At 35.8% G+C, this 70,608-nt stretch overlaps 6 protein-coding genes across 8 annotated transcripts; 5 read left to right on the top strand and 1 right to left on the bottom strand.

Moving 5' to 3' along the window:
- The first annotated feature begins 10,175 nt into the window (after window positions 1-10,175).
- On the top strand, window positions 10,176-14,551 carry LOC132052011 (uncharacterized). Its single transcript, XM_059443340.1, has 2 exons — window positions 10,176-11,181; window positions 13,878-14,551. Exons 1-2 carry the CDS (start codon window positions 10,345-10,347, stop codon window positions 14,274-14,276), a joined length of 1,236 nt encoding a protein of 411 aa, XP_059299323.1. The 5' UTR covers window positions 10,176-10,344; the 3' UTR covers window positions 14,277-14,551.
- An 875-nt stretch (window positions 14,552-15,426) lies between these two features.
- Window positions 15,427-18,156, top strand: LOC132052019 (COMPASS-like H3K4 histone methylase component WDR5B). 2 transcript variants are annotated; one of them, XM_059443361.1, is made up of 3 exons: window positions 15,427-16,247; window positions 17,191-17,505; window positions 17,710-18,156. In XM_059443361.1, exons 1-2 carry the CDS (start codon window positions 15,585-15,587, stop codon window positions 17,476-17,478), a joined length of 951 nt encoding a protein of 316 aa, XP_059299344.1. In that variant the 5' UTR covers window positions 15,427-15,584; the 3' UTR covers window positions 17,479-17,505; window positions 17,710-18,156. The 2 variants fall into 2 exon arrangements, with proteins under 2 accessions (XP_059299344.1, XP_059299336.1); XM_059443353.1 differs by having other exon boundaries at window positions 17,191-18,156.
- A 6-nt stretch (window positions 18,157-18,162) lies between these two features.
- LOC132052029 (uncharacterized) lies at window positions 18,163-22,141 on the bottom strand. The gene is made up of 4 exons (XM_059443373.1): window positions 21,757-22,141; window positions 20,407-20,548; window positions 18,870-19,010; window positions 18,163-18,456 (listed from the first exon to the last, which is right to left on the bottom strand). The coding sequence occupies exons 1-3, from the start codon at window positions 22,065-22,067 to the stop codon at window positions 18,927-18,929; spliced, it is 537 nt and encodes a 178-aa protein (XP_059299356.1). The 5' UTR covers window positions 22,068-22,141; the 3' UTR covers window positions 18,163-18,456; window positions 18,870-18,926.
- Window positions 22,142-24,568: 2,427 nt separating this feature from the next.
- LOC132029319 (NAC domain-containing protein 72-like) lies at window positions 24,569-26,041 on the top strand. The gene is made up of 3 exons (XM_059418624.1): window positions 24,569-24,877; window positions 25,220-25,506; window positions 25,828-26,041. The coding sequence occupies exons 1-3, from the start codon at window positions 24,757-24,759 to the stop codon at window positions 25,912-25,914; spliced, it is 495 nt and encodes a 164-aa protein (XP_059274607.1). The 5' UTR covers window positions 24,569-24,756; the 3' UTR covers window positions 25,915-26,041.
- Window positions 26,042-38,581: 12,540 nt separating this feature from the next.
- Window positions 38,582-41,910, top strand: LOC132052004 (small ribosomal subunit protein eS24z-like). Its single transcript, XM_059443328.1, has 6 exons — window positions 38,582-38,698; window positions 38,792-38,872; window positions 38,955-38,996; window positions 39,781-39,951; window positions 41,489-41,575; window positions 41,704-41,910. Exons 2-6 carry the CDS (start codon window positions 38,801-38,803, stop codon window positions 41,731-41,733), a joined length of 402 nt encoding a protein of 133 aa, XP_059299311.1. The 5' UTR covers window positions 38,582-38,698; window positions 38,792-38,800; the 3' UTR covers window positions 41,734-41,910.
- A 3,178-nt stretch (window positions 41,911-45,088) lies between these two features.
- On the top strand, window positions 45,089-65,852 carry LOC132052040 (uncharacterized). 2 transcript variants are annotated; one of them, XM_059443391.1, is made up of 10 exons: window positions 45,089-47,654; window positions 48,569-48,710; window positions 48,808-48,890; window positions 49,340-49,578; window positions 50,148-50,234; window positions 51,787-51,886; window positions 61,868-62,078; window positions 62,237-63,116; window positions 64,292-64,570; window positions 65,650-65,852. In XM_059443391.1, exons 1-8 carry the CDS (start codon window positions 45,285-45,287, stop codon window positions 63,049-63,051), a joined length of 4,047 nt encoding a protein of 1,348 aa, XP_059299374.1. In that variant the 5' UTR covers window positions 45,089-45,284; the 3' UTR covers window positions 63,052-63,116; window positions 64,292-64,570; window positions 65,650-65,852. The 2 variants fall into 2 exon arrangements, with proteins under 2 accessions (XP_059299374.1, XP_059299367.1); XM_059443384.1 differs by lacking the exon at window positions 65,650-65,852 and having other exon boundaries at window positions 64,292-64,724.
- Window positions 65,853-70,608: the final 4,756 nt, after the last annotated feature.

Below are 70,608 nucleotides of genomic sequence, written 5' to 3'. Positions count from 1 at the left end.
GTTAGAAGTGGTTGGGATTGTGTTTTCTTAAGTATATATTTTAAGTTAGAATTCTTAAGTTATAATATATTTCTATAACCTCAATAATTTGTGGGTATATTTTTGTAGATGGATCGTATGTGGATGTATAATATGAATAATAGTAATCGTGTGGGTGTACATGATGAATTTGTTGAAGGTGTTGATGGGCTTATCACACATGCAATGACACTTCACCTTTTCAAAAATGAAGGGGTAATTAGGTGTCCTCGTTCTCATTGCTTGTGTATAAAGTATTTGAAACCGGAAGGGTTGGTTCATTTATATAGTCGTGGGTTTAAGCGTAAATATTATGTTTGATCGATCATGGAGAGACCGACGGGGTCAATGGTATATTTTACAATATGGTTGTCGGTGAAAGTAGTGTGTCGCAGGAATATAGTTATGTCCAATATGATAGAGTTAATGATATGGTTAATGATGTTTTTGGCGTACAGTCTGGGTTTGAACCTAAGCAAAATTTTGAGAAACCTCCTAATGAAGAAGCAATGCGCTTATATCAAGAATTAGAAGAGGCTGCCGTCACTTTGGGTAGGGAGTCGCATTCTAAGTTGTCTTGTTGTAGTTAGAATGATTAACATCAAATCAGATTGAATCGTTGTTGTCAAGTGCTATGGACTCAATGATTAAGCTTGTAGGGGAACTAGTTAGTCCGGAATTCAACATACGTAAGAGTTACTATGAAGCAAAGAGATTGGTTTCCAAATTAGGATTGTCGTATGATAAAATTCATTGTTGTCCAAACGGTTGTATGTTGTTCTATAAGCAAGATGCTGATTTAAATGAATGTAAAATATGTAGACATGCGCCTTATAAGCGGACACCTAGTGGGAAGATGGTTCCAATTAAGGCGATGCATTATTTACCTGTTATACCTAGGTTAAAGAGGTTGTTTGCATCGCCGAGTTCTGCTCCTCACATGAGATGGCACAATGAAAATAGAAGGCCGCCTGGTGTTATGTGTCATCCATCGGATGGAGAAGCGTGGAAACATTTTGATAGTACTTATCCTGATTTTGCTAGTGAACCAAGAAACATTCGTTTGGGTTTGTGTGCGGATGGTTTCACACCATACTCTATTTAGTCGCACCCTATTCTTGTTGGCCTGTATTTCTTACTCCATATAATCTACCGCCTGAGATGTGTATGACAAGTCCCTATATATGCCTAAATTGTGTTATCCCTGGTCCTCGTAATCCAAAAGTTTTGATTGATGTCTATCTACAACCGTTGATTGATGAGTTAAAACAATTGTGGTGTGAAGGTGTAGTGACATATGATATGTCAACTAAGAGCAATTTCAATATGCGTGCTTCTTTGATGTGGACTATTAACAATTTTCCTGCGTATGGGATGTTGTCTGGCTGAATGACTACTGGAAAGCTTGCTTGTCCTCATTGCATGGAAAATAGTAAAGCTTTCACTTTAAAACATGGCCACAAAAATTCATGGTTTGATTGTCATCGTCAATTCTTGCCTATGGATCACCAATTCAGGAAAATAAAACAAGCATTTAGAAAGAATAAAGCGAAAATGATCCCCCCCTCGAACATTGTCAGAGAAGAAATTTGGGGGAGGGTTTGTCACTTGCCTAAGGTCACGAAGTTGCCCCTTATGACTACCTCTTTATGGTGTTGAACATAATTGGACTAAACGAGCATATTCTGGGAGTTACCGTATTGGAAGGATAATCTTCTATGGCATAATCTTGATGTGATGCATATTGAAAAAAAATTACTTTGATAATTTGTTCAACACTGTTATGGATGTTAAAGGCAAGACAAAAGATAACCCAAAAGCTAGATTGGACCTAAAGGAATATTGTAGGCGCCCTGAATTGAACTTGCAAGAGTTAGCGAATAATAAAGTGTTCAAGCCCAAGGCTAGTTTTTCATTCACTTTGGAGGAGAAACGAGAGATTTGTCAATGGGTTAAGAATTTGCGGATGCCAGAGAGGTATGCGTCCAATTTTGACAAGCGTGCTGATATGAATGAAGGAAAACTGATTGGTATGAAAAGTCATGATTGCCATGTTTTCATGGAAACTTTGATTCCTATTGCATTTAACCGCCTACCGGAAAGAATATGGAAACCAATCACAGAGATAAGTTTGTTCTTCAAGGACTTATGTTCTAACACTTTGACGGTAGAAAACCTTCAAAGAATGGAACAGAATATACCAGTCATTACAACTAAGCTCGAGAAGATCTTTCCATGTGGATTTTTTGATGTGATGGAACAACTTAAGTCGCCTTCGGTCAGGATTGCGAGGTGAAGGGTCTTCTCGACAAGCCGGGGGAGTTGATGGTGTTCGGTCGCGGTATGGCGCGAAATTGTGAACTTAATAGGAAATTGGCGAGACTGAGGCAAAAAGAGTTGAGGAAAGTAACACCATGAAAGCGTGCCTTGAATCGCTCATGGCACAAGTTAAAAGCCACATTGCATATGGACAATTTGGTGTTCTCCCTTCCCCCCCCTCGACCTTAAGATGATGATGACGGTGATTACGTAGCCGGACAGGATGATCATTGTAGTTGTTTGGATTTAATAATGGACTTATGTTAAAACTAGTTAATGGTACTTTTGGTTGGACATTTAAATATTTCTGAACTTTGAAGGTCTATTTAGATCGTATTTGATGTGCTTACATAGTGTTTGTTGTGTTTTATTATTACTTAGGGTGATTTTATGTGTTGTAGCTCTTTTAGAATTGATTTGGAGCATTTTAATGCTAGTTTTGGCTTTTTAGTTGGTTTTGTCTTTGGTGTGGTCGCAGTAAAATGTAGGAAATGCATGCAGGAAATTTTCCGTAAAAACCGACGCAATCCGTGGGTTTTCTGGAAATTAATTTTGGAAATTTTCCAGAAAACCGAATCAGTCCGTCGGTTTTCTGGAAATTAATTCTTAAATTTTATGAAAAAACCGACGCACTATGTCGATTTTTTATTTAAAATAAAAAATTTAAATTACTGCATCGGTTTTTTCATAAAATATATATTGTTTTTATATAAGATAAAAAATCAGAAATTAAAAAAATCGACTCAGTCCGTTGGTTTTTTTATTTTATTTTTATTTTTTAAAATTATTGGATAAAACCCGACGGACCACGTAACCGACGCAGTCCGTCGGAAAAAACCGACGTGGTCCGTCGGTTTTCAAAAAGCGAGGCTATGTAAACTGACGGACCATAAAGGGTCGATTTTCTGTCGGTTTCATTGAAAAAACCGACGCGGTCCCTCGGTTTTCATCAACGGTTTTTGCCAGTTTTTTAGTGGTGAACCTCAATCTATCAAAGAATGTCGACGAAGATATGATTGGCCAAAATGGCAAGAGGCAGTTCAATCAGAACTGAATTCACTTGCCAAACGTGAGGTTTTAAGACCGGTAGTCCAAACACCTAATGGTGTAAAACCAGTTAGCCTCAAATGGGTCTTTGTGCGGAAAAGGAATGAGGGAAATGAAATTGTGAGATACAAGGCATGCCTTGTTGCACAAGGATTCTCTCAAAGACTCGGTATCGACTATGAAGAAACATATTCACCCGTTATGGATGGCATAACATTTTGATATCTCATCGAGTTTAGGCTACATGAAAACCTTCAAATACGTACGATGGATGTGGTTACGCCTTACCTTTATGGCTCACTTGATAATGAAATCTATATGAAAATTCCTGAAGGATTTAAAATGCCTGAAGCAATTAGTTCAAAGTCTCGGGAGATGTATTCAATCAGATTACAAAGATCGTTGTATGGTCTAAAACAATCAGGGCGCATGTGGTACAATCGCCTTAGTGAGTACTTGGTAAATGAAGGTTATATAAATGATGCCATTTGTCCATGTGTTTTTTATTAAGAAAACAAAATCAAAGTTCGTTATACTTGCTGTTTATGTTGATGACATAAACCTAATTGGAACTCCAGAAGAGCTCCAAAAGGCGATTGAATATTGAAAGAAAGAATTTGAGATGAAAGATCTCGGAAAAACAAAGCGTCTTGGTTTGCAAAGTTGAACATTTAGCGAGACGGGATCTTTATCCATCAATCTGCTTATACCGAAAAAGCTTTAAAATGATTTTACATGGACAATGCGCATCCTTTAAGTACTCCAATGGTTGTTCGCTCACTTAAAGTGAGTAAATATCCGTTCTGACCTCAGGAAGAAAATGAAGAGCTTCTTGGTCCTAAAGTACCATATCTTAGTGCAATTGGTGCACTTATGTACCTTGCTAACGCTACAAGACCTGACATAGCGTTCTCTGTTAATTTTCTAGCAAGATATAACTCTTCTCCTACACGAAGATGTTGGAACGGAGTTAAGCATATATTGCGATATCTGAAAGGAACTAGCGATATGTGTCTGTTTTATACTAACAAAGGTAGTACAGATCTTGTTGGTTATGCAGATGTAGGTTATTTATCTGATCCACATAAAGCTCGATCTCAAATAGGCTATATGTTTACATGCGGAGGTACTGCTATATCATGGTGATCTACAAAGTAGTCCATTGTTGCTACTTCTTCAAATCATGCTGAGATAATCGCTATTCATGAAGCAAGTAGGGAATGTGTGTGGTTGAGATCAGTGATACATTTCATCAGATAAAGATGTGGCTTGAAGTGTGATACAAAAATACCCACAACATTATAGGAAGATAATGCTGCATGCATAGCTCAATTAAAAGGAGGTTTCATAAAAGGAGATAGAACGAAGCACATTTCACCAAAGTTATTCTTCACACATGATCTCCAGAAGAATGGTGATATTGATGTGCAACAATCCGTTCAACCGACAATCCGCAGATTTGTTCACCCAATCTTTGCCAACTTCAACTCTTGAGAAGATGATATTCAAGATTGGAATGCGAAGACTCGACATCCGAATTTTGGTCTTCGTCGGGGAGTGAAATATGTGTTGTGCTCTTTTTTCCTTAACCAAGTTTTGTCCCATTGGGTTTTCTTGGTAAGGTTTTTAATGAGGCAGCTCTCAAAGCGTATTACTAGATATGTGTACTTTTTTTCCTTCAATAGGATTTTTTTTTCACAGGGTTTTTCCTAATAAGGTTTTAACGAGGCACATCATCTAATTAATGGACATCCAAGGGGGAGTGTTGTAAGTTGGATGCCCACCAAAATACTTGGGCACCAAGTATGTGTGGCCACCAAGTTGTTCACTTATGGCCACCAAATTGTTCACTTATTTCCTCCTATAAATAGGAGTTCATTTGTAGAAGTTAGATATACAATTAATTCCTCTCCATATACTTCTCTCTGGTGTATTTACTTCATAGTCTTTATTTTATAACAGCTCCATCAATTTTAACTCAACTTTGAGCCTTTCTGTTAGTTTCATAAACCCTGTTAAAGCTTAGACCAAAATATTCTTTTACAAATATTAAATATTAGGGTAGTAGGTTAGTAGTTAGTAAAGCATTGTGTCGCGTATCATTCCTTATTAGTAGTCGTAGTATTTTTTCCTGTAATTTCTTGCCCTTTGATTTCTGTTATTATTTACTGACTCTTGTTCTTCGCTTAGCGTACTGTTTTATTGTAGTTATTGTTCCTTTTCCTATTTGACCTGTTTTGTTATTGCTTTTTTCTGAGCCGAGGGTTTATTAGAAACAGCTTCTCTACCTCTCAAGGTAGAGGTAAGGTCTGCGTATACTCTACCCTCCTCAAAACCCACTTGTAAAATTAAATTAGGTATGTTATTGTTGTTACAAATATTAACTACTCCCTCTGTCCCAAAAAGATTGTCCTCCTTTCCTTTTTAGTCTGTCCCAAAAAGATTGTCCCCTTTCTATATTTAGAAACAATTTAACTTTATGAGATGATTTACAGCCACACAAATATCTAAGGCTTGTTTTGAATCACATATTTTAAAAATCTTCCTTTATTTCTTAAATTTTGTGTCAAGTCAAAAGAGGACAATCTTTTTGGAAGGAGGGAGTATATTATATTCAAGATTAGATAAAGTACAAAAATTGTAACGGGCAGAAATCACCTATAACTAAAGCACTCCTGCTGTCTGAGTCACAAACTCAAACCAAGGGGCAGAAAATATAAATACAACACTTCAGGGTCTCATTCCCCAATCTATATATAATATAAACTAGACATAGATAAGGTGATGTGGCACCTCTCTATGGCCACCATTCCTATTTATCTTTTTTCTCCTTTTTTTTGGCATTTTCTCTTTTTTTTTCCCCATTTATATGTCATGTTAAAAAAATCTAAAAAGATATTCATATAATTAACTCCATTAATTATATCTTAATTATGTTAAATGTGCTACATTTAGCACTCTCTGTAACATTTGTAAGAGAAACGTTTACATTCATTATATTGTAATAAAAAAATCTGATATTACTACCCAACCTTTTCCATTCCTTATAATTTACTCTCATTATTTTTGCAAATTTGTGTTCTTTTTATAAGGTCAAGGCGGAATGTGGAAAGACCCCTAATTCTAATTAAACTGAATAATCCCAATTTATTAATCAATTAAAGGGTAAGATATTAATTGAATGAAAGATGAAAGGACTCTATATGAATCGTTTTCTTTTTCTTTGCACAGAATTTGAGTTATAAAAGTAAATGTTATTTTATGCTCTAATTAAATGTGAGAATTAATGCATATTATCATATATAATTAGGTATGTAGGCTGTTCACAACTTCTTCCCATCAGTTGCAACGTTATGAACTTTTTTTTTGCCTCATTTTGTTTTCATTGACTGTTTCAGGGTGGAAAAGAAAGAAGGCAAAACTTTGAGCCTTTGTCCCATGAACTGAACCATATGACTTTTTGGTAAGGGCCTGTTTGGAAGCAACCCAGGTAATTGGAATTGGGTGTAATTGGGTGTAATTGTTTGGCGCATTGTTTGTTTTGACAGTAATTACGATTAGGTGGGAATGGGTGTAATTGACGGTGTAATTACACTCTCCAATTCTCAAGGTAACGAGAATTGGGTGTAATTACACCGTAATTCGTGGTTACTTTTTAGTTTGTTTATTTTTTTACTTTAATTTCTTTTATTTTTAATTTATTTTTAATTTCTATTATTTTAGTTTTTTATATTTTTAATATTTTTTTATTTCTATAATTTTAATTTCTTTTTTATTTTTACTTTTGAATTATTATTTTTTAAAATGTATTTTTCTTTTTATATTATTTATTTTTCATTTTCTTTCTTCTCATTCCCAACCTTTACTTCTTGTGGTTCCATGTAATTGCTCGTATTTTTTTATTTTTTTATTTTATTCATTTAGCATAACCTTGTTATTATTCTAATATTTGAAACTACACCTCTTAATATTGGAAAGAATGAGTCATTAACAAACTTGACATACAACGAGTGACGTTATTAAAGTAGAATTTCATTGTGAATGAGGTTATAGACTTATATTTTTCCTTTCTTTTAAATTATTTACTTAAGTTACGTTGGAACTTACTTATGTAATGTGAGAATTTGACATAAGAGTATTATGTTGAATTTTTTCTTTTGGATTTTGAATTTAGGTTATATTTCCAATTTTAAGTTATTTGCTTTCACATTGCATGTTGTTTATTTTTCACTTACATTGTTGGATTTTTTGTGTCAAACATTTGAATAATGTTATGGCATTATATTTATTAATTTATCAAACATCTAATCCATGACGTTCTCACAAAAAAAGAGTCTTCTTTTAAGTTTTATAATTAATTAAAATTAAATATTAATTTGAAAAATATATATCAATTAGTTTTGTTACAATATTAGTTACAAATATATGATTATTAATCAATATATTTTCAAGAAACAATGTGTTATTAAATAACTAATTTAATATCATTTATAAAGGCAATATTTTTTAAATATTAATTTTAATTTTTTTATAATTAAATTTTATTTTTAAATTAAACTGATCGTGTAATTACACCGGCAGTAACCAAACAGCATACTTGTAATTACACTGTAATTACGTCATGACAAACAAACAGGTCGTTGTAATTACACTACTGTGTAATTACTAGGCTGTGTAATTACTACCCTAGTAATTACACCAATTCCAATTACCAGGTGGCTTTCCAAACAGGCCCTAAGTTTCTTGTCTTTATATTTGATTTGCTCTTTCTTTTACCTTTTTTGTTTCCTTCTTTCCTTTCTTATTTTTTTTTTTCTCAATGTTATATTAATCAAGGTGATGTTGATGAAGTAAAGATCGAATTAGCAATATGGATAAAAATGTTATAGTAACATGTATTTTTCATCTATTAGCTTTCTGGTCATTTTTTTTAATTAATTCGTTTCATATATTAAGTTTGTGTATTTTTTGGTGATAGTTCGGGAAATATTATTGAACATCATTTGAAATGTTGGTCTTTTCTTTTTGAATGATCTTGAGGGTCTATTCTTCATGCATTCTTGATCATGCAAGATGCATGCTTTGAAGATTTTTTCCTTTAATACCACATATATATCAACGTTTGTTTGAAGACTTTTTCATGAGAATGTCACTCTAAAGGATACTAGATAGCGTTATTGGTGAAGGTGTGACTAAGGTTTACATGACAGAATTCAAGGAAGGCCATTTTAATTTGGAGGAATTGATAAATGATTGCAAAGCAATGCTTAATAGCAGAAACGGACGACAAGATCAATGGTAAAAGAAAAATTAAATTGGAAAGAAATGTTACAAGCTTTCTTTTCCCATGCATACTTGTGTAAAAATATTTGGAGCTCACATTTCCGTCATATTATAATGAGAACAAAGGGTCTATTCTTCATGCATTCTTGATCATGCAAGATACATGCTTTGAAGATTTTTTCCTTTAATGCCACATATCAACGTTTGTTTGAAGACTTTTTCATGAGAATGTCACCCTAAAATTTGCTGGATACTAGATAGCATTATTGGTGAAGGTGTGACTAAGGTTTTCATGACAGAATTCAAGGAATTTAATTTTAATTTGGAGGAATTGATAAATGATTGCAAAGCAATGCTTAATAGCAGAAACGGACGACAAGATCAATAGTAAAAGAAAAATTAAATTAGAAAGAAATGTTACAAGCTTTCTTTTCCCATAAATACTTGTGTAAATATATTTGGAGCTCACATTTGTGTAAATATATTTGGAGCTCACATTTAAGTCATAGTATAATGAGAACAGATTACTACAAAATTGACATAAATTTCGAGATGAAATAACAGAAAATGAAAGTAGATGGCATGTTTTGTGCTATTAAAAAAGAGTATTTTTTTCCTTCTGCACCTAAATACAGATACAATCTTGTGATATTATGGAATGAACTACAATTGAAAAATTATTACTCTAGAAATGTATTCACGTGCTTATCTTTTTTCTTTTCAAAATTAGCTGCTTAACTCATTTGATAAATTTCTAATGATAGAAATGCTAAGGTAATTAATTTCTACATTCAAATTCTTGAATCCCACTTCCAATATCATTTACATTCATTAAGAATCCTCTTAATTTCTTTCTGTTACGTTTTCTTTCCCAGTTTCATTTCAACCTTTTAAAAGTGTAATTTCTTTTTGGCTCTTCCCAAATTCTCTCACTTCATTTATTCTTATTCATCTATTTTAATTGAGAGTAATTATTTTATTTTACACCATTGATTAACAAAGTAAGAATGCAAAAGAATATATTTGATTGTTCAAGTAGGAAAAGAAGAAAGTATTCTTTTCCGCCTCATGTGCTTAGCACACACAATTGTTTAATAGATATCGATTTTTTTATAATAAAAAATATGACATCGTTTAACTCTCTATTGAAAGAAAGAAAGTTGAATACTTATATATATAAATTAGATGAGAAAGTTGAATACTTATATCCATAAATTAGACGTACAATGAAGTCATATTTTAAAATTTTGTTATACACATGCACATTAAGAGACACCAATTTGTTAAAATTATTTTATGTCAAAAAATAAAAAATAGTTCTACCTATATGGATTAGATAAAAGCACAAGTGTGTTTAAAAATGAAAACTCTTAGGTGATGAAAAAAATAGATAAAAATGTAAAATGAAGTGTTAATAATAAAACACATTAAAATTTAAAAGTGTGATTTATATGAATTTGTATATCAAAAATACATTTTAAGTACTTTTAATATATACTAATTAGATAGTAAAAAGATCATTTCGGTAATAAACTCAGGACTTTCAAGACTGCGCGAAGCGGAATAAATTCCGTGGTTAGAGTAATAGCCCATCGTCTCTCTCTCTTTTTTCCCCAAAAGTAATCACTTTCTCTCTGTCTATTCTCAGAGAGTACAAACCCTAGCCGATCCGATCCAATGGATATACTGAAACAAGAATTAGAGAAACGGCGCAAAACCCTAGCACAAGATGTGGGCGGCCGCAAAATCTTCAAGCGATCAGAAATCGAACAAAAACGCATACAAAGAATTCGCGAAGAGGAAAAACGTGAAGCCGAAGCCAAATCCAAATCACAACAACAACACAAGACCGAAGACAACAACAACAACAACAACACGTCATCATCAAACTCAAAAACCGAAGATGACAAAAACAACAACACGTCATCATCAAACTCACAACAACCACCTACAGATGAGCAAAAAATCGATTTATTAAACTTACCGAAACAAGAAGTTATTCGTCGTCTTAGGTTTTTAAAACAACCCGTGACTTTATTCGGTGAAGATGACGTGGCCAGGTTAGATAGATTGAAATTTGTGTTGAAAACTGGACTGTTTGAAGTTGATGATAGTGATATGACTGAAGGACAAACTAATGATTTTTTAAGGGATATTGTTGAATTAAAGAAACGACAGAAATCGGGTATGATGAGTGAAAGGAAGCGAAAAGTGAGTGAGGATATCGGTGAGGATAAAGACGGAGGTGGTGGTGATGAAGATTTGAGTGGAGATGGGGCGTCGTCGGGTGTGGATTATGATAAGGATTTGAAGAGAATGAAGACGAATTTCGATGATTTGTGTGATGAAGATAAGATTTTGGTGTTTTTTAAGAAGTTGTTGAATGAATGGAATCAAGAACTCGATGAAATGACTGATTCGGAGAAGAGGTCGGCTAAGGGGAAATCGATGGTTGCTACTTTTAAGCAATGTGCTAGGTACTTGCATCCATTATTCAAGTTTTGCAGGAAAAAGGTAAGAAATTGTTGCTTTTCCTTGTCGCATTATATGATATCATACTGTATTGCTTTGATGGATACAACGTTTGGATAGATTGTATCTTTCCTGTCGTAAACATAATGTCACACATTAGCAATTTGAAGGATAAAACTACAAGAAAAGTAGGGTACGGGTGGAGTTAGGAAGGGTAAAGAATAAAATAGGATTATGAGACAATAAGTAAAGACCAAATGAGAAGGAAAGCTCGAAACAAACATTGTATTTAAACTAACAACACAATACAATACGATAGGTAACAACCATCCAAGCAAAGTGTTAGATTCTATGTTCTGTCTCTGCAACTCCTGAAGCTGCAAGCTTTATATTACTTTTCTTTCTTCATTACTGCAATTGCTTGAAATTAAAGCTTATTTAGAAATGTACTCAATCAGACACACATGAATTGAGTCTTAGGTGGATCCAATCTATGAAAAAATGAATTAGGCAATGCGATATGGAATATGGTTGTCTTTGTGGGAGTACTAACTGTGATAAAAAGATTATGATCTCTTGTAGAAACCGGTGTTTGCATCTAATGATGATGTATTTGATCTAATGAATAAACTCATCATAACTGGAGTCGATTTCTTTTGATTTGTTTTGAAATTGATGCTGGAGATTTATGATCTCTTGTTCTTCCAATGATTTACTTGTTGGAGGTGAAATAGGAAATGTATTATAGAACATTGATTAAGGATAGATAGTGCACATTCTTACTGTAGATCCTGTGTAAGACCTTTCCTGCACGTTGTCTCATCCAGTGTTAGATCTTTCCTGCACGTTGTCTCATCCAACATAATGGGAATTGGGAAAACTTGGAAAAGAAGAATCACATCATTCTTCCGACAAGAAACTTTTGGTCTTTACTCTAATAGTCTCATTGCCATGGTTGAGTGGATGATAGGATAAACTAATGAATCCTTTGGCCCTCTCTCTTTTGAATGAGGATGTTATATTCTGAGGTAGCTATGGTATAATGACCTGGCAGGGTAATGGTTCAGAGAATTTGAAGACAGAGAAACTCGCAATATGCACGTGCATAAAAGATCTGTACATATATCTTATGTATAAATATTGAGTGATGCGCGTATTGCGTCAGTTAATTACCTTAATGAAGAAATAATATTAACTTAATTAATTGATGCATATTTACTATGCTCAAGACCTCATCTGTTATCCTTCATGTGATGATGATAGCCGTATAGATGATGATTAGTTAAGTGTAGCAGAGGATCTTGACTTTCTAAGCTTTTGCACTTTGTGCCTTGAACTTTTCGTTGAAAGCAATCAGATCTGCCTGCCTTCAAAAAAGGGTAGAACTAGGCCCTTTGCTAGTTCTAGCAAAGTGAAAATGAAAGCCCACATGTGATTAACTCATCTTAAGCTCAAGGATTCCTTTTTTTGTTGTTGGGGGGAGGAGGAGGGGGGGGGGGGGGGAGCAAAGGAACTGGATTATTGGCAAAAGGTAAGAGTAGAGCGAGCAACCACTTTCCTGGTTGAAGGGAGTGAGCACTTGGATTAGGGAGAGCTGTCGTACATTGATAATTGAGAAAGTAAATTAGTACTGTGCTGTTGATGACACAATGGAATAAATACGAAGAGAATGTCGAGATTATTACCCTAGCATAACCCACTTTGCTCAATGCTTGCATGGTGTTTGAGTATAAACCAAAATAATTTTCTATTTTGATCAAATGTTGAGTTTCAAGATGAGCTTAAACCGTGCGACTTGGTCCAACTTGCTCAGGAATGAGGTGTGGTATTAGTACTTGTTGTTATTAAACGATTTAGTTGTTAATGGATGCTAAATCAGCACCTCTCATTCTATATCTTTACTCAATAAAATCCACAAGCCATTCACAAGTTTTGTAAATCCAAGAATATTGCAATGTGATTATTTGTCTATCGGCCCAATTTTATGTGCGGAAAGTCGATAATTACCTGAACTAATTTCTAATGATAAGTTCTTGAGCTAACTCTGAACATGGGTGTATATAAGGTATAATATAGCTGGAAAGCATATATATATATAGCAGTGCTGATGGTTTATCTCCTATATATCCGCCAATCTATACAAGTTTGGAACCTGAGCTGAATATGCTGGTAAAGTGGAATTTTTTTGTTTAAAAAAAAAAAAAAATTGTACATGGTCTTCGCTTGCTGTCGTTGTCTCCAGTGTTATCAAATGCGCGCTTAAGCCCTAAAGCGAGGCTCAAAACATGTTGAGCGCTTTGCCTCGCTTTACGTGCGCTTCAGTGTCGTCATCAAGGCTCTAAGACTTACTTTTCCTTGCCAATGAGCCTCTCTTGATGAGGTGACACTGGATGATTGATATTTCACTTTATCGTAATATTTTTACAATTTCTTTGTCCATATATTTGTTATTCATGCTTATTATTATTAATCTTGGACTAAACGTATATATATTTGTGTTATTGTACCATTGCGCTCTTTTTCATTAAAGCCCATGCTTTTTTTGCGCTTTGCGCTTAAAGCCCCAGCTGACCTTAGAGCTTTTTTGCGCTTTTCGCTTTTGATAACACTGGTTGTCTCTTAAAAAAACATTCGGTTGAACCAATACGTTTCTATTATCCTCTTTTAAGATTCTTATTCAAATTTCTTCTTCTGCATGAAAAGCTTATTTTGTCATGGTGTACTTGTTGTGTATGCAGTTACTTCCTGATGACATTAGGCAAGCACTACTTGTGGTTGTTGAATGCTGTATGAAGAGGGACTATCTAGCTGCGATGGATCAGTACATTAAGATGGCAATTGGTAATGCACCTTGGCCTATTGGTGTTACTATGGTTGGTATTCATGAACGGTCAGCTCGTGAGAAGATTTACACAAACAGTGTTGCTCATATCATGAATGACGAGACAACTAGGAAGTATCTGCAGTCAGTTAAAAGACTGATGACCTTCTGCCAACGACGGTATCCAGCAATGCCATCCAAAGCTGTGGAGTTCAATAGCCTTGCAAATGGTAGTGACTTGCAGTCGTTGCTTGCAGAGGAGGGGACTTCTGGCGGATCTCAAACAGAGGAAAGGCTTCGAATAATGCCTGCATAAGGGATATCCTGCAGAAATTTATAAATTGATTTGCCTTTAGTACTCTTTTTTTCTGTAATGTTGATTTCTATCATTTACCTGAGTATAGCCTGCCCTGCAAAGACTTGCACAAGGGAGGAAGAAGAATTGGATGTCCTGGTTTGTAACTTCTGGAATTGGATCGCATGTAGAGAATACTTGCCTTTAGTTATGCGATGAATAATTCTGACTGAAGATTAAAAAAAAAAAATGTCATGTATTATAACGGTAAATTGGATAGTTGGCGTGCGCAAGTATCGGACTAGTCAACTGACTGTTGTAGTTTGTAATCCAATCTTCGACTCCAAAATGAAGTTCACATAAGGAATAGGTCTCACACGCGATAATTGCATGATGATTGTTTCCTCTACCTATGTCTCAAATCGTTGTCCAGCAGTCATAAGTCATCTGCTTGACGATCACTAGTCTGGTAGTGACAATGAGGACAGTTGGGATACCAGTTCAAATCATGTATCAAACTCCAGGTTGTTCTGTTGTTCTAGTTGAGCGAAAGACCGAGAGGCCACTTTGCCTATAATACTTCTGAGCTAGAATTTTATGTGGCGAACTATCGATATTGCAGTGCTTCGGTCTTTGTGAGTCGCGGAGCAAATAGAAAGGAATTCTTCGGTCTCTGAATCGCGGAGCAAATAGAAAGGAATTGAAAGCCAAAGTTGTGGCTTGTGGGATCGAATAATGCTTGCATTAGAGGAACAATTCCGTATGGCTACAATGGAGTAACTCTTTGTAAAAACAACGGTAAGTAGATCCCAATTTATAAAGGACGACAGTATGACATATGCAATATGTCCTCTTTGAAACAAAAAAGAAGGCATATTTTGACAAAGTATGGACCTAAGTGTCATAGAAGATAGACAAAGACAAGGATAAAAGCAAATTCTGAGATCATGAGATTGTTTTCATTTCAAAAAAACTAGTATGTGAAGTAATATGGATGATAACTAGAAAGAAACATCCTTATTTACTCAATCCGCAAGAAAATATATTTCGCTATAAAAAATTTCATGAAAATATTTCTTGTTGCTAAAAACATCTTAAGCGTAATTTTTGCTTAGATGACATTTCCTTTGGGACAGGGGAGTATATAGAAATTACCCGAAGGGAAGTATATGGAAAGTACTCGAACCTTATATATATAATGGTTATAGTCGTAACAGAATCTAATTGACAAACCTGTTGCTTCTCATAGAGCATACAGAAGCAAATATAACAAGAGTGCAGGGCTTGTAGTATAGCGTAGTGGTGCCTCGACCGGACCTCCAAATTCCAATGTCGAACAACAACAACACCACCCAACCACCTCCGCCGCCATACCTTCCATACCGCCAAAAAAAGGTCCTGACCGGACACACACGCGCCGTCTCATGCGTGAAGTTCTCCAACAACGGTCAACTCTTCGCCTCTTCCTCTTTAGACAGAACCCTAATCGTCTGGTCAACACAAACCCTAACTCTCCTCTCACGTCTCGTTGGCCACACCGAAGGTGTATCCGACTTAGCATGGTCCTCCGATTCATCTTACATTTGCTCCGCTTCAGATGACCGCACGCTCCGCATCTGGGACGCACGCGCCGCCGAGTCCGTCAAAACATTGCGTGGGCACACGGGTTTTGTTTTCTGTGTGAATTTCAACCCTCAGTCGAATTTAATTGTCTCGGGTTCATTTGATGAGACAATTAGGGTTTGGGATGTGAAAACGGGTAAAACTAATCATGTTATTAGGGCACATTCGATGCCTGTAACATCGGTACATTTTAATAGAGATGGGTCATTGATTGTTTCGGGTAGTCATGATGGGTCTTGTAAGATATGGGATACTGCTACTGGTGTTTGTCTCAAGACACTTATTGATGATAAAGTTCCTGCTGTTTCGTTCGCTAAGTTTTCCCCTAATGGAAAGTTTATTCTTGTTGCCGCCCTTGATAATGTTCTTGTAAGTACTACTACTCTCTCTGTCCCAAATTTATATGACACGCTTTCGTTTTTAGTCAGTATGATGCATTTCCTTATTTGGCAAGTTTGTTCTTGTTGCCACCCTTGATATAATCTTCTTGTAAGTACTATTTGGCATCGATTATTTCGAGTATTTATATCATTCTGCTCTATTCATTTGGGTTGATTTGTTGGGCTCAAAGGAAAAGTTTTTTTATGATATTTATTGTGATGAAAATTGAACAGCAGTTCAATTTGGACTGGGACTTAGTCAACAATATACCCATTGTATTCCCACAGGTGGGGTCTTGGGAGGTTAGAGTGTACACAGACATTAGGTTTTTGAGATAGAGAGGTTGTTTCCGAAAACTGGGACTTAGTTAAGAACAGAATATAAACAGAAGCAATGTTAGCAAAGAATTCTACCAACTATTGTCAGTTAAGGTTTAGTTGTTTTCATAAGTGGCCTAGTTGTTTTGGGTAAGTGTGAGATTTAGAGAACCTGTTCTAATTTAGATGACCTCTGCCCTTAAAGACTAACACAAACTATTTACAAGTATTGGAATTAAATGGATATACGGTTAAAGTGAAATAGATATAGAGGATTCGTATAGCAAGTCCAAACTAGTTCGGGATTGGCGCATGTTGCCTTATTGGTTTCTATGTCGATTAGACTCTTCAAACATGTCATTGGATGTGTGTCGGATCCTTTAAAAGTAGTGCATTTTTGGAGGATCCGACATCGGTGCGGCATCATTTTTGGAGAGTAACAACATAGGTTGGTGTAGTAATATTGAACATTCAGAAATTTCCGTGCCTTTTGAAGCATCATTTCATGATACATTTCCTTTAAAGCGTAGAAAACTCGAATTGATTCAATTATGTCACTTCCCCTGCACGTTTGACTTGTAACTTGGGCTTTTTGTGATTGTCCCTGAGTACAGAAGCTATGGAACTATTCTACAGGGAAATATATAAAAAATTACGCAGGCCATGTGAATAAAGTGTACTGCATAACTTCCACGTTTTCTGTCACGAATGGGAAGTATATTGTGAGTGGCTCAGAGGATCGATGTGTCTACATATGGAATTTGCAAGGGAAAAATCTGCTGCAGAAACTTGAAGGACATACTGATACCGTCATTTCGGTTTCTTGCCACCCCACAGAAAACATGATTGTCTCAGCTGGACTAGATAATGACAGGACAGTGAGGGTTTGGGTCCAAGACTAATGGATGTCCTCAACTCTGTATAGGCAGGTTCATTCTATTCTATCCTACGAATACACAACCTTTGCACTTAAGATTGATATTAATTTTGGAGTTTCGAACATTAAATCTTCATTAACATGTGAACTTTTAGTAACAAGAAGCAACTTTTGTTGATTCTTTTGGTGCTTAAATCACATTTCATTTGTATACTTTTTCACTTATTAACTTTGGCTTTTCCCAACATCTAGGTAGCCTTTGAATCCAAAGTGGTCCTTTTTCTGGGTAGATTGAGTTGAATGTAATGGAAAGAGTCATCCATTCGGTTGTGCTCTAATTCTTCTTTTTGTGTAAGCAATTAATAATTCTACAGTAGACAAAAGATGGACTTATTATACGTCAATTCTATAGTTTCGTTTTTCTGAAGGTTTTATCATTCAAGATTTTTCCAGCTATCTCACACGGTGTACTTAATTTATAGGTTTAGTCCGAGGACATTCGCTTGCATTAGCTAACTTCGCATAACTTTGGTTATCGTGGATAGGTGTAACAGATGGCAGTGGCTCCTGTCTATTTATGAATGGTGCAGCTATACTCTTGAAGTTGATGCCTGAAGATTTTGCGTTATCAAGTTACAAAAAAACTGGCTACTGTATTTTCTTTTTTATAATATGTAAGAAACTAGATGGCGCCATTCCTGCAGAGTAATGTAGAGAAGTTAAATTATATGAATAGAACATCCTGTTTCATTCATATGAAGAGCCCTCCAGGGGTCCACCATTTACAGCAAGGGCAAAAATTTAAGTTAGTTATAAATTAAACATTGATCTGCCTATTGTGTCCTGAGATTCACAGTATAAAACTGCAAATTTTGTGAATGAATCAACGCCAAACTCATTATGCATATTGCTCCCCAGCAGTGTCCCTTCCGTTACTGGTTTTTCCTTGCTCCATATGTATCTTCTAGACCTTTTGTCACCCTCTTTCTTATCTCAATCATATCTGAATCTGCAGTATATTAACAAATAATTCAGTGTTACTGCTTCCAACTTGTCTGATAGGGGTGTTGCCAGTAAAAAAATTCCATCAAGAAAAAAGAAGAGAAAAGATCGTAGAGGCTAAAATTTTGAGGTCACTTAATTAGGAACATCTCCTTAGAAGCTCAAAGCAACTTAATAAGTCTGTACTGCCGAAGGCTGGCTTCATAGACATCTTGTTTCGGGTCTATAGCAAAGGTGTCGACTAAAATTAAAGACCAAATGCAAATGACACAACTGCTTTTCCACTACAGATTGGTCATATCAACACTGATCAACTGCAGTTTGTTGGATGAAAACTCAATTCGTCATCACATGCTAAACGCGACTGAATTATAAACATATAGATTATGGCAACAATGGTATAAGATAAACGACCATCCCCCACCTTGCTCCACCTAACAGAATATTGCTGCCCAAGCAGCATCCCTTCCATTACTGGCTCTTCCTCGCTCCATATGTATCTTCTTGACCATTTGTCACCCTCTTTCTTCTCTCCTCAATCATATCTGAATATGCCTGCGGAGCATTCACAATCAATTCAGTGCTCCTACTTTCAACATTGTCCGATAAAGCAGCATTGTCAGTAAAATTTCGTTACAAAAATCCTAGAGGGTAAAAATTAATGGTCATTTAAACAGGCGACATCTCCTTAGAAGCTCAAAGCAACTTAGTATGTCTGTACTGCCGAAAGCTGACTTCATAGACATCTTGGTTAGGGCTACAGCAAAGGTGTCGACTGAAATTAAAGACCAAATGACACCTCTGCTTTCTCCACTTAAGCAGACAAGTAATACTTACAGTCCCGAAATGCAAAAGTAATCAATTAGAAGGATCATGGATAGTGTAAGATTGATCCACTGCAGTTTGTTCAAAGTAACTTAATTTATCATCACATGCTACACATGACTGAATTATGAACATACAGATCAAAACAACAATGGATATAAGATATGCATGCATTGCCACAAACAACCATCCCACCCTGCTCCACTTAAACAGAATATTATTGCCCAAGCACATTTCCCAACTTATTGACCCTCACCTCTAGGAAAAGATACTGAGAAAGACATCTGAAGTATGTTACGAAACAAACGTGAAGATCCATTTACTGACAAGAGGGCGTTGTTCACATGGTAAGCATCTTCCACCTCCAACCTGAAGGTTTTGGGTTCGAGTCACCAAGGGGAGCAAAAGAGGGGAGCTTCTGGGGGGAGGGGTATAAAAAAAAAGTGAAGATCCATTTACTTTCCAGCTCATAGTGGGTGCATTTAGTAATTCAGTTCTCTTTTCCTATATGGTAGCAATTCGAGATTAGGCCTTTGCAGCATATATCCAATACCAATTATATCACAAACAAATGTAAAATCCTTCAGATAGGTGTAAAGAAATGTGATAGGACCAAATACTGTATCGCATTTTAGTCCACAAGAAGAGAATAGCAATATCTTTTTTCTTCATAACAATGGTTCCAGGTCAGTTTGCACACACCTTGGCTAATCCATTGGATACCTGCTACCTTACCAGGTAACTGCCTACTGAAACTTAGGCAGACGGAAAGAAATTACCTACAGTATTTTTGTCTCTACTAGGATTTTAATCCTGGTTTTCCATGGCCTTTCCCATTTCATTGACCAGTGACCAGTAGGTCATACCCTTGGTGCAAGTTGAGAAGTAGCAATATTAGGAACTTGGGCTCACTGTATCATTAAATCACTAGTGCAACTGGGAGACATACACTACAGAGATGACACCCTACACGAGCCCTTGTTCACAGTAGTCAGAAAGAGTATAGGACACTGACTAGAGAAAAAACATCAATGAGTTAAGCAAATTTAGTTGTGTAGCATGTAGTCATAGCAACATCGAGTTAGTTAAATCTGGTATTAGATAATACAAACTAAATATGGTTTACCTTGGGGTAAGAATAAAGAAAGATGTACCACCATGCCCCAATTATAGTCATCACCACTCCAGTGGCTATAGCCGAGTGCAGAATCAGCCAGCTCAAGCTAATTATCACTGTTCCAGTGAGAGTTATTGTCCAAGGTTGACACCTACCATGAAAAAGAGACTTAAAATTTGCAGAAAGCATCGTAGCTGCAGAGAACTCGGATCGTTCATCATATTCATTGGAATTAAACACGTGAAAGTGCAGACATAGGGGAGAAAAGTAAAGGTTGAATACAAAATCTAATCCTAGTGGTACAAACAACAAAAGGTTCCACGTTGAATTGCATTGTTGTCAAAGGCTCAATTAAACCCTGAAACTAGATGTCCAAAAGGTTGAATGCTTTGTCTTGCTTATGCAGCGTGTTACCAATGGCGTGCATCTCATCGCCCATGGGATGTGTCTTTAAATAGAGAGCATTATATTTTTTGTGTACATATATATACACACAGAATGTATATATCTTCAGTATTGTGTATACATTTTATTTTTATTTTATTTACGCATCTCGGTGCTTTTTAGGCGCTTTTCACCTTTGATAACCCTGTTTTAGCGGCTGATGTAAATGATAGCAATGAATGTTAGTTTACTCATTGCCCTCCATTTGACCCGTATACATAGTGTACAGTTTGACCTATAGTCACAAAGAAGTAGGGGATGCAATGGATGCGCACTCCCACTGACTAAAAATAGTAATTGGCTTCCTTTATTGGCAAAACTTGTAGAATGTTATTATCACTGCTAACTCATGTTCAGCCGAGTAGCAAAGCAACATTGGTAGCAGAAAAAAAATTGTTTTTTTTGATAACTTTATATAAATGGGGTTCTCAACTGAGACTTCAGTTGCCCAAAAGCATACCATGTTAATTCTTATGCAAAATTAAAAACAAAATATAAGAGCTTTTTCTATAAGGTTAAAAAGAATTGATAGAGAAACTTTAGGTTTGACGTGTGCCCGTTTGGCCACGGATAATTTCCACTTTCTTCCGGAATTTTTTTTTTTGGGAAAACTGTTTGGACATAGAATTGTTACAATTTTCCGGAATTCGAAAAACTTTCAACAACCTCCAAAGAGTTGTTCTCACAATTTTCACTCCAAATCACTCGCAAAAATTCAAAAATAGTTCCAATTTGTATTCATGTCCTAACTCAGCTCCAATTCCCTGATACCATTTTCAACTTGAAAACAAATGGAGTACTACTTGTTTTCGACAATATTTATGTCCAAAAGCATACATTCCAATAAACGAAACAACAATTTTCGACAAACAAAGGCAAATGCAAATGTTTAAAAAAAAAAAAAAAAGGAATTACCAGGAGGGCTTGGTGTCCCAGACAGAATCATATTCAAGGGAAAGATAATTAAGATAGGTATCCATATCCTCAACGACGCCGTTTTCATCAAAGAACCCCGACTCTTTTGGGTCATTTGAATTGATTCCACGAAGTGGACTAGTCCTTGAACGTTTAGAAAAATTGTGAGAGGAAAATGTAATTGATGGAAGTTTAGGGGAGAACTGAAAATCGGAAAGTTGGGAACGAGCAATGCAACGGTGAAACGGCGGTGCAGGGGAAAGCAGTGGTAGTAGAATAGAGGAGGAGGACAGACTCTGAGCTGTCGTCATCCTTTTGTTTTCCTCAGCTCTATCTATCCAAAAATCATCTCTTTTTCTATTTTACCCCCGCCTTCCATTTTCTTGGAGCCTGGTTGACTTAACTGGTGTTTTTTTTGTTTTCACTCCATGTCCTGTAGATCTCGTTAACCTCGATTATATCCTGATTGGCCGCATAGGATCCTATTTAGGGAGAAACACGGTAGGATCTTTCCATACTCAGCGCCGTACGCAACCGATTTAAGCAGAAGTTAGCGATCATCATCTACTGCACCACATCATTTGGTGGTGACTTAACTATTAAAAGTATTGATAAGCATATGAGTATTCAAATTGAGTTTATAAATTACTTCCTCACGTTCAAAAAGAATGTCCATTTAGCTATCGCATGCCCCTTAAAAAAATACTAAGCTAGCATTTGGTCATAAATTTTGGATCAAATTTTAAAAATGTCTTTTAAAAAATTCGAGACTTTCACTAACAAAACTTCAATTTTTTTCAAAATAAAATCATGTCCAAACACAACTTTAAAAACTCAAATTTTCAAGTTTCAACTTCAAAATCTATAAGCAAACGGTAATTTAACTAAGCTACTCTTAATTAAATGGGTATTAAGATTTGGTCACTTAACACTTAATAAGAGAAAATCTAAAAAAATAATGTTAATTCTTTTTTTATTTGATAAGTGAACACTCTTTTTCAATCGGAGGGAATATGAGTGGGCAATTTGCACGATTGTCCTTCATACGGGCTGGTCTTTAATTTTTGTCCCTCAATTTGCTGGTCTTTAACTTTTGCCCTTCGCTTAAAAAGGTGGCGAAAAATATCTCGAGATTCTGGATTCGAAATCCAGCAGAGTCGAAAATAATAATAATTTCGCAATAAGCCTATGCCTTTTTGGGCGAAGTTACATAGAATATATGCTGGAGAAGTCAGATGTTGCCTTGTAAGGAAAACTTTTAGTTATGCCTTAAGTCGGCAGGAGATGATAGACTTCGCTTATTATAACATCTTCAAAAGTTTGGAGATTAAATGATTTTCGCTTATAAGGTAGACTTTTTGCAAAAGTCTTGTCTTGCGGTTTTTTTTTTTTTTTAACTGAGCCGGGATTCGAATTCAAAAACTTGAGATATTTTCGGTCACATTTTTAAGCGAAAGGCAAAAATTAAAGACCACCCAAAAGAAGGGAAATCCACGCAAAAAAATGAATATCAATTACAAGCTGAAATTAATAATAAATAGTTTGTGTATTTCGTACATAAAAGATTTGTTGAGACTGATATGCACTTTTTTCTTTAAGCTATTCACAATCTTTACGTGAAAAAATGATAAATGACATAAATAGAATGGAGGCGAAGTTAGAAAGAGTAGCATATTGTTTTAGAGGCAAAATGATTAAAAAATTTAATTAAATCTAAAGTGCTTATAACTTGGAAGAAATATACTAACCAAATAGGTAGTTGTCAACTTATAGTTTTTTACTTATTTGACTTGCCAATGCCCTGGTTTATAAGTACTTTCGATTTTACTATACGAGATACCCGCAAATAAGCCAAAAGTGTTTGAAAGAGTTCGGGCCAAACTTATATCTTCTCCAAACACTGGTCTGCTTATTTATTTGTCTTTTTCCCACTTTCCTTTTCTTTTTTAGTTTAGCATTGTTAAGCGATAAATATGCATTTGCTTAAGATACTTCTTAAGCATAAGAAAATATATCGACCTCTCTATAATAGCATCAGTATGTAACAGTCAAGTTTTTTCGGAACTTATTTTTTATATTATATTTTACTTTTCTATAACAACATTTTATCTATAACAACAACCAACTTTATAACAGTACGCTCTTTGTAAAATTACTTTCATATAACAGCTATCTCCTTTTTTTGATAATATAATAGTTAACCATTTTTATAAAAATAGAATATCTATGATTACCAATAATAAATGTAGATATTTTGACCAAATTTTTGATCATTTAGTACACTATTTATGACATAGAATATTATATGAATATATGTTTTTTCATCATGAAAAGATTTTTCCTTCGTTATACAAATTGTAATTAAGCTTAGAGTTTGACAATTAAAATTAAAAAATTAGATTTTATGCATTTTTTTTTGTATAACAGCGAAACATTATTTAAATGGCAATGCTGTTATAGGTGTATAACAGTCATTCTCTATAACAACCAAAAAATTTTGGACCCAACGATGTTGACAGCAGGATATACGCAAAGTGGAATGAGTTCACACTCAAATTTTGAATTTAGATTAGTCAATTATAATTGATTATTTAGGCCACTCCTTTAAATTTTGTTCCTGCTAGCACAATCGGTTAAATTTATTTCAAAGAAAGAGCCAATTAATTCTTTTTAAAGTCGAAATTTCGGCCAATGAAGTAATGTGCGACAAAATTTAAAGGATGGCGTCAAATAGGCCACACAGTGCAAATATCAATATTAATGATGCATAATTCACATAAAAAATGCTATAGTAATGGAAATTTATTGAGAATCCATCAGACAATAAACCAAATTAAAGTCGGTTCAGGTATTGTATTTGATTGAGAATCCAAAACCTACTCAAATAATGAGACATTCAAGTTGTTGCATGTAACCAACTTGACGGCTACTATTCTTCTTATTCCTACTTTGGACTTTGTCCAGGTTTTCATCTCTTGAGGGTGTTTTGACAAGTAATTAATGGATTTGGACAGGTACCTCATGCAACAGCTCAACAACAAACTCAAGAACCAGCCCCTGTCAATTGACAGATTGATCTTTGCAAATATTAATGACTATAGTCCCCAAGATTTCTTTCCAGGTATACTACTACAATTTCCATCCACCTCAATTCCAAATTCTGCTCGTTTAATTAAAACTATATTAACGACGATATATTATTCTGCTCAAGATGAGAGTTAAAAGTTTATGATAACGTGGTCTCAAGTTAATTTCCCTTCCTTTAACTTATAATAAGATACTTTAGTTTGCAAAGTTTGAAAAGTCCAATTAAGTCTTTTTTGGCACTCAAGTAGCTTATTAAAAAAGGGAACGAAAAAATATAGTATTAGGAATCTTTTCCTCGAGAAACCTTTAAATCTACTTTTATTAGAGTATTTACCTAATTAATTTTGATGAAATTTTCTTATGGTTACATTACTAGGGGAAACAAATGGTGGTGTAGTAAAGGAATGCTATATATTGACACCGAGGCGTCGAATTTACGGAATACTGACTCTTCCAGATCGTCGAACGAGGAATGGGCACTGGAAACTATTGAAATGTATAGATGACAAGATCCATGGCTCAGACGGGGTTGTTGGAATGAAGCAGAAGTTTTTGTTCTTTGAAGGTGAACAGAACCATTTGCGAAAAACTCACTGGTGTATGAATGAGTATAGAATAAGGCAGCATTGCTGTTCAATTGATTGTGACCACAAGATCGGAAGGGTAAGTGAGAAGACCTAATTGTCAATTTTTTTTTACATCATATAAATCTTAGTAGTATATAAGTTAACGCGATAACATGTTAAATTACATTAACGCGCATAAAGTTCTTTTACAGAGTAGTATTATTAGTACATAGTTAGGTCCTTTTAGATTCTTCATTAGGTTGACAAAAAACTTTTCACAGAAATTTAGAAACTATTTGTTAGAATAAGTTACCACTACACCAATTTGCTGTTATTAGACTTGGGGTGATTTTTGTTGCTTAGTTACTCTGGCTTGTTTATTGTTATTCTTTTCCTGTAACTCTTTTCAAAATTTCAGCTCGACGATTGGGTTCTCTGCAAGGTGTATGAGGAGTATGACCCTGAAGCGCTGTCTTCTCAGATGGAAAGGATGGATATTGATTAGACCATTTTATGTGTATACCAATTCTGGAGCTTCCTAGCTTTTTTCAGCTTGAATCTGTTTGTTAATTACTTTATATCTCAACATGTATATGAACTAATGTATTAAGTTATACATCCTACTCTATTGAAGTCAATGTCCTGTAAGCTAACTTTTCTAATTCAGATAGAGTGAATTATCATTGAGCACTTTCTTCAAAATTGAGTCACACACTTCATTTTTGTGAGGGATTGTTAGTTAATAAGGTGTTCAATAAACACATGTTCTATGCCAGAAACCCTTTCATAAGGCTAGTTGTTTATGGGGTTGATTTCTCAAATGGTCTCTCAACTAATTAACTCAATGAGAAACACTCACTCGGAAAGTTATCTTTCTTCTCGATTCCAATTTCCTTCAATGAGAAAAGTGACTTTCTGAGATAATAAGTTGTGTGTTTATGGGTGCATATGAGGAGCAGTTTCTATATGCCAAATTGCCAATGCAAGAGAAAAGGAAAAAGTTTGATATGATCACTTATCTGGTGTTGAACTAACAGTTGTGGTTTTCAGATGGACAATATTCATAGACCAAAATCAGTATATTCAAACTTACAAGTAATAGTTTGGCTTGCTCACTAAAGATAAAAGCAAAATGTTTCATGCAAAGAAAGAATAGGCAGAGCATATTAGACAAGAAGAAGATTTTGGCATTATGTTTCTCTAAAGAGCAAGAAAAGATCTATACAATGTTTACTCCTCTTTTTCTACATGTTTCATGCCTCAAGAACTAACAAGCTCTACATAGAACAGTATAGTACTACTAGCACTTTGTGGTGCAAATCAGAAACTTGCAAGAAAGTAGATCTACTTTTACGTACACATAGAAACAGAACATTGAGAAAGTGGTGCCGATCATTTCACAGTATCCATAATTTCTTGAACATGATTTAATACTTCATTGAATTTCTTGAACATGAATTAATACTTCATTGACCTCTGATCTATCTGAAATTCGTGTGGATCATCAGCTTGACGCTGACGAATGCGTGGAAATGGCTTTGATAGTCCATGAACTACAATCCTATTATTATAAACAAGATCCAAATTCTTGATTTTAACATAATTGATCCTCATTGGAACCAAAGGACCATTACCACCAGCAGTAGTTACAACCAGTTTCCCACCTTTCTCCATTGTCAACAACTCTGTATTAGCATCCAATTTCACCAACTCAGATGCCATTAACAACCTATTAGGCACAATATGAAACCCAAGATTTTTTACATACTCATGCCCAACTCCAACACCAAAAATAGACAAATCATCCATTGCAAAAATAGTCATTGACTTTAACTCTGCTAGATCAGGATACTTAACCCTCATAGCAAGTGCCACCAAACTATAACCACTAGTCCGTAAACGTGCCATAACATCTTTTAACATGAAGCGCGTGGCAGCAAACGCGACAGTGGGAGGTGGAAGAAAAGGGAATGACAAAGTAGTCAAACTCTCAACTCTACAAGAAATAGTAGAAAGATGAGTAATATAACCTTGTATACCATGCACAATAATAAACCCATTGTTGTATATGTCCGGTTTAGTAATCTCCACACCATTAACAAACACTGCCCTAGACGAGTTCTTGAATCTTGATGGGGTTATTGTAAGACAACGAGTTGGTGCTAAAGTTTCTATTTTGGTACCAAATGATAGAGTACGAAGGAAGTGAAATGAGTAGAGACCAAGAATAGAGTGTTCTTGAAGAAGTAAGGGAAGGGAACAAGAAGGGCAAGTGAGTAGAGAAGAATCTGTAGCGGCAAATATGGTGAGTGGGAAATTAACGGTGGAGATGGTGGTAGTAAGAGATGCGTTTGAGAGGGAATTGAATCCAAGATTTGAGAGAATGGTGGACAAATGAGATGGTGATGGGTTTGTGGTGGTGATGTGTGTGATGATCATGAAAATGGAGATGAGGAAGATGAAGGGATTAACAGTGGACGCCATTGATGATTTTTTTTTCTTGAAGTTCTTTGTTTGCTGATAAAGAGAGTGCTTTGGGGATATGTGAAGTGAAGGGAAAGACGGTTGACGAAGCGGTTATGTATTAGTATTACCCTGCAGTTCAGTTTGCTGAAGGAGAGACTTTCAGTTCAGTACTTCAGTTTGTAATCTGTTTATTGTTCGCACTCACTAAAAAGAGGAGATTACCCTGCTGCTTAGTGATTATGTTTTCAATTTTCCATTGCTATTAAACTTGCTTCCTTTCTTTGCCGAAGAAAAAAGAGTTTTAAATTTTTTGCATGGTTAATGTAAGTATGCCATCGGGTCATACAAAGGATATTCACATATAAGTTTTATTAAAATGTGGCATTTGAAATTGTGAGAATAAGATATAGGACCTGTTACACCAGATAAAGTTAAACTAATGATATAAAAATTATTTATACTTACGGTTTTAACAAAAACTTATATTTTTCTTTTCGAGAGTTGTGTTATTCTTTTCCTAATAAATTTATTTGTGAAGTGACCAGACAATCAGTTTTTGGGTTGCTATTTAGATTTCAACCACGGTTTGCAAATTATTTAAAGTTTAGCGAACCACTTATAACAACCGGCTTCTCTTCTTCTTCTTCTAGCTTCTTCTATCTACGCCTACAACCTCTAATTTTTTTGCACTACACAGAACGTTTTCTGACACAAAACTCATTGACACAACTCCATATATATATACATCTTCGTCGATGAAAGTTTTCAATGTCTCTTTATTGCAAAAAACTTAAAACTCATCTGAACTCCTCTCAGTCACAACGAATTCTTCAACTTCTTTCAAAAATAGATGATTAATCACTTGATTTTCACGTTCTGTGACCGATATTACTGCATCCCAAACCGACTTGTTGACGGTCCTTGAAGTGTACGGAGAGCTATTAAAAGCCTTCGAAGAGTTGAAGGCCGCCTTTATGTGCCAAAATAGGGGAACTTAAGGCACACTCCTATAAAGAAGTGTCATAACATAAAGTGGGCGGTCATCCGGGACAAAAATGCACTCGAGCACTTTTGTAGTTGTTATATTATTGCTTAAAGTCAAAAGACTTTACTTGGTAAGTTGGACATAAATGTTTAAAGTCCGCGCATAAATGTTTGAGGTTCATCAATATATTAAACTAGTGAATTTGGCCGCGCTTTGCGCGGTCGAGAAAAACAGATTTGAAATGATCAATAGGCCAATTATGAATTCAAATTATATATAATTAGAAAACACTTATGAACAACATATAATTAAGATGATCGAGTAGTATTAAAATTCTACAACTAAAGTAAGAACTCAGCTTTGTGTACTAAGCCTCATTATAGGCGGGTCGGGGTAAGGGGACGGACCGCGGGGTACAATCTTGTATTTCGCAAGAGGTTATTTCACCGCCGACCACCTACTCCTCTTGGTCACATGACAACAACTTTACCAAGTTAGACGAGGGCCCCATTCTAAAATTCTACAACTCCAATAATTGAAAAACCGAGCATCTTTTTTCTTTTGATAAGTGAAAAGCTTAACATAATTCTAACATATACATAAAATATTGACTTACAATTAGGAAAAGAACGGATATTAAGAAAACATATTCCAAATATAAATTCTATGAATTTCAAGCATATGATTAACGGGACGCCGAAAACTTGTTCGCAGAAATCCGTTGAAGTTATCTTTCAGCCACTTCCTGCAAAACAGAAGATCAAAGCTTTAATTAATGAAAGTTGAATAATATGTTTTGGAAGTATGACTTAAAAAAAAATTCAAAATATATAATGACCACAAGAAAGGGGTGACTATTCTCTCTTCTCTCCTCAAATTATAACCCTAATCATCTTTAAACTTAGCATACCTCGATGGCCGACGTCGATCCGATACGGCAGCCCCCTCCTGGGGTTGTACCACTTACATCACCACCACAAAATACAACAACTCCCGTTTTCAATCATTTTAACACCACTTTACCTTCATCTTCTACAAAATCTGGTACCATTCCTAGTTTGCCTACAACCACAATAAATACCAATGACACGCTACCCAATCCGATTTTACCTACACACACAAACTATGCTGCTTTCTTTAAGGCACCAGAACACACTGTTACACAAGTAGTACCACCAAAACCTGTCGTATATATCAATGGGGAGCCACATGTTTCGTGGAAATCATCAGAGGTAAAGCAATTGATACTTCAAGAAGAGTTGCAATATGCGCATTATAGGTAAATTCTCTTATGACATTATTGACATCAAGGAGTTGAGAACTGCGATCCCAGAGCAATGTTCAATTAAGGGTAAAAATACTATCGGCTTACTTGAAGATAGACATATACTGATTAGGCTATCTTTATTTGAGGACTATGTTAAAATACTATCTACTCCTGCATACTACATCAAAGTACAATCAAGATACTGTCAGATGAGGCCTTCATTTGGAATCCTTGGTTCAAGCCTGGTGAAGAAACATCCATTCCGTAGCTGGATCGGTTTCCCGTAATTACCTCCCAATTTCTTTGCTAAAGCGCAGTTTTCTCTTTAGCTTTAGCGATCCGGCAAACCATGACACCGGATATGGCAATCAACTTAACTAGGCCTAGCTGCGCAAAAGTAAAAGTGGAGATAGATTTAGTAGTTGAACATCCAAAGAGGATTCACATATCAGAAGAGGATGAAGTCACTGGGCAAGTACAATCTAAATGGATTAATATCCAATATGATTACTTACCAAAATATTGCAAACATTACAAGTTGCAAGGCCATGCTGAAATTGAATGTAGAGCTTTGCACCCTGAATTGGAGAAGCAATACAGAGAGGAACTTAGAAAGATCAATGAAGAAGAAAGAAATGCAAATCAAAAAGCAGAGGCCAATCAGAGAAATCAGTTTACCACTGGTAGAAATGGAAAAAATATCCAAGGAAGGCAAGAATGGATGCAAAAAAGAAGAAATAAGTACATCAAAGATAAAAGCGGAATTATATGGGGAAAGTTTGGACAAATAATCGGCAAAAACATAATGAAGTGAAGATTCAAAATGCTTTTGCAATCGAGAGTGATGAAAATGCTAAGATCTTGGATCGAGGTAAATGAACAACATGATGTAAAAGAAAAAGAAAGCCATGTTAATCTTTGTGCAAAGCATTAATGAAAAGCAGGTAGCACAACCAAGGGAGGCAGCAAGTAGTAATGTGAATAAGGAGAAACAAACAGAGGAAACTACAGCAAAGAGCCAAAATATAATCAATGAGAAGGGGAGCAGCAAACCATCAGTGGAAAACATAACCATCAAGTTTAAAAAGAACAATCTTGCAGGGTTTCAAGAACGTCACCATCCGATCCCAATAAAAGAAAGGGAGAACGCCCAGTAGGGACGACAAGTGAGAACGGTTCGCAAAAGCAATAGTCCAAGCACACAAGTTGAGGGCAGTGTTTCAAGTAATATTACAAAAACAACAAAGCAGCTAATTCTGAACACATCATCAGATCCACCAGGTGAAGATAAAGTGACTATAGGAGAAAATTTTCAAGGACCTGACACTCTAGAAGATTTTGATGGAGCAGTAAGGCAACAACAAGAAATCATAGCAAATGAAGATAACTCAACAAATAATGGGGTGAAGTATTAGTTTACCAATTTCGAAGAAGCATTCAACGGAGAACCACGACATCAAGGCTATTAGCAAAGACAAGGACGGTAACTTTAGTTGGGGAATCCAAAGCCAACACCAATCTGAAGAGTGGAGCTAAAGACCTGGATGTGCATTCAATTGATCAAAACATAAAAGCAGTTAGTAGAGCTGGTGATCTCTCTCCTAAGATGATTGAAAAAGGTGGGGTAAAGCAAAAAGCGATCGGAGACACAAGTGCACCACCTAGTAGTGGTGTTCATACTAGAAGACAGGTTAGCAGGATCAGTAATCCATGATGAACGCAATCATATGGAATATCAGATCAGTTAATACAATGGAGTCTTTTACAAGAATAATCAAAATGCATCAGAAGTATCAGTTTGGTTTCATAGGATTAATGGAACCTTTTCAACCATCTGACAAACTGGAGGAATACAGGAGGAGAATTGGATTGCAGCATGCTTTAGTAAACAATTCAGGGAAAATTTGGGCTTTTGTGGATGAAATGTTTGATTGTCAAGTGTTAGTGGATCACCCACAACTTGGCAATTAAACTATCCTTCGGAAGGAAATCGGGATGAAATGGTGATTTCGTTAGTATATGCAAAATGTTCACGAGTTTGAAAGAATGGAACTTTGGACTCTTTAGAAGATGTAGTGTAAACATGGATGTGCCGTGGTTGATAGGGGAGATTTTAATACTATCGGCGATGAGGAGGAAAATTTGGTGGATTACTGTCACCATCAATGAAATTCAAGATTTTAGAGTTTGTATTCGAATTGTGGAGTTCTGATTTGGGTTTTAATGGTAGTAAATACACTTGGTGGAATGGTCAAAGTGGAGAAGTTGTATTTTCAAAATTTGGATAGATGCTTGGGTAATCGGGTTTTCGGACTAAATTCAATGGTATAAAAATTACTCATCGATCGGGAATGGGTCGATCATGCTCCATTATTAATTTCATATTTGGTGAAGTTACCCTATCAAAAAGCCTTTTAAATTCCTAAATTTTTGGGTTAAGCATGAGAGTTTTATGGAGACGGTTAAGAAGCATTAGTCGGTGACTTCATGGCAAATCCTTTCATACTTTTTCATCATAAATTGAAAAGGTGAAGGTCTTTGGTTCGGTGGAGTAAAAGCACTTTTGGCAATATTTTCAAGAAATAGAAGCCTTGGAGGAAGTGATTAAGGTTCATGAAAAATCTATTTGAAACACAACCTTCACCGCCCGAATAGGGAAAGGTTACGAGAAGGTGCGGGCCGATCTGAATAGATACTTACATTTGGAAGAGGAATTTTGGAAGCGAGAAAGCGGGAATGCAATGGTTTAAGGACGGGGATAGAAATACTAGGTTTTCATGCCTATGTGCAGGGGAGAAGAAAGAGGCTGAAACTAAACAGAATTCGGGGCTGATGGGAACTGGATAGAAGATTCAGTTGGAGTTGCTAATGAAGCCATTAGATTCTATGTGGATCAATTCACTAAAGAAGATGACCCCGATTTTGATATACTAACACACCTGCCAAGACTGATTTCTGAGGAAGATAACATGTGGATTGAAGCAATGCCAACTAGTGAGGAAGTTAAAGAAGTGGTGTTTAAACTAAATGGAGAGAGTGCGGGGGACGATGGTTTTCTTGGACTTTTTTATCAAACATCTTGGGAAATTATTGGTGATGATGTGACTAATATGCTAAAATCTTTCTTTTGTGGGGATGACTTGCCTAAATTTGTTACTCGCAAATTTGGTCTTATTACCAAAGAAGGATGTCATAAATACCTTCTCGATATGAGACCTATTAGTTTGAGCAATTTTGTGAATAAAATTTTTCAAGATTGATTCGTGAGAGATTGGTGGATAAGCTAGAGGATATAATTTCTTTGAATCGAAATTTGGTTTTGTCAAGGCGGGAGTATTGTGGAAAATGTTCTCTTAACACGAGATTATTTCGGACATCGGATTGAGATCTAAGGAGGCAAATGTGGTAATGAAGGTGGATATGGCTAAGGCATATGATAGGGTTTCTTGGTTGTTTTAACAAAAGTCCTCGGAAAGTTGGGTTTTAGAGTTATTAGTGGATATGGTCTTTAGGATCATAAGCAATAACTGGTATTCTATTTTGGTCAATGGTCAACAACATGGTTTCTTCCGATCTTCCAGGGGAGTAAAACAAGGGGACCCTCTATCCCCTACTCTTTTTATCTAACAATGAGAGGTTCTTTCTAGGAACCTAAATGTTTTGCATCGAAACCTCGCTTTAAAGGTTTTGGAATGCCAAGTGGAGTCCTAAGGTGAATCATCTTGCATATGCTGATGATATGATCATTTTTACATCAGCAGATGTCATTTCTCTACAACTGATAATGGAGATTTTGAAGAAATATGAAAAAACTTCTGGTCAGAAGATAAATATGGAGAAAAGCTCAGTTTATATGCATAAAAATGTTCTTGGGGACATTAGCATTACTGTGGAGATAGTAACTGGTATCAATAGGAAAGAATTTCCTTTTGTATATACGGGATGTCCTATATATCATTGCGAGAAGAAAGAAGGAATTCTTCAATGCTTTGCTCATCAAGATTATGAACGGTGATTTGCGGGGATGGAAGGGTAAGATGTTGTCCTTTGGTGGAAGGGCAATTCTTATAAAGCATGTTCTTCAGAGTATGCCAGTACATTTGCTTTCAACAGTTAATCCACCAAGTGGGGTGATTAATCAAATGCATAAGATGTTTGCACAATTTTTCTGGAGTAATACTATTGGTGGTAGAAGCAGACATTGGGTTTCATGGAATCAATTGTGTATACCTACGTTCGGAAAGAATGGGATTTAGATCGCTTCATGATGTGTCACTTGCCTTATTACGCAAATTATGGTGGAATTTAAGAACTAAACCTTCTCTTTGGAGTGCTTTCATAACTAATAAGTACGAGAAAAGAAAATGCGTGATTGTGCAATGGAAGTATGGAACCCAAACTTGGAAAAAGATGTTGGAGGTCAGGGAATTGATAGAGCATCAGATTTGGTGGCAGGTTCAGATGGGGGACTCTCAGTTTTGGTTTGATAATTGGACAGGTTTAGGGGCTCTTTATTATGTGATCTCTGAAGACAGATATGATGATAGAATTCAGAATGTCCATGAAGTTGTAACTCAGGGTAACTGGAATATTGCAAAGAAATTTGAATGAAGTTTTGTGATGAGGTGGTAGAGCATATAACAACCAAAATCAGACCACCTAGGGAGCCAAGGAGGCCCGATAAACCATGGTGGTTGTTGGATTCAAAGGGGGGTTTTTCTGTAAAATCAGCCTGGGAGTTTATCAGATTAAGGGGACAAGAATTGGACAGATATAAATGCATGTGGGTGAGAAGTTTACCTTTCAAAATATCCTTCTTTTTGTGGAGATCTTTGGAAGTACAAATTACCTTTGGATGATGTTTTGAAGAAAATGAATTTTAATATGGTATCTAGATCTTTGGTGTTGTTCAAACCTAAGGAAGAAACAATACATCATCTTTTTTCTCTCATCGATCTTGCTAAAGGGACATGGTCATATTTTTGTCTCAGGGTTGGCATTAATATGGAAGGTTTACATCTGCAACAGTTAATACTGAAGTGGTGGCAAGCACCGGTAACTGATAGGCTGAAGCAGATATATCAAGCAGTTCCATCAATTATTCTATGGGAATTATGGAAGAGAAGGAATGGAATCAAACATGGGCAAAGAAGTATTGCATGCAAAGTCATATATCAGGTGTATTCAACTATTCAAAGGCTAGTTCAAATTAGAAATCCCTCATTTAGGGATTTACCTAACAAATGGAGTGACCTGATTCAAACGATGGAATCTGGAAGAGCAAAGCTAAAAGTTACTAAAGTGATGTGGCAATTACCACCACTAGGGTGGTGTGTTTGTAACACTGATGGGGCATCAAGGGGTAACCCTGGAAGAAGTGCATATGGGTTCGTGTAAGGGATTACCGAAGGAAACCTAATACGTACACAAGGCGAGGACATTGGTTTTGCTACTAATACGGTCGAGATTGTTGCAATTCAAGAGGCTTTGAAATATACCAAAAGCAAAGATTTTCGAATATAATCATTCAAGCGATTCGAAATGGTGCAGAAAATCTTGGCTAATGGTTGGAAACCACCATGGAACATTCTTGGGTGGGTGGAAGAGATTACGAAGCGAGTAGGGATATGAATGTCTTGTTTACTCACACGTTGAGGGAGGCAAACAAATTGGCTGATGCACTAGCAAATTATGCTTTAGATCATGGGTCTTTTCAATCTCAGAATTTTCAGGATTTAAGAACACATATGAGAAGAATTTTGAATAGTGACAAAAGTCAGGTACCATACTTGAGAATCAGGAGGTGCTAAAGATGAGAGGGTCACAGGAGGAGCAGATCAGAGGAGCATATCAGAGGAGTTTTATTCTAACTGTTTGTCCCCTTTTTTGCAGGTACCTTTTTTAAGTATCAGGAAACAAAAGCAAAAGCAACAAAAGTGCAGTAAAAAAAAAAAAAGGGCAGCAGTCGAATTTGCAACCGGCAAAGAACTAAGGGAAGCAACACAGAGAGCATATACGTACTTTCTTAAGGTTAACTTTGATCAAGTAAGGTGGGTTGAAAGTCTATTTGTGGTATTAGCATCGTACGGTGCTCATTCAAATAGGCAGAGATCAACTTTATTTGTTTTAAAGTTAACAGAGAGTGTAACGTATACATACAGCCAAACCACCATTAGAAATGAACAAGTCATAACATCAAGGCAATGGAGAAGTTACAGGAACAACAAATAAGATTTGGGAGGTGTATTTTACCTTTCAAGAACACATCTTCAACCCAACATCGACACATGAATTTGATGCGAAACCAAGCTCAACAAACACCAATTCAGGTCATACAGATTTCAAAGAGAAGGATTTCAGTTGAATATACAACGAAAGGAATAAAAACCAAAGATGAAAGCAGAGCCACTCACCGAGAATTTGAGAGGAAAGTTTCTTCGTCTTCAACACAGATCACACACTTGAACTCAAAAATTGCTCAAAAATTGCACAAGCTCAACATCGAGGTGGTAGATCAGCTAATTGAAGCTGAGTTTACCTGGAAGTGTTTCAACAAGAAGATGATTCCACAACTGGAGGTGCGAATCAGAAAGGAATTCATCACCTTCGCACCACCGGCGTCGAGGAACAGCAGCGACACAGGCGGAGAAAGAAAGAGATGAAGCCCCGACTTTTTAGGGTTTCATTTAGGAAAGTCACATTTCATATTTGTTTTTTCTGTTGCTTTGTTTTCTTTATTTCCCTTTTTGGGCCGACCCGGTTTTGGATTGGGCTTTTGAACTTTATTTTTTCTGAAATTAATAAAAAGCCCATATGGGCATAATTGATTTAAAAAAAAAAAAAAAAGACCACAAGAAAGGAGGATTGTGAAGGATAGATTTCTGAAACATTCAGCTACTTGAGGAAATTTGATTCACCTTTTGCATGGTTGCATATTTTTATTTGTGGTGTATTTATAAGTGTAGTGACTACTGAAGACTATTCGGATTCTATTCCTCCATAACTAAGGAATTTGAAAGGTTAAAAAACAGTACCTGTAATTCTTGGAAATTTTTCTTTCATTAATGTGGGTTGAATGAGAGAGTTAATTGAGCTTTATTACAAAGTTTTACGTGGTTCGACTGTTGCAACAAAAAATTTATTTGACTATTTACTTTATGATTATCCAATTAATTAGTAGATTTTGGTAAGAAGTTAAAGAATAAAATGGCAAAAAAAGGAGAAAAAAGATAAATAGGAATGGTGGCCATAGAGAGGTGCCACATCACTTTATCTATGCCTAGCTTTATATTATATATAGATTTTAGACATACATATATGAAGTTATGATTTCAAATGCATATTTTTTTTTAATTTCAATTATTTATATTTGAAATTGAGTGAAAAATAGTTAAAATATACCCCTTCGTTTCAATTTATGTGAATTTTTTCGGAGTACGAGAGTCACATTATAACTTTGACCTTAAATTTTGGCATAGACTTATCAAGTTTGTAAAAATAAAATTTATATATTTAGAAACTACATTAGAAGTACTATAAGTCATGATAATTTATAATTTAAATAAATTAGGAAAACTGTAAGGAAAACGTGATCAAAGAACTACCTTGTAGACTCTCCAAAGGGCTCACATAAATTGAAACAGAGGGAGTAAGATTTATGAACTTAGGCCATAATGTAAATAGGATTCCCAAAAATTGGCCATCCGTGCACTTGCTGTGATGTGATCCATTGAAGGAGATGAAATCATTTTTTTGCGCCGATTATCCTTTTTTTGGGGTGGTCTTTAATTTCCCCCCCTGAATTGGCTGGTCATTAATTTTTGTCCTTCGCTTAAAAAGGTAGCTGAAAATATCCCGAGGTTCTAGGATCGAACCCCCGCTCAGTAAAAAAAAAAAAATCGCAATGCAAGACTTTTGCAAAAAGTCTCTGCGGTTTAGGTTTTATGTAACTTCGCCCGAATAGGCATAGAAACTTATGCCTTGCGAAATTATTATTATTTTCAACTCTATTGAGTGTCGAACTCAGAACCTCTGGATATTTTCGGTCACCTTTTTAAGCAAAGGGAAAAAATTAATGACCAGCGAATTGAGGGACAAAAATTGAAGACCAGTCCTTATGAAGGGGAATCGTGCAAACTGACCAGATGAAATCGCACGAATTGGCCTTCAAATGGGTTGGTCTTTAATTTTTACCCTTCCATAAGTTGATCTGAATTTTTTCCCTTTAAGAATTAAAATTATGCCTAGTGAGGCATAACTTATAAGATATTATGCCCCACAAATATGAACTTATGTCCAGCAAAAGAATTATATTTGTTACGAGGGACAAAATTAAAGACCAACACAAAAGAGGGATAGAAGTGCAAATGACCCATGGAAGATTGTATAGTTCGGAAATAAGGTCCAGGCGGACGTCTAAGCCCACGGCCCAAAATAAACACAAAGAATTAGAGAAAGCCTTTTTAAAAACCCTAAAGTCTATCGAGCAAGATTTACACACAGCTCAAAACGGAGGCGCAGCACAGAGAGTGAAAGTGAGAGAGAGAGTCGCCGGAGTAGCAATCAACAAAAGTATTATTTTCACCACTGTATAATTATTCTCTACTTATGTTAGTGAATGTGTGTATGGTAAATTGTATTGAAAGTTTATTTCGTTGCTTACAGGGACAAAATATGGCGGACAAGGCAGTGACTATTAGAACTAGGAAGTTCATGACCAATAGGCTTCTTGCAAGGAAACAATTCGTAAGTACTTTAAATTGTTGACCCTTTTTATCATTTAAATCTAATGCTTACTCTGTTTGTTATCCCTTTTTGATTTTTTCAGGTTATTGATGTGTTGCATCCTGGAAGAGCCAATGTTTCCAAGGTTAGAACAATTCTTGGTCTTCTTTTTTCATAAATCACCTTATTTGCTTGTTTGTGTTTATGCTTTGGAGATATTCACTTCTAGAGTTAGTTATAGGAGGGATAGTGCTAATAACTATTTAGCTAACATGATGGGCTTTGCTTATGTTTTTTTTTTGGACTGGAATAAGCCAAATGAATATAGGTATTTATATAGCTGACCTCAATTAGTTTGGGATTGAGTAAAAGTTGATTGATTGACAGTAAGACCTACTTGACGACAATCTCTCGTAGAGCTTATTTATGATTTTGTGCTGAACCCTAGTGGTCTTTGCGGAAATTAAAACAAAAGTTTTTATCTTGTAATTCCCAGAGCATGATAACTTGTAGCTTCCCAGTTATGCTCAGTTTGTAAACCCATCAGTGGTTAGTTTATCCTAGGAGTGTCTAACGCGCGGGTATATGTGTGTGTCGCAAACAGGTTAAACAAAAAACAAATAGAATGTCCAACCTGCTGTTATATAACACGGATTTAAAATGGGTTAACTGACATGGGTTCAGGCGAGAACGTAAGCTAAAAGTCAAAATAAGTTTTAGACTCCCATAAAGCAAGAACTCATGAAAAATTACAAGCAGATACTTGGGTATTGTAATATGAATATCCATATTATCCTTCTAAATACTCCGTTTTTAAATGGGCTGTTATCCAACCCATATTTAATGGGTCGGATTGGATAGTTTACTATTTATAGGTTCTTGTGATTCTGTAGCTTTTCATAGCTCACCTGTTTAAATTGATATTGCAGGCTGAGTTGAAAGAAAAATTGGCAAGGATGTATGAAGTGAGAGATCCAAATGCCATCTTTGTATTCAAGTTCAGAACCCACTTTGGAGGAGGCAAATCTACTGGGTTTGGTTTGATCTACGACTCTGTTGAGAATGCAAAGAAGTACGAGCCAAAGTACAGACTGATCAGGGTAAGACATCCTATTATTTCTACGTTTGTGCAAGTTTATGTGCTTTAGGATATGTAATTGATGGTATGGATTGATGAATACCAGATGGTTATCTATTGTTAGAGTTGTTTCTTTAATTCTAGGATCGTTAGTTCATTGTGTGATTTGAAACCAACCAGCAAGACCTAACTAATATACTGTCCGCCTAAAGCATCGGTTTCTATTTTGTTTCTTAATTGTGCTTTTAGCTGGGTTTTTTTTTTTTTTTTTTTTTTTTTTTTTTTTGGGGGGGGGGTGTTGACTAGGAGCTCTAGATTAGAAGATTATCTTATATGTAATGCTTCAAAAGACCCAAAGCAAACCTGATTTATTTGCCATAGAGTTTAAGATGGCGTCCAATTACGACTTTTCTATAATCTACTCTAGGGGATTACGTTGTGTCTGCTTGTTCACACAGAGCTAGGGGATATGTAATGCTTCAAAAGACCCAAAGCAAACCTGATTTATTTGCCATAGAGTTTAAGATGTCGTCCAATTACAACTTTTCTATAATCTACTCTAGGGGATTACGTTGTGTCTGCTTGTTCACACAGAGCTAGGGATAACTAGAGAAGTTGGGAGAACAGAGTAGTTAGTGTTCATTACATGCATGTCCATTCAAGTATTTGTATTTTTCTCAGATAAATCTCCTCTCCTATTCGTATCCATCTTAATCTGTGCTATTTCTATTCTAATGGATACTGTTGTAGAATTGCTGTTGAAAATGGTCATGTGCAGTTTCTGCCTCTTTAGAAGTTCGTTGTTTAGGAGCTCTAGATTAGAAGATTATCTTATATGTAATGCTTCAAAAGACCCAAAGCAAACCTGATTTATTTGCCATAGAGTTTAAGATGGCGTCCAATTACGACTTTTCTATAAGCAACAATCTCAGTTTCTGCCTTTTTAGAAGTTCGTTGTTTATCTTGAGATGTCTATCATTGTAGCTCATATGCTGCCGAAACCAATTGCAACCTGCAAGATTGCATTTGCTTGAGCAATGTTGTATAAAAGCTATTAGACCATAATCAATCATGTGTCTTTGGAAGTACTTTAAATGTCTTTCCTCTTGCCCTATCCTTTTATTCAGTATCTTTTGTCCAGTATGCATTTGAGATTGTTGCTTTATTGGATATGTATCTTGAGCTAGTTTTATCCCAAAAACAAGAAAAAAGTGTTTGACATTGAGCTATTTTCTGCATTATAACCCAATATGTATTCTGAGTACCTGTCTTACAGATAAGAGAAATTCTTTCACCCTTTAGTATTCTCCGAGAAACTATTCCTCGGGCAAGGTAGCCTAGAAGTTCTCAATGGAGGGTTTGTGTTAATAATGGAGTTGGTTAACATACCCATCTTAAACTCTCGCCTTATGATAAAGATATCCTTTACATCAAAATATCAGTTTAAGTAATAGGAAAATTGAGGACCACTATGTTGAGTACAACTATACTTTGAACTTAATGATTGCATCAGTCTGGTATGGTTGCTAATTAATTTTACCATTTAACAACTTTTGCAGAATGGATTGGACACTAAGGTGGAGAAGTCCAGGAAGCAAATGAAGGAGAGGAAGAACAGAGCCAAGAAAGTTCGGGGTGTTAAGAAGGTAAAGATTGTTATCTCCATATCTGTCTTTTGTTCTTATGAACAAGAGAAAATAGCTTTTTTGTTGGTTTTTTTGGTTCATAGTGTCATTCTTCTCATGCTAATGATATTGTTCCATGAAACTTGCAGACAAAGGCTGGAGATGCCAAGAAGAAGTAATCTGTTAGTAATTGTAGACGAAGCGGGAGAAATGTTTTGCCTAGATATGCCGTATCATTTATGCTTTTATGGGAACTTTTTGTAGACTCTTTTCAATTTTGTTCGGGTTACTTCAATATATTTTGCATGTTCAAGTACGACTAGTTCATCATCAAAATTGAGTGGATTGTTAGAATATTTTTCTCGCTGCCGTTTCAAAAAAATATTTTTCTCTCTGCCGTTGTTACCAAATTATTCTCTTTTTTGTCAAATTGACTGTTCGTAGTATAAAGAAAATGCTTACATATTTATTTGTTCATTTTGGACTTTTCACGCTGTTTAAGAAAATAATAAATGAAGCGCATAATTTATCAATTTACCTATATTAATTGGGGCATATTTTTATTGGATTTGAAAAAAGGATTTGAAGTGGGTATTTGATACTATGGATAAAATTGGAAGAAAAAAGTTGTCTTATCTTGATATGCGAAAAATGATAAGTAAAAATGAAAATTTATTATTGAAATGGTGGACAAGTAAAAGTGAATAGAGGAGTACATTTGCGGGAAGAATCAAAGTGGATTATCTCCCATTTTATAATTGTTCGAATTTTGTGATTATCATCAATCACATTTTCTCACTTTGTGAGGAAAAGTCAGACAGAGAAAAACACACATCCTGATGTAATGTAGGCGTGTTCAAAACAAATGTTAGAAGAAAAACATCTGAAAGTTCGAGAACCTATATGGTTTTGAGGAAATGTATTATAGGATTGTACATAAGTCCAGAGAAAGGTTTTGTTTTAATTTTTTGATTTTTTTTAATGCATAAAAGCCCTTCTTAGTTTGTCTTCAAAATTTACTTTACCAATTTAATTTTACGGTTATTTTTTTACCCTTTATTTTGTTTCAAGTGAATTTAAAACCTACTTATAAGCCCAAAACCACACTTAATGGTAGGAGGTGTTCTACATGCACCTCTACGTGTTAAAGTATCATTTATATATCTTCTAAAATTCTTTTTTCCTTTTTCACCCACCCTAGCCATCTCTTCTCCACAACATGATAACTTGATGAAGTAGAATATTCATTGCAATTGCCGGTTGACAGATCGGACAACGAAAATGCTGCTGGCAGAGCTCCATTCGCGAACGTTTCACCCCTATATATCAACTTCTACCAACGCTCCTTCTCTTTTCAGCTCCTTCGATGGCGATAATAGTCCCGAATGGAACCCTAACACGGAGAATTGATAGGTTTTGGTGAAGGAAAGAGAAATGTGAAGGGATCAAGGTGGTAGTTTATCGAAGTCGGAGATCGTTGGATCAGAAATGAATTATGGATAAGCACTTGAAAAAAGCTGCACCTTCCACACCTGGAGTCTTGAAGGATAAGGCGATTCGTCTACCTCGCAGCTGCCGAAAAATTACATCTTCATCTCGATCATCGCGACACGAAGACCAAGTGCCCATATGGTTAGGCGCAAATGTTAATTAATTATTTGATATTTGAATGCATTTAATTTTGGTCAATTTTTTAATCTTTTTTTCTCTTTTCCCTGCAAGTTTGGGAGAGTGAAAACACCTCCCTTGTCATATTATTTTTTGAGAAAGTATTAAATTCACTTGAAAGTTATTTAAGGAGATAAAAAATTACCCATAAATTAAATTGCTAAAGTGAATTTTGGGGACAAGCAAAGGAGAGATTTTATGCATTTTCCCTCTTTTTTGTGACAAAATATGTAAGAAAACTAACATATGAATATAGGATATTTTATTTGAAAAAGAACTTACATGTGATATATATATATATAAGATAACGTTATCTGAAAACTGTGAAATTTTCTTGCTTGGTTTATTTTATGTACTTTAGTTTGAGTAATACTCCTGTTTATAGTTTTAGAAAAGTAAAAAAAAAAAATTGTTGAATTTTATGATCCTAAATTAAAGATGCATGTATATGCACTAAAATGTTCCTAAATCTTGTTATCTTAAATATGCGATGTGGATTATTAGATGTAAAAATTTACTACATATAAAAAGATAAAGCAGATTTTAAAAAATGAAAAAACTTAAAATTTGAAAGAGAGAGAGGCAACAATTATAGAAAGATTATTTTGTCAAATGGTCGATTAGTACGAGGTAGCAACCGCGGGTTTGCCCCTGGTTTTGCGCTTGTTGCTTCAATTTAAATACTAGTAAAATTTTACACTTGTTATGTCAACTCGAGTTAGTGACCTTTACTCCATAAAATAAGAAATTTATACTCCACAAAAGTTGCACATGATCAGTTAATTTTTTTTCTTTTATAAATTATAATAATATAGACCCCCTTTACATATTCAATAATAATAACAATAACAATGCCCAAGTTTTGTTTTGCTATTATTTTTAATATACAAACAATTATTGGACACATTCAAAAAAATTCCCTCTTCTTTTAGCATAACTGTGAATATTAGATTATGACAGCTCATAAAAACTAATGAAGAATATAACATACAACAAATTAAGATTAATTCAATAGTAGTTCACAATCAATACGAATATAGTGTCGAGATTGCATTTTCCCATTCTAGTAAGAGAGGTTAATTATTTCCATTAGTAATTCAAAAATAGAAAGAATATAAATAAAAGCGCCAACGCGCGAAGGCTCCTCACCTCCCTCCTCCCCCCCACCAACCAACCCCCCCAGGCTCCTCACCTCCCTCCTCCCCCCCACCAACCAACCCCCCCCAAAAAAAAAAAACAAATAACACGTGAAAATAATCGAACCGTTCATAAAAATTCACACATCAATTTTCACGGTGAGAACTCAAACTGAACGTAGATCCAATCTTTTTTTTCTCATCCAATATCCGGTGTCCCACTCTGGGAGATACAATGCTTCTAGCAAAGATGACTCCATTCTTACGGCTCAATCTCCCAAGGAAGAAAGAACTTGCGACCAGTTGACCATCAAAACTATTACCGATATAAATTCATATTTTTAATGAAACTCCACTTGCACATTAAATTATAATTCCATTTGAAATCTCTACCAGTTTGAACTGAAATTTAAGTTGGATCATTACTTTAACTTCTAAATATTCTATTCTTGGATTCAACTTATATTTTTGGTAAACACACAAATGGAGGGAAAATGGAAAAATAAACCGAAAATAATTGTCTCTCCCTCCAAAAATTACAATTGGCCCTCCAGCTTCTTTTACCTCGAAAACATAAAAACGAAAAATGTGTCAAAAAGTGAAAATACATACCCCCCCTTTCTTTCTAAACAGACATTACTCCTAAAACCCAGAACAACTCTTTTCTCTCACTAAAACCCAAAATCGCCCCTAATATTAATATTTTTACTTGGAATTATCGAAATTTATTGTAACAGTTGTTTTCTATGATGTTGATGGTCCACAGATTTCATGGTCCTGAAAAACTTTCTTGGTGAGACTTCATTTTTTTTTTTTTTTAAATCAGTGTTCTAATTTTTGGTACTGTTTTAGGGGTTTTTGTAGTTCTTGATTTCACGAGTTTTGTGGTGTAAAACCTAATTTTAGCGAAAAAAAAAAAAATCAAGATGGAAGAGTGTAGTAAAGAGAAACATGGGTTGGATTTGAATAGGGATCCAGTTGAGCAAATGGAGTCTACTTTGACTATTACTGACTTAAGTTCTAGACAAGATCTTGATTTGAATGAGTCTATTAAAGATGTATGTGAAAATAATGATGGTGGTTGTGAAAATAATGATGGTGGGTGTGAAAATGACCCTAATAAAGGTATCATTGGTGATGTTGACTCTGATAAGGTTAAGGGAAGTGTTGGTCAAGTTGTCGAGGAGGAGAAGGTTCCGGATGAGAATCGAGTGGAAGTTGTTGTTAAGAAGCGTCGAGGGAGGAAAAAGAAAGTGGTGGTTTCGACAAAGGATGAAACTTTGTGTCGTTTGGAGCTCGAGAGAGAGGGTTTGTCTGAGTTGAGTCCTTCAGGAGAAAGAAATTGTGACAAAGTGATTAAAATTGAGGACGATGTAGCTGCTGATGGTAACGGTGAGCCACGTGGAAAGGGTGATGTCGCTAAGGGCAAAGGGCGGAGAGGGAGGAAAAAGAAGGAGGTGAAGGATTCAAGAAAGGATGATGTTTCTCATGACTCGGTATCTCTTAAGGAAGATTGGAGTACCCAAGTGCAAGTTGATAAAAGCAATGCTAAAGGCGAGAATACGTCTGGCAGGAGAGGCAGTGAAAGGAAAAGAATTAAAGTGGATTATGCTGAATATCACGATGACGATTTCACTGACGAGGAACAAATTGATGCCAATGGTGATGAATGCAAGATTAAGCCTGGGAAGAGACGCAGAGGGAGGAAAAGAAAGAAAGCGGTGGGTATTGAGTGTCCTGATAATGATCAAGTGAAAAGACAGAAGGTGAACACAGCGCTTTCTTTGGGTCCGTTTAAAAGGGTCTTGAGGTCCCAGACAGTGGCAGTTGTTGATGGTGAGAAGCATGTTCATAGAGTGAAGGATGTAGGTGTGTCCAGTAAAAAAATAGAGAGCAAAATTGATCCTTCTGACAAAATACTTAAGACAAGGGTAAACGATAATGCAGTCCCGAAAAAGAGGGGAAGGCCAAAGTTGAAGGGCCGTCGTGGAAGACCTCCAAAGATGCAAGGCAGAAATGAAATTTCCAGTCCGACGAGTAGCCAAAAAGATAAATTGAGGGGTCCCAAGAGAGGCACGAATTATGAAAAAGCAGATGGTCTTGTTAGGGGTTCAAAGCAGCTAAAGGCGAATCAGACAAATGCTGTGGAAGAGGTGGTCAACATCAAAAAGGAGATGGCTTCTGGGTATGAGGAAGACACTGATCAAGCAAATGCCGAAGCTAATAATGATGGTCCTGGAGATGGTCGAAACAAAAGGCTCAGCAGTGATCCACATCATGCGAAGAAAAGTAAATTGAAAGGAAACAAGCCTGAGGTGATGGAGTCGGGTCTTAGGGAACAAAAACAGGCAATTAGAAATCAGATAATCGATATGCTTGTGAAGGCAGGTTGGACTATTGAGTACAGGCAGAGGGCAACGAGAAAGTATGCTGATGCAATTTTTTATGATCCTGAAGGAAGGCAACATTGGTCAGTCACTTTGGCATACAAGAGGCTCAAAAAGAAAGTTGAATCTGGAGAAGCTGACGATAAGACCAATTCTGCATTTACTCCTATCGCGGAGGAGGTATTCAGCACACTTTTCAGGTGTAGGAAAGAAAAAGAGAACGATGGAAAGAAGAAGCAAAAGGATGATGGAAGTAGAATGAGCAAGAAAATGAGCAAGAAAATGACCAAACTGAAGCTATCCAAGAAGCAATCTGCCAAAAACAAGCAAGAAAATGACCATAAAGGAAGTGTTGGCTCCAAAACAGGAGTACGGAGGAAAAAGTTGCGACCAAATACGGAAGATGGACATCGCAGAAAGCCTGCTCTATTGGCACGTAGCTCTCAGGGAGGGGTTGATTCAGATGGTGATGAGTTTATACTGTATGATGGGAAGCGCACTCTTCTAGCGTGGATGATTGAGTTAGGGGTTATTCAATCTGATTCTCAGGTGCACTACATTTATGGCGAAAGAAAAAAATTGAAGCATGAAGGAAAGATCAAGGGAGATGGAATTTGTTGTGGCTGTTGTGGTGAGACATTGAAGCTTACTGATTTTGAATCCCATGCTGGAAGTAAGCTAGGTACGCCATTTGAGAATGTGTTTCTGCAGTCAGGACAGTCTCTTTTGCAATGTCTAGTAGACTCGTGGAATAAGCAGAAAGAAATGGATCGTATTGCATTTCATTCTGTGGATATTGTTGGTGATGACCCCAATGATGATACATGCAACATTTGTGGAGATGGGGGTGACTTGATATGTTGTGATAGTTGCCCCTCAACATTCCACCAGAGCTGCTTAGATATTCAAGTAAGACACATCTTCTTCTAGCTTTTTATTTCCGTGTTTTCTTTCCTTTGTATTGGCTTAGTTTATTTCAATCTATGTTCAAAGAATATGATAATATTCTCTTCTCACGTCTGTTAATCCTGAAAAGAGTACAGTGCTTTTTTCTTCTTCAATACTTCTAGAGAATTTAAGTTTTAGGTCATATATGTTAGAATCACTCTATTAATTGGTTTCCTAGTAGATGTTTTGTATAGGTTTGTGCCATACCGCTTCCAGGTTCGATTTGGGTTTAAAAGGAAGCAGAGAACCTTGTAGCCCCTTTTAACCAATATGCATAGCAAAATCCCCTTAATGCCATTCTTACCTAAAATTTAGAGTTTTGCATTTTGGAATAACATTCTTAGCATGTTGTTTAGTTGGACGTGATATGGTGTAACCTGTTAATGGAACCACCCATGAGGTTGGAGGTTTGGATCACCACGGGAACAAGTGGAAAATGACCACTGTTCTCTTGGATAGGGTAGAATGGTTTACCATATAAAGAGACTAAAATAGAATGTAAGCAGTAGAAAGAATGAGATCTGCTCATGGTGTTATATTGTATATTCGTTTGTTTGTTCAAGAAGATAATAATTAGTAGTCACTGTATGGCTTGAATTTTTGTTCAGCAGCTACAATCTGGGTTTCATATTGATAAGAAAAAAGTATTGCCTCAATTCCAGCTGTAATCTTAAGTCATGGATGTTGGTTGTACGAATGAGAAAAAATAGGTTTCTGGACGACCTATTAGACGGCGGGGTAAATTCTCTAATAGACGGCTGGGTAAAACAATAGTCTCATTTCAAATTTTAATCTCTGGTTCTCTCATAAGCTCTCCCAACTTACTCCTAAAATTTGAGCAAAAGTATGTCTTACTGTTTTCGAATGTGTTGCAGAAGTTACCTTCTGGAGATTGGAGATGTGTTTATTGCTCATGCAAATTCTGTGGGACAGTTGTCAGAAACTCCTCAGAGAATGATGATCGGGATGGCATGCTAGTCTCTGAATTGTTAACATGCCATTTGTGTGAGGGAAAATGTATATTTCGAATCCTCTTCTGTTAATTATTTTTTGCTCTAAATTTGTAAAATGAATTGGATGAACTCGACAAATATTTCTGCTTTGACTTCTGCAGTCCATTTGCCTTGTGTCCCTGGTGACGGTGCTAAGGATTTTGATTCTAAAGATCTATCATTTTGCGGAAAGGGATGCCAGAAGGTATTGCACTTGTCCAATTAGATAGATTGCAGTTTCTGCAACTTCTAGATCACATTGTTTCTAGCCTTGAAGAAGTTGTTCAGTTCATTTATCTGTCACATGCACTTGATGAAATCTGTTGAAAAAGAAGAGAGAAGTTGCCAAATCGCCAATGCCAATCGCTAATCCTCTGATTTATTAGTGTGTGGAGTACAATGTAACTAATATAATGTTTATCCCACAGTGAGTGATGATGTCTGACTTGATCCATGACCATGCTATAAGCTGGAATTCTATCTAGAACATTCTTCCTCAGACTAAGAGTAAATTATACAAAAACAACAACAACATCATACCCAGTGAAATCCCACAAAGTGGGGTACTAAGAGTAAACTATATCTATACAATACACACACACACACATATCTGAGTTTCTATGCACTGAAATAATCTTACACGTTTTTCAACAGATTTTTGAGGGCCTGCAATTGCTTCTTGGTGTAAGGTACAAGTTGGATGAAGGATTTTGCTGGAGACTTCTTCGACATCGTGATTTTGGCAGGGATACAAATTTGACTGATGATCTAGTAGACATTGAATGCAATTGCAAGTTAGCTGTTGCTTTCTCCATTATGAATGAGTGTTTTGTGCCCATTGTTGACCAGCGAAGTAAAATCAATGTAATTCAGAGTGTTGTTTATAGCTGCGGGTGAGCATCTCTGAAGCTTGTGATAATATGTTCTCATGAATTTATGTTAAAGCGACAGCATAACCAATTTGTTGCTATAATGAATTTTTCTATTCAGGCATGCTTTGTCTGTGTGAGTAATGCCATTTTTAGAATTCCATATAGAGTTTGTTTCTTCTGTCAGTTCTAAATATGAAGTGTGGAATGTGTGTGTTGATTTTTGGATTACGGAGTCTGCGGTCCAGATGGCTTTAGAACAACTAGTAATTCCCTTGCTCAAGTTAAAAGCTTTTAATTTTCTTTTTTTCTTGTTTTCTCAGATCATCAGGACATGTCAATGGTATTGATGTGTGATTATTTTTTGTTGTTCCCACTGAAAATGCTACTTTTTCCTTTTCAATGGATTCTAAATTTTGATTCTATTCTTTTTGTACTATATTCTTCTGAAAAGTTATCCATTTTTTAATGCTACAGTTTCCTGTACACTAAATGATCCCAGTGATGGTGTACACGGTTGATGCTTAAGGAACTTGCCTTTCTTCGTCTAGTTGATAAATAAATTTATCTTTATTTTCCTCTTTTGATACCAGGTCAAACTTTACGCGGCTGAACTACAATGGGTTCTATACTATTGTTCTGGAGAAGGATGATGAACTTATCTCTGCTGCATCCATAAGGTGAATGTTAGTTGAGCTTTTTAGTCTTCCTTGGGAGTATTTCCTACTCATAGTGATCATGATTCTGTATTGTGTCTATGTGCTTCATGACCAAAGCATATTGTTTTTTTGGCTCCCCTCCAAATCCACTGTCTAGTAGTCAACAGTGACTGTGTCTCACTTTTGCTCCCATAATGATTCCAACCCAACCTCATGGTTGGAGGTGGAGGGTCCTTTCCACTACATAAACGGTGAAGAAGCGGACCTGAATTGTGGTGGCATTTTTAGCATCAGTTGAAGGATCAAGTCAATTACTATAACTGAATCTGTTAACTTGGAACCTGCAACATTTTAGAACCAAAAAACTGGGTGTTGCAGCTCTAGCTCTGAGCATCGTAGGTCCCAGAAGGCCAGAACTGGACGGCTCAACACCCTGAAATGGATGCCTCGACGTCGTGTGCATATTAATAGACAGAAACCGTAGCCTTAGCGCTTAGTTTTTGAGCGTTGTGGCTCTGGCATTGGACCTTCAACATCCAAAACTAGTTACAACAATACCAGAAAAGTTCTGCTTCTTTTCTTGTTCATTGGATTTTGTCTCTATGGAAGTTTAAGCATCTTAGTTACTATTCTCTACATATAAATATGTGTACATCTTTATAGAGGTCATACCCAGATGTGATCCTTTCCAGATGAACGGTTCCAATAAAGATACTGTGTGATAATATGATCTAGGCTATCCTTGCTGCAGACTTCTTGATTACTGCATTTGGTTTGTTTCTGGCTAGTTGGTTTGTTGTGAATAATTGAAATACTACTTTTGCTTAGCTAGCAATCTGGAGACACTTGAATGGACATTTTGCAGCTGTAATATAAGCAATTCTTGTCCTTCTTGAATAGTCGATATAGAATGAGTGCTATGGTTTTGCCACAAGGTTGTGACTGATATAGGTGAAAGTTATCAGTGATTCAAACAGCCAAAATACCTAGTTTATTTTATTCGACATTTAATTATCATCCCAGACGATTATAAAGTTGGCCACAAGGAATAGTTGTATGCTGTGATATTTTTGTCCTTTGGTGGATGGCAGGAAAGAGCAGCATAATCTTTTATAATATAAGCTATATGTTTGCCCCTCTTCTGGTGAATATCTAGTTATTTTACTTGGAAATTAAGTGCGTGTGAAGGATTGCTTACTCTTGCTGAACTACTTGTGGCAATAATCTAAGTTCATATCTAAAAATACCGGGCTGAACTGACTGACAGGCTGGCATCCTTGTCTAGCCCAGAATATAAAGCCAGGCACATGAGATACAGGTTCTCCATAAAGGGGTATAATATACTAGTTTTTAATATCGGCGCTAATGCTTTTGATGTGGTCCAAACCGACGTCTGATGATGTGGCCATCTCTTAATGTGCTTATTTTTTCTTTTTGGCCATAACTCCTGTTGTGCTTAATGGATTCTGGAGAAATTTGCAGTAGTGGTATTTAGTATTATTTTAGTTCGACTCTCCTTTCGATTCAAGGACTGTGATAATAACACCTCAAAGTGATTCTACTCTATATGTAGGATTCACGGGAATCAGGTTGCTGAGATGCCATTTATTGGAACCAGATATGTGTATCGTCGTCAAGGAATGTGCCGTCGGCTTCTCACAGCAATTGAAACGGTATGAATATGTAATAAGCTGGTTTGATGCTTCTGATGTATTTAAAGTTGCATGCTACTTCTTATAAAAAAAGAAGTTGCATTACAGTTCTCTCCCTACACTTAGTATTTATTTAAGTTTTGTATACTCTATAGCATTCTTTTCAATAGACCGACGTGATAGAACTATTTGCTGGATAGCTATAGATGAAAGGAATTTTTTTTCAAAAGAAGTAGTAGATTCTTGTACTAATATAATGTTTCGAAAATTGGCTCTTTACCTTCGGAAGCTATGATGTTTTGTCTTCGAGTCTCTTAGGAAATGTGAGATTTGGATTTATTTCATTTAATGTTTGAATTTTGTTGTTTGTGATTTTAGATTCCTAGATATATTAATCTTTAGTGAAACTACATATTTGTCCCTTAAACTTGTCACGAAAAGTCTCTTGCACACCTAAACTTAGGGGGTGCCCGCTTACCCTTAATCATGTTCAAAGTGGACCTAACATGTAAAACCAATTTCACGGTGTGAGGCGTTGTCACTGCGAGCCTACATGTGGAAATCCACATATATTTTCCACATTCATTGCCCAAAACCTCTCTTCTTCTCTCCATTTTCCATCACACTACTACCATACCCGTGGAGCTCTTCACTTATTTTTCATGCCATCTCTATGTAATTAGGCAACCCCAAGAACACCATAAACAACCACCACCACTACATGAGAAATCAGTCGCCGCCCCCACCAACACCAGCAGCTCCTCCGCCATCTTAAAGATTTCCGTCACTTATTTTGCTTTACCTGTTGCTCCTTGCACGCCTATATTCATTCTTTTGCCACATTAGCTCTTGGGGTTGGTATTTGGTTCATTACAAACAAGATCGGGGGTACGAGATGCTCACAAAGTTTAGGTGTGTAAAGGGTTTTCGAGAAAAGTTTGGGGGACAAAATATGTATTTTCACTGATCTTAATTTGAAAATCTAAGGCTGTCGGAACTTGGTGATTCTTTAGTCTTTTTTTTTTCCTTTCTAATTTGATGGTGTTTGGGTTAGCCTGCGTGCACCTTGATTATTCCACCGGTACTTGCTACCTCTCACCAGCACTAATATGACTTTCAAGGCTTAGGTGGATGAAAAGAATTCACTTATCATTTTTGTATCTATTGAGATTAGGACCCTAGTCTCCCATGATTTTCGTCTCACTTCATTGACCCTTGATCCTACTCGTGGGTGCTTCTTTAAGTAACTTCAAACTGGATTTAGCATGGGAAGATAAAAATGTGCCTTACTGGTTTTGCAGCATCCGTGGGGGGAATGATTTACTTCTTATCTTTCCTTAATTATCGTTCTCTAACATCAGATGCTGTTAGGCTTAACCTATTGTGAAGACCTGAATGTCCCCTAGAATAAACTTTTTTATAACAAACTATTCTTTCTGTCCCATTTTATGTAGCTTTTTCAATGACCTTCAGGATCAAGATATTAATTTGACTTACATATATTTTTTCTTTTGATGAAGTAAGATGTTTCATTAGAAAAGCATCAAGTAGATGCATAATTACAGGGGCGTAATTACAGATAGGCAAAAATACAAAAGAGAATTGCAGGCCCCTATACATTGATTCCTTCTAAAGTTAAGAGTACTGATAAAATCTAAAAACTGTTCAGTATTAGATACTGGGGACAACATTGTCCAGCAAAAGAGATTAACTAAGCGTTTGGCTTTAAGAGCTTGAACAGGAATTGAGGTATCATCAATCATCTCTTGTTCTCTCAGTCCAAATACACCAAAAAATTTCAGCAGGAATCATATTCCAGACCTTTCTGATGGTCTTATCAACTATCCATAAACTCCAAGACATGTGGGCTTCTCTCACCCAGCTTAACTGAAAAATACATAGGAACATGTTCCAAAGGTCATAAGCTAATGGGCAATGCAGAAAGAGGTGGTTAACTGTCTCCTTAGTGCTCTTGCAGAAATAACTTATGTTGTCCAACTGGAAGCATTTTCTATTCAGATTAACCAGAGTTAAGACTTGCATTCTTTAGTATAACTCAGCTGAAACATTTAATCTTCATTGGCAGTTTAGTCTTCCATACTAGCTTCCATGGCCATATATCAGGCAATTGATTATGACAACATAGTTGCCTATAGCATTCTTTCACTGTGAATGTGCCTTTGTTTCCCCAGCTCAACTTGTCTGGTGCACTTTCATCAATGTTGTGAGCTTCCACTTTTGCTAACATTTCCATCAAACTCCCAATTTCCCAATCCTGTAGAAACCTTCTGGAATGCACATCCCAACTGTTGTTGATCCTGTTTTGAGCAATTGAGGAATCCTTGTCTCTGGCAATGTTGAAGAGGCTGGGGTATTCCTCCATGAGAGATGTATTGTTGAGCCATCTATCCTTCCAAAACTTAATATGAACACCATCACCAGGTTTGATGTGGATTCCATGAGAAAACTCAGAACCCAGCTTACTGATATACTTCCATGGCCCAACTCCATAAGGTAAAAGTACAGTATTAGAGTATGATCACCTTCTTCCAGAGACTTCCATCATCTGAGCCAAACCTCCAAAGCCATGTCAGGAGCAAGGAATTGTTATGAATTGCCAAATCTTTGAATCCTAGGCCTTCATTGCACTTTGGGAGCAATCTTTGCCCCATTTTACCAAATGAAATTTGTGAGTGCTGCTATTCCCTTCCCATAGAAAATTTCTCCTGATCTTGTCCAGCTTATCTAGCACCTTCTTGGGAATGGGGAATAAGGACATGAGGTAGGTTGGTATACTATCAAGAACACTAATGGTAAGTGTGAGTCTTCCTCCCAATGAGAGATATTGATTTGCCAGCTGGAAAACCCTTTTTCAAATTTCTCCACCACCCCATTCCATATATCACGACACTTGAATTTGACACCCAAAGGTAGGCCCAAATAAGTGCTAGGAAATGATCCTATACTGCACCCCAAAATACCTGCCAGCTCCTCCATGTTAAGAACATCATTAACTTGATAAATTATACTTTTCAACATGTTGATGTGCAGTGTCATCAGCATACAGTAAATGTGAGATAGTCATTGTGTTTCCTGTATTTGTGCCCACACTAAATCCCTGTAACCATTGCCGCTGTGTAGCTTTTTCCAGCATCTTGCTTAGACCTTCCATGGCCAAGATGAACAAGAAAGCTGAGAGTGGATCTCCTTGCCTGATTCCTTTCTGTGGAGAGGAAAAACCCACAGGCCCTTTGTTTATCAGGATTGAATATTTGACTGTGGAGATGCAATATTCGATCCATTTAAGTCATTTTGCCCCAAATCCCATCTTCTTCATAATAGAGGTCATGTAAGACCAATTAATCTTGTCAAAAGCCTTCTCTAAATCAAGTTTGCACATGATCCCAGGGGTTCCTGTTTTAATCCTCCAATCCAAAACTTCATTAGCATTTAAGGCTGCATCAGTTATCTGTCTTCCCTTGATGAAGGCATTTTGGTGACTGGAAACCAGCTTCCCAATTACCTTCTTCAACCTTTCTGCTAAAAGTTTGGCCACTATTTTATAAACAGTACCAATGAGACTTATTGGCCTGAAGTCCCTCATTTCCATAGCACCAGTCTTTTTAGGGATCAAGGAGATGAATGTGGCATTGCATGATCTCACCATATAATTGTGTTGGTGAAAGTGACTGATGGCACCCATGATTTCTGGCTTTATGAACTCCCAGGATTTTTGAAAGAATGGCCATTGTGAAGCCATCTTGCCCTGGGGCTTTATCAGGTGCAAAAGACTGAATGACTGCATGAACTTCTTCTTCCGCAAAGGCAACTTCTAGTCCCTCACTGTCTTCCACAGAAATTCTAGCAACGTCCTCAAAGTTGGTGGTTGGCCTCCATTCTTCAGTTTCTTTGTATAGCTCTTGGTAATAGTTCTGTATTTTCCCCTTGATCAAATCTTTGTCCTCTGTAATAACATCGCCAATTTTGAGCTTATCAATAGAGTTGAACCTCCTATGTGAGTTGGCCAGAGAGTGAAAATATTTGGTATTTTTGTCCCCATCTTTCAACCAAAGGCATCTTGATTTTTGTCTCCAGCAGGTTTCTTCAGCATTGGCAATCACTTCCAACTCAAGTTTCAGGCTAGTAAACTTATGTTTTTCTAGCTGAGATGGAACCCTGGTTTCTGTTGCCTGCTCTAAGATAGCTAGTTCTTCAAGAGCCTTGCATCTCTTTGTTTCAAATCTGCCATAAACCTCTTTATTCCACTTGGAAAGGTCTTTCTTCAAGTTTCTCTATTTTTGAGTTAGCACAAAATCTGGGGTGCCACTAACTGAATAATTCTGCCCCCATCCTCTCATTATGTCAAGGAACCCCTCATGTTATAGTACGGCAGAAAATAGTAAGGTAATAGTTGAAATTTAGGTCGATAGGGGAAAATATCACATCAAAGTTAAAAATTTAATATATTTAATCAAATGGAATTATTAAAAATTGTGAATGGTGTATTATTTGGAATGAAATGGTACCAAACATTTTGGAATACCCTAAAAGGAATGTGTATCTCATAAATTATGAAGGACAGTACTTTTAATCAATCAGTTGTTCGTTTTGCTCCCACAATTATATCTAACAAGTTTTTATATTTTTTTGGTTTGCATATATATTTTCTAGGTTTTCGTTGATTTTTCTTAAATAGTTTTATTCTGTTACTATACTTCTATTTGAAAAATATAACTCCCTCCATCGTAGAAAGAATGACATATTACTTTTTGGGAAGGCGGACAATTCTTTTTGATGATGATATTTCAAGAATTTTGTAAAATTTATATGTAGTGTCTAAATTTACAAGTTTTTCAAAATATGAAGAAATCAAAATTGCTTGAAAAGAAGTTGGAAACTTGACTATTTCATTATTTAAACAACAGTACTGGAAATATGATAGTTTTGAGTTCTAAACAATGTATATACTAAAATAGATTTAGAATTTGGACGGACTTTCGTTCAGAAAAGTCCTTTATTCAATTCTATTTTTTTTTTTCATTGGAGGTAGATACTTGATGACAAAGTTGTGTAGAGTTGATATATTTTTCGAATTATTTCTATAAATAAAAGGTCATATTTATTTGATCACTTGTAATCTTCCTTAAAAACCTCTTCCAAATAATTTTGTGAATAATAAATCTCTAATATTTTTTCCTTCTAATGCTACAAGTCTACAACTTATCTTTAAATGATTAGGATCTCAGGTTTGGTAAAGAATCAGCTGTTGACATATGGGTCCATCACTTGGCCAAGACTAATTATGTTATGGAAGTCTGAAACAGGGTAGATGTATGCAAGTCTTGAAAACCAAAGGGGAGCGAACCTCGGGGGAGGTTAATGCAATAAAACCTTCGAGTTTTGCATATGAACTTGTTTAGGTGTTTACAACCATTATTGGAGTTGAGGCCTAAAATCAGGTCCAGTTCTAGTATACTGTTGTACGTTCTGAAATCCAAACTTATTAGAAATATATCTGTTTATCCATCGCTATTTACAGTTCACAGTCCTTGCAGCAAAACCTTCTCCAATGGAGCTGATTGATCTTACAATTTGAACTTCTTAACATTGTCAGTGCTCTTTTAAGCAGTGTATGAGTTTGGGTTCTACTTGTAACCTATTCCTGTAAAGCTGAGTCGATCTATAAGATCCTCCCTAACATAGTGAAGGTACCACACGTCCGCACCAATAAGAACCATCATTATCTGTCTCCTTCTTCCTCCCTTCTGCCTTATATTTTCTTACTAGTTTTAGCCTAAGTGCGTTGCACGTGTCAATAGACTATAAATTCTATACAAAAAGAATTTTTTTTGTAAAATATTAATGAACGTCAAAATAGATGCAACATTCATTTAAATGACAAATAATGCTGTATTTAATGCGTCTAACCTAATATCTCTTTATAGGTACGATTAAATTAAATTGTGTTTAAAGTAAAAAGGTAACATTTTAAAAATTCAAAACGAAGATAAAATAAGGTTAAAGCATTCCTAAATATCTGTTTGATAAAATGCACAGTTGCCGAAACAGTTTTCCTTTTTAATAAGGTATTCTCCTCTTTTATTTACGTTAGGAGATTTTAGAACTGAAAATAATTTGATTCCTTCTCGAAAAGATAGTTAACTTATCGCCTCCTTTTCTTTTACTAAGATAACTAAATTATTAAATAATTCAATTAGATGTTGAAGTAGGAGTCTCAAAATCGTACACCACCTCGAAAGGGAGTAATTGATAGTAGAATCTCTCCACCTTTAGTAAGAAGTTTTAGGTTCAAGCCCTAGAAATTGAGAAAATTCTGATACGGAGTACTTCCCTGTAATAGACCCCACACGATGGAAAAAACATATAAGACTATATTTGGTCATATTTGTAGCAACTATTACCAAAATGAAAAACTTTTCATGAAATTTAAGTGATAAATGTTAGATCAAACAGTAGATATTTTAACAGCTATTGACTGGTTGTAATTTAGTAGAAATAGTAAGGCAATGTAAGCTGTAATACTTTTGAAAGGGAACTACATATTTGGATGTAGTTATACCTGTGGCTGTGGATATATAGATTAACTGTTACCATTCTCAAAAAAAAAAAAAAAAAAAAAAAATTAGTGATAGAATGTATCAAGTACTGGGGTAAGAATAGAAGCTCAATTGAGGCTAAGGATAGAAGTTAAGACTCATAAAAGGCAAGATCCTCACATTCGGTTACTTTTTTTTTTTTTAAAACCAAAAGGCCTTGTAGAGTACTAACGTTACCTGAAATTTTGTAATTTGCCGCTTGTGGCCACTGGCCACTATAAATTAATATTTTGTGCGTGGGATTCGATATGTTGCTCGGACTCTTCACTTTCGGTGCGGCACCCGTGTCGACATGACATGGGTGTGTCCGTACCCGATCTGGTCAACCAATTTGGGGTACTTTGATCGAAATCGAGGGAGAAATTCCGGACAAATTCAATGATTTCTGTAATAAAAAACAAAAGTACCTTGCATATAGAAATTTCTATGTCACTCCTTGTCCTTTTATCTCCTTGCGAGATTCTCCTCTTGATCAATATTTTCTCAAGTTTTCCTCATAATATCTCGTAATTTAGGTTTTATAACTCTACTTTTAGATATTTGAGTTACTTTTTACCGAATCCCCGTACCCGTATCCATACCTGGATCCATATCCCCGAATCTTATACTTTAGATCATGAACGATCCGACCTCTAGATCCGCACCCGTGTCGGACACCCACACCCGAGTCCGAGCAACTTTCGAATGACTCTAGAACTTCAATTGGAAGAATGAGTGGTATCGGAAGTGCATAAAATTTATATAATTATGATAAATTAACATGTGTATATATCTGTAAATTTTATATTTAATGTTGAATATGGGTGGAAAAAAGGACCAGTTGGGAACTGATAAAGTTGCAAAATCTAAAAAAAAAAATGATGATGCCAATATACTGAACAAAGGATAAAGCAATGTAAAACTTAATGCCCGAATCCTAAAAGAAAAAGGGGAAAAAAAAATCCAAAACCAAAAAATAGAACTATAGATTTTACTTACTTTTGTCTCCAATTTTTTGGAAGAACGGTAAGAATTTAACAGAAAATAAATACTAAGCAAAAACAATTTACATTTTGCAGTGGAAGAAGCTGTGCGTGAGACAAATATCTAAATACAAGTTTAATACACGGTAGGATTCATATAAGGAAAGATTTGATGACCAAAATTTTAAGCTGATTTCAAAATTCTAAATATTAGGACAATAATTAAATGACTATTTTGTCCAGTGTAAACATTGTTTCCAATCAAATCAAATAAAAGGATGCTCGCAGCGGTCATAGGACATTGACGAAGGCTTGTATATAGTAGTAACGACATTAAGCCAGTGATTATTGTTGAAGCAGACACATGGACCACTTCTGCTTATATGTTGTGTAAGATTTTGTCTTATTCAGAAACATTCACAAAGTAACTGAATTAGAAAAAAAGAGGATAAAGAATAAAACTATGTGCTATACAGTACAATGTACAAAATGAATGACTCAATCTGTTGAACGAAAGTGATTCCCAGGTCCCAAATAAATGAATAATGAACACCGGATGGATCGTAATACGAACTAATTCAGGAAAATTACATTGGCTTCACTCTTGAGATGTGAAAAAAAGGTGCAATACCATCAAATACTATGGAAATAGTAAGCCCCTCATAGACAGATTCTCATCATAAATGTGTTTCTATTTAGTTAGACCATGATGAGAATGAGTAGAAGACCTTGACTAGCTTGAAAAGCAATTAACTTCATTGTATAAAACTTAATATACAGGCATTGATGAATGTAAAATAATAATAAAGTTTTCATAAGATAAAGGTGCATTGTACCTGCAAATTAGGACTCTTTAAATAAGGAAAAATTTAATAGCTAAATTTTTTAGTTATCCTTAAAATCCTATGCAGAAGGATCTCTATTCCTTGGGGAAATAGCTTAAAACTCAACCAAGCGCACCATTCAACCCTTTTGGAGTGTGGATGCCAAGCAATATAATATTTAGTTTTACGGAACAACCATGAGTCCGAGTGCACCGTAATTTAGGCCTAAATCCGCCCCTGATCCTGATCCTATGTATTAGAAAATTTGCCAAAGCTATAAAAATCAAATAACGTTTCATTCTTCATAGCCGTCCACGGTTCATTTGCCTCTAATGATTGCTGAAGCCTGCATAGCATGAACAAAGACTCAACTTACCAGTTTTCAAAAAATAGCATGAAAAAAGACTTCAATATATCGTCTGATCTACGCATATAGTGTTTTTTACTCATAAAACAGAAATGCAGTATTTATAGTAAATTTAATTTACTGTACCAATATACAGCCAAATATTTATTATGTGTTCAGACTTTCTAATAAAATCAAGACAAATTACAGTAAGAGATTCACTAATATACCAAATCAGATGAGAAACTTTATAAATTTCAAATAAGAAATTTTGTTCAATTCTTGTACTGAATCTGATTTGGATTTCACAATAACTCAATCAAATCTCATCCCTCTCCGTATGACGAATTACGTGTGAATTTAACAAAATAACATTTATCTTGATGTGTGAAATAAACATAAAAAATAGAAACAAATGCAAAAATGATGAATCTGAGAATATGGAAAATTAGAGAAAAAAGAAGAAGATGTTATGTAAAACATTAGATCGCACATCAAGATAATAAAAATATAAGTTGGAGTTAAAAAGATGTAAGTGAAAACAAAGAGAAAGAAGAAGGTATCAATGTGATGTAATGGATATCAACATCTCCTCCTTTATGCAAAACAATTAGATTCCCATATTACCTCGTAAAGGAATTGGAGTTATTAGAAGTTCATAAAATTCAATTCTACTACTCAGCATTATTGCCCTGGTAGAATTAATAACCTTAAATATTAGGGCTTTCGCGTTCAAATAATGAAAGGTTTGGTAACAAACAATTTAGCTTATTTTAAAGTTTTAACTATTAGGTAAAAATTTGAGGAAAATAGTAAATCTATTGTACAGTCTTTTCATGAAGGCAAAAAGTTCAACCAACATTTCTAAGGGCCTTCATGCTTTTAATATAGTATAGACTGGATTTCAAGTTCCCGTTATAGTCACCAAGGCCAAAATATAATCTGGATCACAACAAAACGTAATTCGGATCTTTGGTTGGCAGTACACGTGACGAACTTTTGTTAATCAAAAAAATAATCTGGATCACAGTATACAGATTTGGTGTCAATTTCATTAGGTAGAGGAACAGAGGTGAAGCAGCTATATTTGTGACACCACGGGATGTAACAGATGTTATCATACATGGAAGCCTATGTTATTTGTATGGAAATGTGGAGTTGATTAATCTACATGTGTTTTTTAGTGCTCTGGAGCCAAAAAGTATTTGTTCTTGAGCAGCTACCTGAGACTTTCTTCTTGAAACTCTTGTCAGGCTCTTTGTTCTCTTGGTGTTGAGAAGCTGGTTATACCTGCTATAGCAGAACTTAATGAAACATGGACGAAGGTTTTTGGTTTCAAACCCCTTGAAAAATCAAAGAGACAGGAAATGAAGTACATGAGTATGATAGTGTTCCCTGGCACGGATATGTTACAGAAGCCTCTATTGAAGGATCAGTTCAGTGAAGGCCAAGTTACTTCAACAGGTATCTGATATATGTTGATACTGTACTTGTTTATCCGTATTCTATCCATCTTTGCAAGTTCTTTGCTTCTCATGATGCCTTACTAAATTGAACTGACAAATCAGCTTCAATATGTGCCTGAGAGCTGGAATTAGTGAAGTAATAAGCTATTTTTTCAGGGTCCAATGCTGATGCTTTCTCTGAAGTCAAACTCAACCAAGATGACAAAGGTCCTATTTTACCTGTAGAATCAAGTCTTGATATAGGTGATGGCATCTTAAATGATACGTCCGATTGCCAAAACAGTCTTCCTTGTCATGCGTCTGAAGCTGATGCTCATGAAACTGAAAGGACAGCTAATTGCTCTTCTGCACAACATGGGATGAAGATTTATCAACATTGTGTGAGTGGGATGGAAGGCAAACCACTGATTTCTTCTCCTGTGGCACCTATATCAACAATTCATGAGGAGAAAGCCATTCACAGTTTGGAAGATAGTAAAGAAGCTGCCAGTTGTCTGCGTAAAAGAGAAGTTGAGTGTCTGAATAATGACTCCGATTCCCTTGATAAGGGTTGCCAGGAGACATCTCCTGTATATTGGCAAGATAGAAATGCACGTCACGCACTTGAAGTTCCTGCAGGAAAGGATTCAATTGCTTCAAGTGAAATGACTTCTGATATGATATGCGATTCCAGCGGTTCAATTAAAGCTATTCCCCAGGCATCTCATCAGATAGAAAAAGTTATGGGTTGTTCAGATCTACCCGTTCCTAATGGCTATATTTGTGATAAAACATCTACCTCCGGCTTATCTTGCTTGAACTCTCCTTTGGCAAGCCAAGAAACTTCCCATGAAATCATGAGAAGTAACATCAATAACCATAAAGAAGTTTCTGTGGGTGCTCATGTTTTGTCCCTTGATGCAAAGTCTCTCCAAGATGTAGCTCAATTGTCTGCAAAATCCACCGAGGAACTGGTGTCTTGTTCATCTTAGTGGTTTGTGTGATTTTGAACCCTGAGGCAGTATGAGTTCCTGCGACGCTCCTGTGGTGCTAATATGTAAGTTCATTTCTATTGGCTTTGGACTTTTCCCTTCCCTTAAAAGTTACACTTGGTTTTAATGAGCAACCAATGGTGTATGATTTGTTTAGTTTTTTTCTATTTGTCTCCTTTTCCTCTTTTAGGGGCCTTTGTGGTTTGTATTTTTTGATCTTACCTGTGAAGCTATGTTGCCTAATCTTTAAGCTATTTAACATGTTAGCGAACCATGAGATGAGTTCTTTTCTGCAATGATCCAATTATTTACCTTGTTGGAATATCGTATACTTCAAATAGTAGCATATTTATTGGAATATGTGAGAAAGGCCTCTCTTCGACATGAATGGCTCTTTAGTTTTCTCCCTCCAAGTGGTCCACATGATGGCTTGGGTCACAATGTCCAAATCTCTCCTCTAGCCTGTTCGGCAAAGCTTCTAGGAAGCCAAAAATGTTTATTTTAGAGAGCTGAGGTGTTTGACCAAGGTTTTAACAAAAAATAAGTGCTTCTGAGTAGTAACAGAATTTGCTTTTCAAAAGCTGAAAAAGTAGCCTTTCCGTAAAAGCAATTTTGGGACATTTACCAACACAAATTGCTGCTCTAATATTGAGAAAAGTGCTCTTCAAATTGATTAGCCAAACACAAACTGCTACTCTTCAAAGTTACCTTTTCGAAAAGCACTTCTGACAAAGACACTTTTTAGAATAAGCATATTTTGGAAGTTTAGCAAACAGGCTATTCTTTAGCTCCTCTCATTTCCCAGCATTGAAATAGTTGCTTAGTACTTTCTTCAAAAAGTGTAACAGCTTTGGACTAATCGACTCAAAGCAACTCCCAAAATCTATGAATGAAACGATTTGATAGAAACTATTAAATAATCTCTGCTTGTCATAGCGATTTAAATGCCCAGGCAAATAAGTTGAAGGCTGTGACCATATAAAACCAAAGTTTGAGATATGTATTTTACTCGTCGTCCAGATTATTGCTAATTAGGCGATTTTTGGTACTTTATCAAAAAAATGAATTTAGACTATTGTTGGCATGTACTTCTCTGAACGTCACAGGTTACTGTGGTACTTGGCCTTTTTGTCTTTAAGTGTCATGGTTATTCTGTTTCACATTGCCAAGTCTGTTGTTCCAACAGATTGTTAATTTCTGAAGTTTAACTTTGAGCTCTGAATTTCTGTTTCTGTTGCAGGTATGTTCTGTAGATTTTGAAGATGTAACGTGCTAATCTTGATCTTTTATTGAGCAACAACTGACAAAGCCAAGTGTATATTCCTCGAAGTGTAATTACTGACATGAACATATTCGGTGCAATGGTTTTTGAGTAGCTCTATTTTGGTTGAAAGTTGTAGATGTTTCCTACATGGCAGCGGATGAATGAGTATTGATTACAGATGGTCTGACCTACAGACTGAATTTGGATGTGTATAACTAGGTGTAGATGTAGGTTTTTTTGAGGTATGTATTTTCTGTCCTTTTAAAGCTCTTGGTTCGCTATTATTAGATAACCACCTTACACAACTTATTGAACAATGAGACCAATCCTTTTGCGTCTTGCTCAGTAGTATCATTTGTATGGTAGTAGTTTCACTGGCGTTGCAGCTTTTCTGTTTATCCTTTATCCTCTTTGTCTTTTTCTCTCTGCCATCACTCAACTCGTGTGGGATTTGTTTTTGTCCCGAGTAAATTTATGACCGTCCTTCCGTTTGGAATTTCTTACTGGAGAAATAGCGCAACATTGTCAGTAATATAGTTGAGAAGTTTTAGATTTGCCATTGGTCATAGAGGAAGGCGGGAGATAGTGTGATGGTTGGTTTGACTGAATAACTGTGGTACTGCAGTATTGCTAGGGTATGAGAACAAGCGAGAAGTGGGTAGTTTGGGGAAGGAAAACAAGTAAAAAATGGATGACTTCAAATGTGATATTGCTTCCCTTTTTCACGGTTACTCGAGACTGTTAAGATAGCTGGTTAGGATTGGTACAGGTACCAATGCAATAATTAACTTGATGGTATTGTTATCCTGCTGAGTGAGTCGTCTAAATCTCTAAGCTCGACTTGAGTTACAAGTCAAACTTACTATCTTGTGAACCTATTTGGCTAGCGTGTGTCCCTATTGATGATTCTAAGTATAATTAATGTCAATGAAGTATCCAAAGAATATGTTTGTTGAGAAAAATGCAAAATGAGATTTCAAGTGATTTATTTTGGTGGTATTAAAAGTGATTGGAGTATTTGTTTTTAGATGTTAGTCTATAGTAAGTCACTGGGAACTTTTTCGGTTCATTAAGCAACATCTATGTTTGAGTTTCGTCCTAATTGTTACCCAAATTCTATAGGTTTCACTTTCTGTGTCTGCTGTTTTCTTGAAGGCTGCTGTGTAGTTATTAGAATATTTAATGTTGGATCTTCTATTCTTTCTTTTTCTTGGTTTATTACCAATGTTATCTGTTTTTAACCTCTTGCAACTCTACTAAGGTCATATTTGTGGCAGTAAGGTTATCATCTAACTCTTATCCTACTCTTAATTTTTCTTCAGCTCAATGTAGAGAACCTGCAGAAACTGCATAGGAATTGAGTATAGAGTGTTTTGTAATCCGGTGTACATTTTGTAGATGGTGTCGTAGTAACTTTTGGTGCGCCGAATCCTAATTGTATGTTGTTAACAGTACTGTCAGTACAAGGATTTGGTGTTTTGATGTCAGTTGACATGCAGCGCTTTTGATTGAAAGTGAGTTGCTTTTTCGGAGAAAAGGTCGTAAATAGTCCCTTATCGGAATAGAGTCTAAAATGGCCCCAACTATATCACTTCCCAGTGTTTTAGTCCTTTAACTATCCAAAAACTTATTAAATTTGATGGCCTAACGTCTATTTTTTCATACAAACATTTTCACAAACTCATAAACCTTCGTGAAATTAATCATTAAATCATTCTTCGACCTATTTTCTCTCTCCGCTTCTTTTTTCTCAAGTTCCTCTTGTTTTAAAAAAAAAAAAGAAAAAAAAAGAGCATTCTGGCACTGGTGTCGCTCTCAAGTCTCTAAAATTCGAAAAGACAAATTCAGGCACAAAATTTCTGTAACCATTCTTCCCAAATACTGCTAAAAAATTGGTAAAAACCAATGGAAAAAATCGACGGAAAGACCGATGGATTCTGTCAGTTTTTTCAATAATTTTTTTAAATCTTTTTTTTTAAGAAAACCGATTTTGCGTCGATTATTTTTTTACGAAAAATGAGCGAAAAAATATAATTATTTGTTATATTATTTTCTAAAATAATCGATGAGTCGTCGGTTTTTTATTTTTATTTTTTATTTTTTATTAAAAAAGCGACGGAGACGGAGTCCGTCGTTTTTTGAGCCAAAAAATGTGATAAATTAAATCAATGTAAGTATATGAACAAAAAATATCGGTGGTCTAGTGGTAAAGCCCTTTAATGCCAAGGAACATCTCCGGGTTTGACTCAAGTTTCTACATTTCATTCTTTAATTTTCAAAAAAAAAAAAAAAAAAAAAAAAAAAAACCGACGTGAGACCGTCAATTTTTTTTTTAACAAAACCGACAGACTGGGTCGGTTTTAACCGACGCAGTCCGTCGGTTACGAAACACGAGAGAGAACTTGAGGAAAAAAGTTGAGGTTAAAGAATGAACTTGAGGAAAAAGAAGCAGGGAGAGAGAAACGTAGGTCTGAGGAATGGTTTAACGATTAATCTCACGAAAATTTATGAGTTTGTACGCTGTTTGTAAAAAAAATAGATGGAGACCAAATTTGATAAGTTTCTGGATAGTTAAAGGACTAAAATCGGTAAGTATATAGTGAAGTAATTTTATTTTGACTCACTCCCATGCGTATAAGGAATTTATTTACGCCTTTTCTCTGCTTTTTTGTGTTGCTGTAATATATTGAACTTTTCTATTATGATCAATTTCAAAAAGAATTTCCTCACTACAACTTGATTGAAAACAAGAAGTTTCTCACTAACAATAACAATGTGAATCCATACACTTGGACACTAGTTTTTTAGTTTATTCAACTATATCCAAACTCATTTATCTCCTTTGAATAGACATATAGTAATTTTGATTGGATTGATCTGTCGAAGCAGGAGAAAATATACCTAGATGTTCTTGGATCATTGTTTTGTCAAAGCATCTTTCCATCTCCATTGGAAAAGAAAATAACATTTCAAATCTAGTTCTACTTTTGTATTGCTTTTATATTGTTTTTCTTTTTACCCATCTTTGTGTTTGACTCCGCTTAATCTTCTTCACGATTGTTTTGATGTTTTGAGAGAATAGGGGCTTGATTTCCTTTGTTTTCAATATCTGATCTGTTTTCTATATATGTTCTAGTTCCCTATTAAGATCGTCTGCTTCATAAAATTTCAATCTTGTTATGCCATTAAAATAAATGATTTTTACTTGATCCTGCCCCACTCGTTCCTGATTTATTTCGTATATATAATCATCGAAGGCTTAAAAGAAGAGACCTATTAAACATTCAAACAGACCCTATTTAGTTGCCCATGTAAAAACAAGGGGTGGTTTGTTGACGAATCAAATATGCGTCAATTATAATGCATGAATTGACGTACATGGATTTTAATGCAATTATTCTGATATTAAATTCAAGAATTAGCCCTTCTCAAAAAATTAAAGTCAAGAATTAGCATTATTGATCAGCACGCATGTAATTTGAAGTAAGAAGACTTGTTTTAACATATGGATATACGACTGTTATTTTAGGTATTCTTAGTCAAGTAATCCCGATTTCAAGGATTTAATCACTCTAGGCTTCTTATTTATGTACTGCCAATATACCTAATTTTATTTTAGATACTATTTTACATAAAATCACACATATGTTCGTAAAAATTGAAGTTATCATTTTGGCAGGAAACAAAAATGATAAACCAATACTAATCTTTCTCACTACACTAGATTTTATGTGTTTAAACCAAATTAATAAATGTGAGATAAGTCCGTGTCATATTTGACGATTAGTATGTAGTCTCACTTAATTAGATGCTTGAGTGTGATCTCATTTATGTTGTTGTATTCTAAATTAATAATTTATACATATCGAATGAATTTCTTAAAATAAATATAATATTTCGATCAAAGTTATTGTTTCGGCCGAACTTATATCTTGGTCTCTAGATCTGCCCTTGTACTTAATTTGTAACTGTCAAATATAATTGTTTGATTTGATATAAATATGGAATGCGCGAATAAGCATTTACAATGTAACAAAATCTCCATTTTGTATGTTTCTTCTATGCTTGTTCCAGTGAGATCCTAAAAGGTGATTTGATGAATCACTATTACTTCCCAGAAGGATTATGGCCGTGATTTATCTGTTATTAATTTGTATCCGAAAATAAACAAAACTAGAATCTGAAAACTTTTTAGAAGAACAGAATCTGAAAAATGTACAAGAATTAAATCGAGCCCATTGAATACACAGTGTGTCCTTAAGGAAATTATTTTCCTCAATGTATCCGAGGTTGTGGAATATATCCTTCCAGGATAGAACGATTTACTTACCGTTGTAGCGGTATTGCAAGCTCCGGCGACAGCGAACTCACTCGACGGCATTATATCACACGAGAATTTTAGTGCAAGAAAAAGAAGAGAGAAGATCAGAAAATTCGTAAGGAAAAAAAGGAGAATCAGGTCAGCGGGTCAGAAATGGATCCGGAAAACTAGGTCATGATTTGAATAATTAATTAATAATTTACATAGTTAAAAATTAAGTAAATTTGGTCCAAAAAGATTATCAGTCAAACAGATTATTTGACCGAATCTGAATTCAGAGCCGAGCGGCGACGACGACGCGAGGGGAGGTCCTCTTCTCAACTCTTTATGAGCTAGTGTGCTTCTCTATGTAAGCACAAGAACTTTTCTTTCTACCACCAATGTGATAAAAATGCTTCATCCAAAAAGCCACAAAGGAACAATTAAAAAATTTCATTTTTCCCTCCATAATTTCTTCCCTCCATTTTCCATTCATCTAACACTTAAAACCCAACAATCCCCCATATGGATGGGGAATGGTTATAAGATAAAGGAATACACGGACAAGTGTGTGATTTACAAGTAAAGATTAATTGCATTTGGATAAGTAGGTTTCCCTTTGAACTTTCTAGTGAACTTATATCGGAGTCAATCGGTAGATTTGATATCTTTGAACCATTGAGCTTTGTTGTATACCTGGAAAACATAAGTCACACAATTAACCCTTAACCGTCTGTGGTTCTCATGGTTGTGTTCGTTTTAGCCATGAACACCGCTTGGTTTCATGAGTGCATAGAGAATGGGCCTTTACTATCATTCTCCTTGAAGCGGCTTACACTTCACACTCACATAGGTGATTTCTTAACGTGTAATCCTATAGATACACTATCTGGTCATATCTTGCTAAACTTAGAAACCATTAAAAATGTTAATGCTTTATTAACTCGTTAAGAAACCTTAACGCTTTATCCTTGTTTATGAACATTGCCTCCATCACGAGAATGGGTTGAGTTATTTGACACGAGAATGGGTTGAGTTATTTGACAATGTTGAACTGTCATTCATAACTTTGTTTGATCTCTTTGAACCTAGCTCTGTTGATCTCCAGTGTACTAGGTAGAGTTACCGCCATGATGACTTGTCCTAGGCCTTAACCCCATTCCCTCGATGATCTTTCAACTGCCCCTCTAGTTAGGCCTTGTAAGTGGATCCGACACGTTATCTCTCGACTTTACGTAGTCAATAGTGATAACACCACTAGAGAGTAGTTGCGTAACGGTATTGTGTCTCCGTCGTATGTGACGAGATTTACCGTTATACATAGCACTCCCTGCCCTACCTATTGCCGCTTGGCTATCACAACATATGCATATAGGTGCCAAAGGTTTGGGCCACAATGGAATATTTTCTAAAAAATTTCGAAGCCATTCAGCTTCATCACCAGCCTTGTCTAAAGCTATAAATTCAGATTTCATTGTAGATCGGGCGATACATGTCTGTTTGGATGATTGCGAAGACACTGCTCCTCCACCAATGGTGAAAACATATCCACTTATGGATTTAACTTCAGATGATCCGGTGATCCAATTTGCATCACTATATCCCTCAATTACTGCGGGATATTTATTATAGTGCAAAGCATACTTTTGGATGTATTTTAAATACCCCAAAACTCGTTTCATTACCATCCAAAGAGTTTGATTAGGATTACTTGTGAACCAACTCAGCTCACTAATAGCACATGCTATATCTGGTCGTGTACAATTCATGATATATATCAAACTTCCCAATACTCGTGCATAGTCCAATTGTGAATCACTTTCACCTTCATTCTTTGGAAGTGCAAAACTGACATCAATTGTAGTCTTTGCAACATTGAAATTCAAATACTTGAACTTGTTAAGTACCCTTTCAATATAATGAGACTGTGATAATGCTAGACCTTGTGAATTTTTATGGATCTAATTCCCAAGATCAAATCAAAGCAACTCCT

This window comes from Lycium ferocissimum, chromosome 1 (assembly GCF_029784015.1).
Source record: "Lycium ferocissimum isolate CSIRO_LF1 chromosome 1, AGI_CSIRO_Lferr_CH_V1, whole genome shotgun sequence".
Classification (NCBI taxonomy): Eukaryota; Viridiplantae; Streptophyta; class Magnoliopsida; order Solanales; family Solanaceae; genus Lycium; species Lycium ferocissimum.
The sequence above is the reverse complement of the archived record's forward strand: the minus strand, read 5'-3'. Positions and strand labels throughout refer to the sequence as shown.

What these genes read in the sequence shown, in the direction of transcription:
- LOC132029319 (XM_059418624.1), top strand. Translation starts at nt 24,757, where the DNA reads ATGGATTTGGACAGGTACCTCATGCAACAGCTCAACAACAAACTCAAG. An exon ending in TCCCCAAGATTTCTTTCCAG is followed by an intron (nt 24,878 to 25,219) that starts GTATACTACTAC and finishes TTACATTACTAG; the next exon opens with GGGAAACAAATGGTGGTGTA. An exon ending in GTGACCACAAGATCGGAAGG is followed by an intron (nt 25,507 to 25,827) that starts GTAAGTGAGAAG and finishes TCAAAATTTCAG; the next exon opens with CTCGACGATTGGGTTCTCTG.
- LOC132052040 (XM_059443391.1), top strand. Translation starts at nt 45,285, where the DNA reads ATGGAAGAGTGTAGTAAAGAGAAACATGGGTTGGATTTGAATAGGGAT. An exon ending in CCATTTGTGTGAGGGAAAAT is followed by an intron (nt 48,711 to 48,807) that starts GTATATTTCGAA and finishes TGACTTCTGCAG; the next exon opens with TCCATTTGCCTTGTGTCCCT. An exon ending in GCGGAAAGGGATGCCAGAAG is followed by an intron (nt 48,891 to 49,339) that starts GTATTGCACTTG and finishes GTTTTTCAACAG; the next exon opens with ATTTTTGAGGGCCTGCAATT.
- LOC132052019 (XM_059443361.1), top strand. Translation starts at nt 15,585, where the DNA reads ATGTCGAACAACAACAACACCACCCAACCACCTCCGCCGCCATACCTT. An exon ending in CCGCCCTTGATAATGTTCTT is followed by an intron (nt 16,248 to 17,190) that starts GTAAGTACTACT and finishes CCCTGAGTACAG; the next exon opens with AAGCTATGGAACTATTCTAC.
- LOC132052029 (XM_059443373.1), bottom strand. Translation starts at nt 22,067, where the DNA reads ATGACGACAGCTCAGAGTCTGTCCTCCTCCTCTATTCTACTACCACTG. An exon ending in TGGGACACCAAGCCCTCCTG is followed by an intron (nt 20,549 to 21,756) that starts GTAATTCCTTTT and finishes TTTTCATGGTAG; the next exon opens with GTGTCAACCTTGGACAATAA. An exon ending in TTCTTTATTCTTACCCCAAG is followed by an intron (nt 19,011 to 20,406) that starts GTAAACCATATT and finishes AATGCTCCGCAG; the next exon opens with GCATATTCAGATATGATTGA.
- LOC132052004 (XM_059443328.1), top strand. Translation starts at nt 38,801, where the DNA reads ATGGCGGACAAGGCAGTGACTATTAGAACTAGGAAGTTCATGACCAAT. An exon ending in TTCTTGCAAGGAAACAATTC is followed by an intron (nt 38,873 to 38,954) that starts GTAAGTACTTTA and finishes TGATTTTTTCAG; the next exon opens with GTTATTGATGTGTTGCATCC. An exon ending in AAGTTCGGGGTGTTAAGAAG is followed by an intron (nt 41,576 to 41,703) that starts GTAAAGATTGTT and finishes TGAAACTTGCAG; the next exon opens with ACAAAGGCTGGAGATGCCAA.
- LOC132052011 (XM_059443340.1), top strand. Translation starts at nt 10,345, where the DNA reads ATGGATATACTGAAACAAGAATTAGAGAAACGGCGCAAAACCCTAGCA. An exon ending in TCAAGTTTTGCAGGAAAAAG is followed by an intron (nt 11,182 to 13,877) that starts GTAAGAAATTGT and finishes TTGTGTATGCAG; the next exon opens with TTACTTCCTGATGACATTAG.